At 30.2% G+C, this 72089-nt stretch overlaps 1 protein-coding gene across 2 annotated transcripts; it reads left to right on the top strand.

Moving 5' to 3' along the window:
* Positions 1 to 27811: 27811 nt before the first annotated feature.
* Positions 27812 to 70342, top strand: LOC131850655 (patched domain-containing protein 3). 2 transcript variants are annotated; one of them, XM_059200957.1, is made up of 11 exons: positions 27812 to 28013; positions 59379 to 59655; positions 59951 to 60168; positions 61566 to 61744; positions 63452 to 63795; positions 64277 to 64477; positions 65306 to 65443; positions 66011 to 66321; positions 66595 to 66807; positions 67785 to 67994; positions 68425 to 70342. In XM_059200957.1, exons 2-11 carry the CDS (start codon positions 59379 to 59381, stop codon positions 69514 to 69516), a joined length of 3183 nt encoding a protein of 1060 aa, XP_059056940.1. In that variant the 5' UTR covers positions 27812 to 28013; the 3' UTR covers positions 69517 to 70342. The 2 variants fall into 2 exon arrangements, with proteins under 2 accessions (XP_059056940.1, XP_059056939.1); XM_059200956.1 differs by having other exon boundaries at positions 66008 to 66321.
* Positions 70343 to 72089: the final 1747 nt, after the last annotated feature.

The raw sequence follows: 72089 nt of genomic DNA, 5'->3' as shown, positions 1-72089 counted from the left end.
TATGTATAAATATATTTTAATAGGAATTAACCTATAAAGCGACGGAGGCTATTCTACGGCGACGGCGACGGCGACGGAGGATATTAAATAATTACTGATAAAATTATATTTTATAATACTGATAAAATTGTCGAACGTAGCTTTTTATGCCCGTGTAGCTTGCAATGACAAAATTCGAAGTGACAATATACCATGACGGTTTCCAAATCCGTGATTTCAACATCTACCTCAATCAAATAGAGGTGTCACATTGGTTTCAGTGCAATATTCAGAAAAGAATACACCTCAATGGATATTAGACTTTATGTGGTCGAAAATTACGTTCAATATTACTTAGTAGGGAGTAACACGAATTACTGAATTTGTACTTCTAGAGGCCAACAGTAGCGACCTCTAGCCGCGGCCAATGAACGCCTATGACATTGAAACAGGGCATACGATGAATAGGCCCCACACTCCACCGCAACTTTGCACCCCAAACCCCCCAAGGGGGGGTACAGAACGCATTGTTGAAGCTCAGTAATGATTCAATAATAGGTACTATCGGTCGTAGTTTTTTTTTGTACCCTAGAGATGACAGGCATTGAGTATTTTGACAAGGATAGGTAGGTACATATTGTCAAATATAAATTGTAAATAATCACTAAAGACTATGAATATGTATAAGAAAATTGTGTTTGCAAGCCTAAAAAACCATGCATGGTAGCCCTCATACATTGTTATTACGAAGTACTAAGGCAGTGAAATTACAGGGTACCGAGGCAAGACATCCAAGTACTTCTTTTAAATTTTTTTATTAAATAGGAATATTATATCAAATCTAAAATTTTATATTAAATAGGCTATAAATAGGAAGTTTTTGTAAAATTCTTCCTATTTAAAGCTAGCTTCAGTAACCTACATTGAAGAAACGCACTCAGTAGCTTCTTCATATCATTTAAAAAACTTTATAGGAAAATTGCGTATCGTAGGAAAATACTATACGATATACATGAACTGCGTATTTGATCACGATGACTGGATTTTCTTTATTTATATTAGATAGGGGAGCACGGGCAATTTGGCGCCATGTAAGGAAAACCTTCAATAAACGTTGTTTACATTACTTGCATACCTCTGCAATAACTATATCGAATCAACCCGCTTTCTACATTATCTCAAAACAAAACAATCATCTTTAGGTGCCAACACTTACAAATAAAATATATACATTAAACAGTAACTATGACATTCCGTTGCTTCCCGGTTTATAATTATAGTTTTAAGTTTCTTATTTGTATATTATAACATTATAGATATCTAACTGTTAATACTGAATCTAATTTAGGTTTACATTTGTAAGTATCAATCACAAACCCATATTAAAATAAAATAATATACTACACTCATATCTATTATTTTAGTTATTGAAGATATACATAATTATGTGTAATTATGTGTATATGCCCGTAAGAATAAAAAGTAAAAATACTACAGAGAAAAGAAACTAAAAGTAAAGAAACTACAGAGTTCAAAACAACTACTGCCATCTAGTGAATATTTTTTACCTCACTAATGTCAGCGCGAGGTTGCATTATTAATTTACTGTAACTATGTAATATAGATCAATAAATAATATAAGAATAAATAACAAACTATCTATTAAATTATTTAATAGACACTCATCGAATTATATTATATTATTAAGTAGTAATTAAACGAAATAACGCCATCTGTAGGATTTTATAGCAACAACAAAGCTGCTGTGTTTCCGAAAAATGACTTCGTTCACAATTAAAGATTCATAGCACAACTAGATGGCGCTGTATATTTTTTTAATAATTCAAACGAAATTGATATTAACATCTCGATCTACATATTACTCTATTCATTGTAAAGCAATTTAATTAAGTAACCTATATTTAAATACACACATTATATGGTTACAAACAATAAACCATGGTAGTTATAAATAAACACCTAATAATAATAATCGCCATCGTGAACTGTTAACGCGATAGTACTTTGTTTATTTTATGACGCCTCATGCCATACCTACTACGAGTTTAGTAAGAATTCCTTACATATGCCTTTTAACCAAATATTTTCAACATATAAAATTAAATAGTAACATAAAGTATTCTATTCCTCCTGTGCTCTTGCTTCTCTTCGATACCAATAATATAATAATAATAATAAACCAGCCTTAATTTCTATGACACAGCTCCGACGAGAGGCAACTTACTGTTGTCCGAGCATGTCACTTCCCAAATATATAATATATATATCACATTTAACTATGAGAATATTTATTATATTCTCATAGTTAAACGTGACATAAATGGTGATTAAATTATTTATTAAGGTAGATACAGATATCGAAATCGAAAATTGTGAGCTTTTTATATTACGATGGTGGCAAACAAGTATACGGCCCATCTGATGGTAAATGGTTACCGTAGCCTATGGATGCCTGAGATAACAGGGGTATCATATGCGGGTTGTCGACCCTTTAGAAATCTTAATATCTTAAAAAAACCCCTTCTTGAAAAACCCCATGCTGTAGTCCCGTAAGAAAACCTCGGCAGGTAGTTCATTTCAAAATCTAAGTGTACGGGAGGATGCTTCTCTGATACCGTACTGTCTGAGACCACCTAGGTTCTAGCGTGTGGGAATTCTCTGCCGATGGAGAGCGGTGCGATGGTAAAAGGTAGCCGTAGGCATCTTGTCGAACAATTCCTCAGAACACAATCCGCTGTATATTCGACAGAACACTTTTAAGTTAAGTTAAGTTAAGTTCAACATTATTAAGATTCTATTTCAGATTAGGTACTGCTACGCAACTTTCTTTTTATATTGCGATTTAAATTTGCTTATAGAGATAGCGGTATTTCACTAGGTAATAACTATATAAGTACATTGTAATAAAATAAATTATTATGGTTATATTTCACATTCAGTAAGACTACACAAATAATATTAATCTATTGTCATTTGCGTGTGTGTCAATTTACTTTGTTTGTGTAATTTTTTTATTGACGTAGGTATTGTATTTTATGCATAATTTAAAAAAGTACATTAACATTTTGCACTTCTTCTCTATATAAACTATAAGTGTGCGAAATTTTATACTTCTCCTTCTTCTTTTATACTTCTTCGCAATTTTCGTAAAAATTACCTACAAAGATTTTGTTTAACGTATTTATATATAGATTAAAAATATTTTTATTATGGCATCAATGGCCATAATTGATTAGTAACCATTTTTTTCAATCTAAGTAACAATCGTAATAGAACAATGATCGGTGCCCAGGAACACACAATATCAAATTAGGTAGTTCCGAGGTAACTATAGACTCACACAAAAATCCAAGAATTACCACTGCCTACTTGTAGTGACAACTACAATTTTAGGATATACCTATAGTTTTGGGTAAATGTAAGGAAATATATTGAAAAATCTCAAGGCTTCTCGGTGTTTCCATTCGCTTACTCAAAACATCGTTATGAACAACTTTTCTATATGGGCATACAAAGGATTATATATTTATCTTATCTTTTTGTTTATTTCTGTTATCTGAATTTGGACTTTTACGGACATAACTTACCTTGTAAGATGTTGAATAGTTGAATAGGAAATGAGGCAGTGAAATTATAGGATAAGATGCATGAGGTCTTAGTCCTGAATGGAATGGCAACATAATAATATGAGCGCTATCAAGGGCGTTAATCATGTAAATAAATCAGCAAGCCGTCCTAATGGGTAACTCGAACAAAACGAGACAACAGTAACGAGCTCAAGTAGTCAACAGCTTCAGCTTGTTTACCATTCCAATTCCATTAAAAAATGCAATAACCGTTAAGATTAGTCTCGAGAGAGGTTGATTAGAGATTTGTATCACCAACTCTTCGATAATTCCAATTTAGTAAGAGATTTTTTTTCAATTGTTTTTTTACAGCACTTCAACTTAAAAATGACGTCTTGACAGAAAAATCTTTGTCTCATTTCGCTACCATAATTATTCATATGCTTTAAACTAGCGACGGTTATTTAAGGAATTCATTCATTATAATACATTGCACTCTTTTTTAATGGTTATAATATAAATGAATCACGCGTAATCGTCTATGAGATTACAACTTGCAAGAAAGTGGAATACAGGTTAGGCGGGCAAAGCCACATCGTGCAGTGAAAGTATAAAATACGTATTATTATATGCAACAGAAACGCTACAAATTAATATGGAGTTTAATTTGTATTGTAGGTAGGTACTACATAATATTAATATATTTATTAATTAGAGATGAGAGAAGGATTTTTAATCAGGAATTCAGAATTTTAATGTCTCTTTAAAATAAAGATGTTATGGGAGCCTGTAAATTAATAACTAAATGTTATCATACCCAACATCTACATTTACACATTTCAATTTATATTATTGAAAGAAAATGGGTTTCTAAAATACATAATCCGATACATTTTTTATTTACAGGTACGAAATTAGATTATTAGAATTGACAAAAAGGACCCTTTTGAATGAATGACCTATATTTTTATTGTTCACGTTATGTCACATAAGGAGTATGAGACATACAAATTCTTCGAATGGTATACAACAAAGCTCATACAAGAGATAGCCTAATAATAATAGATTGTTGGATAGCAACTGCTCAAGTAAAAATAAATAAGATTGATTGAGCAAGATGATCATCAAGTGCAATTAAATTTCTAAATATTTATGAAATCAATATTGAAAATGGATGAGAAAAAAAATACTTATAGATAATAATTGCGTTGTAACGTATGTTCTATTATTTAATTTGTATTTAGTTGCGGGCTCCACCGTGATTGTCCCCCGTGTGTACACTAGGGGTCTGCGCATAAATGTCTGTGATGTAACGCGAACTGGCGCGTTTCGCAAACGGAGCAGTCGCGGTAACGGCCGCATCGTCTCAGGCTGTTAGGTAACGCCTTCTTTGGACGCCACCATGCGACCCACTGACTTCCCGTTGATACTTTTAATTAGTTTATTTAGTTCTTTAATCACAGCTAGTACCAATATAAGTTGCCATATTTGCTTTCTCCTCTCATAGATGAAGATGCGATAGTGCTACCTCCTGTGTTAGCGCTGATCAGAAATCAGCAAAATAGGATGAAGTTGACTTGGGCTTGAGCCCATCGTGATGGGTCTGCCAGGAGTAATCCACGATTGTTTCTTGGGAGAAGTAATGTACCATAAGACACGACCACCGCAAGTTAGTTCGATAGCAATATGGCCATTAATCTGACTTATAATTGAGATTACGATCCTCTCCCACCCAACGTATAATGATGATAATATTTTCCTACTGTGCTAAAAAAAACAAACACTGGCGAGACTCTAATAATTAATCGCAATAGTGTCGAGGGGGAAATTCGTTTCACCTAAATGCAGTTTTCTAAAACATCATGTTAAATTGCCAGCTATGGGTAGCTATTTCTAACAATTCTACCAATTCTCACCAATTCTTAAGTCTTAGATGAAGTGAGAGGGCAGCCTTCTGACGGATAACCACTTATACTGTAGCATGGCGACGGGACCTTCAGCACTTTTTATTGTAGACCAGCTTGTCAATCCAATAGTCATTATTGATTTTCCCACAATAATTGTTTTGTTGAATGCAAGCCTTTGTAAGTAATCTACGTTTTACCACACATAAGAGAATATTACATAGTTTCGCTAATTTGTACTCGCACTGTAATGCGCGATATAGTCAACCGTTCATGTTTTTATAGACATATACATGAATATAACTCTCTCTGTATTACCTGTAGATAGCATCTTTATTATTCTTCTAAATTCTCGTTAATTAAAAGTATCAGTTTTGTGGCAATCACAACAAACAATGTCACCACTGTAGGAACAGACCAACCAATCAGGGGCATTCGCGGCCGCCCGCCCATATGTCAACTGTATCAATAGGATAACTAGTATATTCTTTGCAATTAGTTAAGACACACGCAATTTGGTTGGCATAAAGTATTGTGTACTTTACAAAATAAAACAGCTTTCCATAAGGTCTTTAACTCGCAACATAAAAACCCTGAGATCCTCACGCCCAAAGTTTCTTATTTTTTTTTTATATTATGTAGACACATGTTCTGCTCATTATCTTTTAAAAAGTAACGTTTCAAATTTTATACTAAATACACATGGTTTTCCAATACTTGTCTAATAAAAAATACGTGTGGTATTTGCTCAGTAAAATCGGACACTCATCACTTATGAGGAACTCACATCTTAAGGAACCTACTTCCTGTATATAAGTAAATGAAAAAAATTGGTTTGTCACCATTATTTTTTATACAAAAACACAATAGTGAATAAAAAAAAATGTGAACACGGCCGTCATTTATTTGTATTACTTAACTGGAGGTATTGCCGTAACTAGTTAATTTAAAGTAAGTAGGTAGGTACTTACAAATATAAGTGATGATACCATAGAGAATTAACAACATAATCATTATTACATTTCTTCCTCTTTCTTATTTATAATACATGACCCGTGCACAAGTAGGTAGAAACAATGAGCGAGAGAATATGTATACAATAGGTCCTTGTTAATCATATTCGATAGTTTATGTGGAGCACAAGAATAAAAGGTTAAATATCAACTATAATATCACTTTAATAGCTTTATTATCAAGAATGAACAAGCTTTGTACCTATGCATATGACAGGAATATTTTTTTATCTGTTTATCCTTTAAAGGAAAAGCAAAGGGAACTGCGCCTATACAGCCATGTCTGCATAATAATATTAGCATTTGACATCATACCTGAAATTGACAATGACATTCGTTTCCGAATATAGATAAAGTATAACACTAAATTATATTCTTACTGCGCTTAACCATTATTTGGAAGCCAAATTACCAAGCTAATACCCGTCTGGATATTTTAGCGAACATGACTGAAGTGAATGTACCATCATCATAATATAAGGAACTTTTTTACAAGTAAATATAATTGACGGCTCTCTAACGAACCAAGCGGTAACTGTATATTTTTTATTTTGATTTTAAGTTCATATGTACGTACCGTTATAATAAACGGTACCAATTCAGTACCTGCACAGTCTATCAAATTTATTAAATTATTATTATATTACATGGGCAGAAGGATATCTTATATATAAAACTCTCGTGTCACAATGTTAGTTACCATACTCCTCTGAAATGGCTTGACCGATTTTTATGAAATTTTATATGTATATTCAGTAGATCTGAGAATCGGCTACTATTTATTTTTCATACACCTAAGTGATAAGGGTTGTCCACCCCTAACATTATTTTTTTGGCAAAATTTTTTAATTATATTTTTTTATTATGTGTCATTAAAAAATACATAACAACTATAATACAACCCTAAATTTTCATTCTTCTACCAACCCCTATTTTTTATACCGTTATTAATTTATATGGCAAAACAACGTTTATGTAAATAAATATAATATATGTATATAAAAAAATCAAAGCAGTTTGTTGTAATACAAAGTATTCAGGATAAGAGCGAAATGACTGAAATTAAATAGGTACTATCCAAAAATGACGTCTATTATTTCTGAATATAACTTAGGTACTTGATACATTTGCAGTCATCTATATATGTATAGTTGACACATAATTATCATAAAAATTATCTTGTAGCCGCTGTACCTATTTGCTACCTGTCTTGGCATGTCGAAGTTTTATGAGAGTATCTCAAAATTGTACGCTTTTAAAGTATACAAACCATTGTATTATTTTTAGACATCAAATACATACAAGATTACGAACGCCTTGACTTGGTAAAAATTACTAAGCCAGGCCGTGGAATGCTTTTTGCAATAATTCTCAATTTTAATATTTTAAAATTGAAGCCTTTGCGATATTCTATAAACCATTTCAGAGCATTTGCATATACTACTAAGTGCATGCAGATGCACATTTGCATATGCAACTAAAAAAAATAATTTCTAAAATTCTTTGATTGTTTAAAAGAGTAGATAAGATATTTAATAATATAATCGAGGAGAGATAATTGAAGAGAATCCTCAATGATTACATATCTTAATAATAACTACTGAACGGATTTTATAAAATATTGTTAAACTTTATATTAATAAAGGTTATGCATCAGAATAATATATAGGCTATATTTTTTATTGAAATTTAACGCGGATGAAACCGCGAGCACAGCTAGTGTATAATATTGGTAATAACCGGATCGTATCATGTCTTATTTCTATTTCGAGTTTCTAATATTTCAGCAGAAATTAATGTAAAAAACCATTGATTACATATGTTGATACACACATGAAACACATATGTTGCTGAGCTCATATTGAGATAATATAACTAATAGACTAACACAGTAGTCCTTAATACTTCATAGTTCAAGGAATATTGATGGCATGTCTCAACAGAAATTATATAAAATATACGAATATATAATTAGAAAAGCAAAATGTTGTTTAACATATATCCAATCCATGCATAAAAAATAAATAAAATTAGTAACATTTAAAAGTATCTTTGCCTCATCATCCGCTTACTGTCCGTAAAAGATCTCATGTGATATCATTTAACAGAATTTATCTTATTAGAGACAATCATTTGCAGCTTGCAATTTACAAACGAGCACTTCCTTCTTTTCTGTATGTACTTTATGTATAACTTCAAACAACAAAGTAAAATTATAAGTATTTATATTATTTTATATTAATCTCATAATAATTATATATCTCTATGACTGTTGTCTTAGATGTGATCAATTACCTATCAATGTTGTGGTTAATGCATCACATAATATGTGTTCACATTTCACATTATCAGTGTTATTTGAATTCAACGAGGTAGGTTGCTCCTATCACCGTCTCTACCAAAATATGATATGCTTCAGAGATCGTGTCTTACTGCACCATGGGAAATAAATAAAAGTGCCTGAGGATTATCCAATAAAAACAAATAAAGTTTACGAACTAATAGCCGAATTAAGTAAAAATGGCTATACTGTTAATTTAAATGCTGTCTAAATAGGAGCGAGAGTTCAAGTTAGAGCGTAAGTTACAAGTTCCGGGAACTACTCGGAGTTTCCCTCTCTGGCATACGATAGATCCGGCACCCGCATGGTAAATCTATGGTATGGTAGGAAGTTCCTCTCGTTTCAAATAAACATTCGGTACATATACAGAATAAAATTATGTTTTCTTAATTACAAAATGTTTTCGTTGGTTAAATTCGTATACACGTTCTTTGAGTTCTAACTAGTGAGAATAGTAAATCATTAGTTCATTTATTTTTATTCACAATACTTTTACGTGAACAGGTATAAATTCAAAAATATTTAAGTTCTAAATGTTATTCCGTTATACAATATTTACTTCTATTCATATCTTACGTTAGCCTGGAACTGCATAACATAGAATAAAATGGCAGTGCTATAAAATGTTATTATAATAACAAATCATTTGAAACAATGGAGCATAACGGTGGAAACTGCAGGAAACCTAACGTAAAGTTCCATTTCCTATAAACAATATTTCGATTTAAATCTATTACATTGATACAAACACTTCGATTTATTAACGCATGACGTAAAATAGGCGTATCATAACACTGCCTGAGTAGTTTTTAGTTGTTTATGATATCATAGCTTCCAAACAGAAAATATAGTTCCGTTATAGACAAAGTGTTAGAGATAAATACTTTTCCTATACTATATTTCCATATACAAAATACACAACTTACAACTTAATAGCAACGCCTGGTCGGCCCAGTAGTAAGCAAGTATTTTATTTAAAGAATTGTTTCATCGAAATGGATTTTGATATTTTGCATCGTATTAATTAAGACATAAACAGAAATAAGCTACTTAAATAATGTAGTTTTATTGACCAGTCAAAACAGGAACTAGTAATGAAAGTAATTCAAACTTGTTTCGTGGGTGGAGCCCGCATATGACGAGAATAATATCATTACTACATATCTACCCAGTTTCATAAACGGATATGTAAATATAGAATAACATTATTAGTTAGATGCATCTACTAACTTTATTATGAACTTTGTCACCAGTTGGTACAGTACGTACTGCTCCCAATTCCTCGATTTAGATTTTAAATGGACTGTATATATGTAGGTTGTGATGACCCGTTACCTACCATATTAGTGATTATGTAGCGAGTGCAGCAGTACAAATAACAGTTTTCTGTATTCTTGATCATATTAGCCCAGATAAGGATATTAGTAACCTAGTATCGTGACATGTATACACGTATAAAATAGTAAATATAATAAAGATACTTACTGCTTACATATACAAGTCACGTTGAAATGGGGTACCTAGACATATTAAGTATGAAACACAGAGACCTGATCATACATACCTACATACAATATGAGACCAAGTTCAAACACAGAAACAAGAAGTATTTCTTAGTTGTGTGAGATTTTATCTCTCTGCATCCAAACATAGGGTTGTTAGTCAGTAGAGAATATTTATAATATTTTTGGCTCTTCTAGGTTTGTAGAAAGCAGTTATATATTTTTATAAATAATAATACCAAATAATATATTTAACAATAATTATAATTATTACATTATCATTATTATTATGGGCACAAACTCAGCAACTGCTGAAATGATATAATCATTCAGCCCTGGCTTTAAATTTATAAGTACATACCTATTTATATTGCAGAAAATTCTGTAAATGTAAAATCATTATAGTACATATAATAAAATAAACAAGCTATATCGGTAGGTGTATTAAATACTTTTTTCACAAAAAACTACTTGTACAAGCTGTAGGTACTCATAATATCAAGGTTAAAATATGCTTTTAGAATTTTTGCCTGTTTATCAATTAAGAAGTTATGTTTATTAATATGTTATGTAAGTTTGTGAACGCTAATCTCACTAACGAATATATTGATTTGGATTCAGCTTTCACGGATTGCACTAAGCTTTCCGTAATATATAGATTTTTTTATTATAACATTATTAAAAAAATGTCCACACGTATGGCCCGGGTGGACATTACATGGCTACTTTCTACTGCATGGGTTACATTATTGTATTGTAGTTTTACTAATCCGTAGCTTTTTCTAATAATAAATATAGTTTACGTCAATCACGAATAATGTAGCATTTAGATGGATAAAACAAATTATGAAATCAGTAAAATACTTTTTAAGTGTACATGATACAAACATACAAAAATATAAATCTTTCCTCTTTATAATATGAGTATTGAATACAACATATAACACGTATGAAATCGCGACCACAACTAGTAACTTCTACAATCGAAAATTGTAATTAAAAAATTTTGGTCTTTTTATTCAGTATGGTTTGTTGTCTTCGAACATAAAGTATACCTACATACATAAGTGAAGTAACAGGTTCGGTAGATAAAGCAAAAGTTTATAAACGACAAGAGACTATTACCGGTTGCGTAGGTAGTGACTTAAATAAAATAAAACGGTTAACGAGACCGTTTAATCGTTCGTAGAAACGAAGTGTCGATTATGTAAATATCTGTAAGTGACTAATCGTGGTTAGTACACAGAATTTCTGTGTAATTAGCTAAAGATAAATTTAAGTAGTATATCAATTAATACTTTTTTTAAAGCGCAGGTACAACGTTTTTCGTTGTTATCCAATTGACGTAACTTTTTACTTTCGATTATATATATATATTTTTTAACTTAAACTTAGTAAGTTACGGCAATGTAAGTCTATAGATATGTAAGTTTCTTAGTTTATTATATTACAAGATATATTTAGTAATAAAACTTAATTGTAATTGAATATAGAATAGAATTCAATTACTTTATTCCGAATTTTTTTTACTAAGTTTAAGTTTAGAATTAGTCATTCATTGTGTATTTTAATAAAATTCTCACTAAACAATTTCCATCCAGTCTCATTATAATGATTATATAATTTCCATTCCAGTTTCTATATAATCATATAATAAAATAAATATAAAGAAATGGGAACAAGTATAAAAAATAAAAACATCTTTCGATTTCCTGACTATTGTAATATTTGTTTTTCATCTCTAATAACTAGCAATGTCACACGATTATAACATTTTATTCCCAAACATTTCGTTCCCACTAATTACGTTATAATTCTTAAAGTATAAATAACTTTTTAATTATGATATCTTTTAATTCATTGTAAAGGTGAATGAGCATTAATAGCCGACAGTAACGCGGAACATTGCAAAATAATTATCATTAATGTACTTACCTACATAGTTTAATGACATTGATACATATAAGGTTAGTTTGGAAAGGGAAATGAGTAGATTAGGTTGTTCAAATATCCGTGTTACCTTTTTGCAAGGCGATACCTCACCACTAAACAAAAAAAAAAACTTGTGGCATTTGATGACCAGCATTTACTTACGTCAAATACCTATTAAGTTACACTTGTTTATTAAAATTATATCATTTCTCTATTTCTGTTTTTATTACTTGTTAGATATCATGAGAATATCTTTAATCGTAATAGCAAACTAAAAATACTGAACTAATTGAATTAAAATATATTTTTATTAAAAATTATTCATCTATTTTATGTAACAATAACTTGTGGTATATATAAATTAAGATCGTCATGGACATCGTAATGTGACGCCCATAACAACCCAATTATATTATATCCGTAATAAATATATATTATTAAGTATCTACATAATAATAATATTTAATAAAAAACACTTACATAATACATATAAAGTACCTAACAATATATTCACCACTGTGTGTTGTATTCGTATCCCATTTGGCGAAACGACTTTGGCTCCATTTTCTCAGGCATTCATCATATATAATAGATGTACACGATAAAAAAACCTTCATGCGTTTCTATTCCTGAGGACTAAGATGATATGCCTCCGATGTATAGTTTACAAATGGGCCGGTATAAGGGATGCATAGGTAGCAAATGACTTAATATAAATTCTACCCAAGTATCTTTATCAAGATCCTACGGCCACGGTTAGCTTAGCACAATTTATGAAACAATATAATTTTACCTTTAATTTATATCCTCAGAAAAAAGACGCTCAATCTATAAAGCATTAAATACTAACAATATAATATATAATTTGTTAAATTGAATTGGGTTCTTATTTATTTCACAGACTGATGTTATTCTAAGTATGTATGTATTAGATAATTTCAATGCAGTAACACTTAATAATAACGTTGTGTTGACGTAAGATTATGTGAAATTGGGATCGTGAGATTGTGTAAATGATTGCAACCAAGAACAAAACAACTACAGTGAGTAACCGTGATCTGATTTGATAGCAAAAAATATATGCTTTGATGTTAATGCTTAGTAGCATCTTGTACATTCATTAATACTACTGTGTAATATAATCTTATCTATGGTATTACTAAACGAATTCAGCTCTATGTAAAAAAACGTGATGTATAGCTCTAATATTTGTGCCTTTTAAATATATTGTAAAGTCCTTCTTAATTGGTCAGTTATATGTTCATTTATGTATAAATTATTATTTTTTACATTCTACAAAATTAATTTTTACTATAAATCTACATGTTGCTATGTAACATCCTGTTTTTATAGCAGTCGCGAAACATTTTTTATGAATGTTTACACAATATATATAAAAATAATATTAATCACTTTTTCTATAATATATACATACAGTCTATATACTATAAGTAGTAAGAGTAGTAGGAGTCTAGATATGTTCGATGAAATGCTATACAACATTGTATTTCTAAAGTCTGTCAATAAAATGACGTAAAAAATATAAAAAACCGCCCTAATTGTGTAAAAATCTTCTTACATTCACTACAATAAAAAATCTTAACCTTTCTGTAATGTACGGACACGGATTAAATAATAGTTACTACGCAAGTACCCACAGATTGCAAATGCATTAGACACGTAACACATGTGCCCACTTATTTATGGTACAGTTTGCTGACAGAATGCTCAGATGCTGATATTGAGTTCCATGTTTCAACATAATGTAAATTGAATACTGGGAAATGATTCACGTCTTTTATCATAATACTCAGTAGGATCTTAGTCATCATCAGTATAACTATTATTAGAGGCCTATGTCCAGCAGTGATCTGCAGTGGGCAGATGATTATGATGATGATGATCACTGATTACTGATCTGTCCTCAAAGGAGGAGAATTTGACACAAGTAACTATTACCAGTTTATCCAGACAAGTTAGTGTAGAGGTTTTTCAAGTTTTCCGTCTTTTTAATTTATATTTGTAGTTTTAACTCCTAGTCGACTATGTAATGAGTGTGTTCGAATACATACCGATTCACTTCATGTAAAAAAACTATCTTTTCTGGGCATTTTACTTTCAGGTTGTAATTTATTCTACTATTCTAAAAGAATAATAATTAGTATAGCATCAATATCTAAACAATCGTTTATGAAAAAATCCTGAAATCTTTAATTTAATAAATTGTATAATTTTATATAAAAACAAATTCGTAACTGGCAATCAATAAGTACTGGAGTTGCCATGGTAACTAAGTATATTATAAAAAAAACAAATAATTTTAAACGAACAACAATCTCTGAAATCCTCCACCGATCTTCTATACAAGCTTTGTAACGTACTTATTGTTGCTAAATTTAAACCATATAAATGGATTTTACATAACCAAGGGCTTCGTCGGTCGGTCAGTAGGCCGAGTGTAAGTTGACGGATATCGGGCGTCACGGAAGTATGTCAGTGGGTTCTTTGCTTGGTGTCGTCGACCAAAAAGGCAACAATATGCACAGTCGTCTCTTTCATCCGCTTATATTTAGAGAAGGAGAGATTAATGTTTGCTGAAGTAAGACCAATGCAACCTTTCTCGTAAGTCGGCGCGTGCGCAACGACGCGGGGCTCCAACGTAGCTGGCAGGTTGACAATAGTGTTAGATAACATTGCTGACCTTTGTAGTATTTGATTTGCATTTTGTTAAATAGCGGATACTCTAGTGAGTAGAATTTAATTATTTGATAACAAATTTTCGACACCTTCATTATTAACTATTTCTACAAAACGCCTCAAATCACGTTTTCTAAAAAACATGGTCTGTTTTCTAGAATACGTGATTTTAGGCGTAATTTATATTATTATAGTACAAAATTATGAAATAAGGAACTATATTGTGTACTGCAAAAAAAAAAAAAATTCCAGTTAGTATAAAATTAATTGGATCAACACGTTTCCAATTAATTTGATAAATAACCATAAGCCATATGAATTGCAAAACAGATTATTTGGAGTCTGTCGAATTTCGCAACAATATATCGTTTACGCAAGTACACTTCTACAAAATAAATCCTGACAATCACTTTAAACCGATCTTATCACCTTGATGGAACATCCATTCCAAATCTGAGTAGAACCATTTACATTTTAGATAAATATTTTCCTAGACTTCAAAACTGATTGTCTACCTCATTATAATATTAGTGAGTACATAATATCGATAATCATTACTTCCAATAATTGTTCAAGAGGTCAATGAACATTTTGAGGAAATGTCTATTGTATATTTGAGAGTTTATTTATTAAAATGTAATGAATAAATGGTAACTGTCGCCTACATACCTGACCAACACTACGGTCATCACGCTATCACGTGACGTCAGTACCACACATGCGTTGATGTTCCTGAGCATTAAGATGTCATGTTTCTTATCCTGTAATTTCATTGCCTTATATATATAGCAGCCTTCCATTGAAACACATCTTACTACGCAAGCAGTGAGACTGAGGTACCCAGACAGACGATGTTTTTATTTTCCTATTTCGGTATTATCGTACTTTAGATACAAAATAAGAAGATGTTTTCCGTTATAAGCACATATTGATTTTAAATATGTATAGTTCAAACTTTGAAAAGTAATATCATTAATTTGTAACCATATTTACCTGTTTTCCTTCATATACAAATTGCTTGATTGAGTAAACAACTGATAAGGTCATCACAACAACTCGCAACTCATTTATTCCACAGAAGAGAAACCGGCTTTATTTTTTTATTCAGTGGTATGTAAACATCAAATATACAAATAAAAAAAATGGTGAGCCCATTAATTACGAAAAATAAAACTAAATAACACACATAGATTGAAAAATACAACACGGTGTTAAATACGTTATACTCGTACCTTTATCCCAAATATTGTGTGTAAATATTTATGCCAACGTATTACGCCAACTCCAAATAAATGCGATAAGGAAGAAGCAGATGATGATGATAATGATGCAAGATCATCAGCTGTGAATACGAGCTAAAAGTTATAAAATTCACTTCCATGAATTTTTTATATTAATTTAAAATTTTTAACTGTAACTATTCAGAAGGATTGTATGGACATTTGCTTAAGAACCCATAAGGATATTTGCGTACCCATTTTGTAAAAAATATCTTATCAGAATAAAAATAGTATGCCGATGGTGAAGTAAGTAGATATGCCGTGAAGGACATGCAGATCGATAATAAAATACATTCTTCACTCCGTCCAGTCGTCCGATAATGCGTGTAGTCCACCACCATTAGAATAGTTACAAAAACTGACCAAGAATTATACTAATTGTGATAACTATTTTTAAATAATGGAAACTGAAATCCATTGTAATATGAAATTTAACACCCACTTGAAATTTGCACTTGATCCACAAATGCTTAACGTTAATAATAATAAACGACGAAAAGTTTATCAATGTTCGATTTTCATATTTTCAGTATTGTAGGTAAATTTGAACGAAGTGTTTCGTTCCCATAATATCCGTTTCATCTATGAACCTACCTAATGGTACGGTAAAAATATTACCGTTACTTACACATTCTTAATAATAAGGATTAGATGTTTAGCTAACGGCATTATTTCACACTACATGAAATTTCATACTCTTTTTGATCTACAAATAGGTATATGATTTGGTTAAAAATAATTTTGATTCATATACATAACTGGAAAAGCGAATAAAAGTTATTGCCTCTGATGGAATATAATAAACGTCCTTAAAACATGGAAATACAATAGATATTATAAAATATCTGCACCTTCTATGACCTCCATGATATATGCCATACCCAATGATATTCCTGAAGGTCCTATGCTGCTAAGCCCTGCTATACTTCAAACCGGAAGATACTTACACACATAGGTAAGATACACAATTGACTTAGTGTACGTCTTCCACTGGTAAATATTATCTTGAAATCGTCGTCAGGTTACCATTTGCGGATTGTCGCTATTATCACAGTTTCCATTAGTATTGCGCGCACGTCGGTGGATGTTGCGACAGCGGTCAACTGTTCACATCTCAATGCCGATGTTTGCTAGTAATTATTACTTGCAATCTTTTACAATGTAAAGATTTATAACCTAGTATATACCCTATTAATATAGCCATAATCTCTATAATTGCGATCTTCAATATCATGATTACTATTTGTATTTTTTTTGTAGAAAATACGTGACAAACTTCTTAGTAATCTATAGATTCACCATGTTATGACAAACTCCTAGCAGTCCCATGTAATTTGAATGACATATAAGCCTACGACCAACCTGATGGTAAGTGGTAATCATCATGAACAGTTACAACATCACCCTATCATATGATACCCGTGATACTAATCATGAGATTTTATGTAACAAGTCAGTAGTAACTGCCGCATTTATACCTGAACAGCACTATCACAAAACGCCCGCGCTACTACTTCTACTATGCTATTCCAGACTAAGATATCATGCCTCTTATCCAGTAAGTTCACTGCCTGTCCTACCTTTAAACCAAAATCGATTTTAGACAGCAATCTGCTTAGTAAAATATAAGTTATACAATATTGTATTAGAGAGACAACATATCTTTTGAGCTCATCATCTGACACCTCTTGCTGTAGAGCTTCGTAGTGCGAGTCCTTGATTTAAATTCGTATCCAACGTATATAATACATATCCAAATAACGATTTAATTATACAAAATACTTAGAAACTAAGTATTTTGGATATTTAAATCTCCAATGTATGTGCACTTCGTAATAATGATTAATATTTTATTTGATCAAAAATACCAATATAAGCAAAGGCCATAACTCAGTCTTATTATAAGTAAGAATCTTTGATGAATATAAGCGTTTTGATTTACACTATAATGAGACGTTCAATAAATAAAATTGACAGTCCCATTGGATTTTCACATCACGTATACTCAATACTATCAATCTACAGACTTCGGCAATACATCACGAACGATGAACCCACCTTTTTTGGGTCTGCATTCTTCGGAAAATTAGATGGAAAAGATTCCATTGAACAATTATGTTTGCAGAAATATTGTTGTCATGATCATTCTATTCGAAAATAGGCATGACAATAAAATATACTGGTGCTTTCGGAAGTAAATAAGCATCATTGGGACATTTTATTTTGAAAAGTAACTGGTGATAAAAGTGCAGCATTTATGATGAAATTAAACATTGATCTATCCTTAAATACTAGCTGTGCCCAATGTTTTATCCGCGTAAAATTTGTAACCTATGTGTTATTCTGATGTATAAGCTATACTACTGCAGTTTCATCAAAATCCGTTCAGTAGTTTTTGCGTGAAAGAGTAATAAACATCCATCCATCTATCTATTTTCATTAACAAACTTTCGCGTTCAATATTAGTAAATTTATACGCATTTCAAGATTTTTAAGTTTCTATATTATAAAAGAAAATCGTTCTAGATACTAGTTAGAAAAAAGTTTACAAAACTATAAAATTATCTATACACATGTACAGGTTAAATTGGTTGTTTAGTCAAATAAAACAATTACAAATAGGTAATAAATACCGCCCCAGTTTATGTCGAGCGTTGTGTGTTGACCGTTGGACAGTTATATTTTCGGAATCTACTAACATCTTTACAACTTTTACAGTACTTATTCAATTCATTCAGTAAACATTACAGTTATGATGACTTACATTTCTGTTTTACCCACTGAACTAATATGTTTAAACAGATTTATCTGTGACAGGAGCGAGATCAATATAGTATTATTAAAAAAACAGTCATAATTATGTTAATCCTAAAAAGGCTCAAGAATAAGTGGCATATAAAAAACTGAATCTTATCACATAAATTTTATTTTATAAATAATGATAGAAAAAATAAAGGTGATTACATTTTTATATCCTTTTTTAGCAATTTTTTTTTGTACCATACTTAATTAAGTTCTATCCCAGATGTTCTTGATTTATTCATGCGACAACTGCATTTCTTTTTAACTGTACCTACTCCATAATTTTCTTTTAATCTAACCTCGTCTCGATTCTAACTTATCTTTAAAGAAATCCTTAAAAACTATGTAAGGAAACATGAAGCAACTTACGTTGCTTATATTTCTTCCAGCGACCACAATAAATTGAAAACTGTTGAAATGCTGGCCACAAAAACAACGTTATGTGACCAGACATACCAAGTAAAATTATTTAAGTTATGGAGATATTATGTGATTGTGTTGTTGTAGCTTATAATAATATCTTGAAGGTAAAGTTAACGAACAAGAATTCATAGATTACGAACCTACTCTACTCTAATCTCAGAAATAATGGTCTTTCACTACTCGTTAATAATATTTATCGAAATAAAATGAGTCTTACTGACTCGGCACATTTTGTATGTAGAATTGTTAGTGTAAAGAAAACAACCAACATATAGATTTACAAATGTATATATATTATGTCATATTCATAACTTATGTTGTACATATTGAGAAATGACACGTAACGGTTATACGGATAAACCACGCCGTACTTACTCGTACAAGGAAGCAGTTTTTAGTAAGTTGAACATTTCAAGGTTTAAGCTACTAAAACTAGAGAGCCAATTGAAATTAAAGTAATCTATTACAGATTACTTACGAGTCACGATACTAAAATACATACCATTTATTATGAGACTTGCTAACAAAATTACTCTAGATTTGTAATAACAGTTATAGTTATTTATGTGCTCCACTATTGTGTATTATTATTGTAATGATGTAATTTTTATGATTAAAATGTTATTTTAAGATTTAAGAAAGGTGTGTTCAGTAACTGCTACAGATCGCTAATGCATCATAACCTTGAAATATAATTTGTCAACAAAATTACTAGCGATTTGTAATTTCCACCAATACTGCACATATTATTTCTGTGAATGTAGTATATTAATTATAATACTACATGTATTATTATTAATACACAAGATAATATTTCAAAATTTAGCAACCGAAAGTAGCGCTTAATTAAAAAGCACTAACGTAATTGCTGACTATTTGTAATAATATGTAATCTAAGCGAATTTATTATATTATTCGTTATAATATTAAAAACTGGGTGTATTATTAATGTTATTAGTGATTTACAGTACTATACGTAGCCGTATATAATAAGAAGAACATTAATAATTTTAACAACTGGGTTTCTTAAGGACTAGATGATATATACCTAGTAATAAATTTATATGTCCTTAAGAAACCCAGTTGTTAATGTAAAAAATGTATTTAAAATGCATATATAAAAAAATATAATAAAAGTCTAAATAGGTGCACAAATAAAGTATGCACAGTATTTACTGATCTGTCAATATATAAAGACTCGAGAATTACCCTGCATCACGTACCTTCATAGGTAAAAAAATCTAGATCTCATTGATGCAACAGCGGGCCTATTCGTTCTATGAGATAAAATAATAATAGGTTCGACGTCCAAACCTCTGGAACGTTCACGACTGATCTGTCTTGGTTACCGAACAAACGTGATAATATTAGTCACTCTTAGGGGGGCCACACAATTGGACATGTCCGCTCTGGATCTAATCGGCCACGAGGTACGTAGTCTAGTGCTGTGAACGAACTCCACCAAAAGCAATTGCGATACTCACGTACTTCTGAATGTCAAACACCGAACATTATATTATGTGACGTTGATATCGGTACGCGCCTCATTGAAATCTATGCCTAGTACCTACTTGTTAGGGAGTGACAGTTAAAATGTAGGAACTACTGCCTCATACTTATTTATTCACATTACAGGTCACAGATTCGATCTTAGAACTATACAAACATTTGTATTATCAGGTTTAATCTTTTGTATTGGTCTGACTCGCCCTGGCATCTCACGGATATATTAGCATATATGTATGTATGTCAATTTGGAATAATGTACCTCTTAAACAGTGAAAAAATGTCTCGAATGGGTGTAATGATTTTTTCTACAAATTTCCTTATTATTTATGATGTATTTCAGTAAGTTAATGGTTATTATTTACTCCATCAGATTATATACCATTGCAGTTATATAAAAAGATAAAAAAGAATAATAAAGTTAAGATGTATACTGCGTTGCCCAATTATTATAAGAAAGCATGGTAGCTGAATCACGAACATGATGTCCGATATGATGAAATGTCATTCACGCTCGAATGCAAATTGCGGCCAGTGCATAGCCGCCAATTTAGTACGACCCCTTGATTCTATTGCGAAGTGTCAGCCTTACTTGTATTATAACAACAATTATGTAGTTAAAGAGGGGAGTTGTTAATAATAGGATAAATGACCCCATTGCTAGCATACAAAATTAAAAAATCAATATTCGCATTCGGGTGTAGCAATTCATTATCATTCATTAAAAAATACTAGTTAAGACCGCACCCGTGGCATATGGATAAACAATATGCTAACTATACTCAACATTCTTTTTTGTGAACTGATTGAAATAAAATATACAGTAATTATTAAGGTAAGCTAGCTGCAATATATCAGTGAAATGCCGCATTGGAATCAGTTGAGTTGTTTTTGAAATTAGCATCTCAAAAGTACAACCAATTTACATGATCGGATGCTGTGCATTTAAGAATTTCTTAAATAGCTTCGCACGGATATTGTTAATAGAAGAAAATAGCATGAAAATGCTTTCAGTAGTGATTGGATTATTAGTAGTAGATTATCGCAATAAAAATAGACAGAGACTTTGTTTTATAAATTATATAAATAGATAAACGTATTGACATTTAACGGTAAATTTCAATTGTATTAAATAAATAAAATTATGAATTAATATAAATATCCCAACACTAAAGCGAGATTTCATAAATGTTCCAACGGCGAGTTGAACGGTCTTCGTGCAATTTGTACGCAGTGGTGCGTTTCACATGCCTAACAGTGAACAATTCGTAGTTCTAACATGCAATCGATACCTATAATATTTTCTATTAATCGGTAATCAGCCTTAGAGTGATTATATTTATGATTACTCATAAAATAAGAGGCTTAACCTCCTTTCGTCCGTATAAATGTAAAACCATAAAAAATAATTACTTATGAAATTACTAGTGGCCCATCCTGACTTTGCGTGTTGATGCCTTCTTGAACTTTGTATATATTAATATAGCACTTAATTTCATCACTCTAAAATAATATAACCTACGAATTGTCTATATGTTCTCAAATAATAGTACAGTGATTCTGGAGTTTAATTTACTTTACTTTTAATTACAGGATAAGAGGCATGACATCTCAGTGCTCTGAAATGCAACGCATGAGTAGTATCACGGGTGTCATATAATATCGTGATGTCCATAGTACTATTCATATATATATATATATAGTAACAGCTTACAATCAGGTGAGCTTGTTGTCCTTTCAATTGCATAAAAACCCAGTAATATGATTAATACATAAAACAAAACATACTAGGATTTCTATTGCTTCAAAATTATAACGTTTGTTATAACTTATTGAATATTAGAACAATACAACATCGGTCATCCAATAATAATATAATGTCAGATGCAGTGTAGCGTCTTTATGGGCAATGCTCGCCCGGAAGTCGGTCATAAATAGGATAAGTAAATAATCGAGATGTCTATGAAGACATCAAGATTATCCTATAGATTGTATACACTAAGAGATCTACTCGTACTTGTATAGAAATTTTTAATATATTTTTATTTTTAAGTCTTAAGAAAATAAGAGAGACTATTCTACCGATTAAATAATATTATTAGAAAAGTTTTTTATACAACTGCAATAACAACTGAAGAATACAGTTGTCAATCTATAGATACGAAGAGAAGCCCGTGTTATGTCTCTACCAGCAGTAGTCATTTCACTGCAAAATAGAAATATTGCAATTAATTATTTTAATCCGCAATACAAAAAGATATGCTATGACGATCACGACATGCCTTCTTAAAATTATGAACTGATTTCAATGCAACAATTGTTTGAGAATTGCATTATTTTCCTTAGATTTTTAACAAAATCTGTTCATTTCCAAATTTTTATTTAAGTAACATTTCTGACCTATTTTATGTATTCTATATGCATTTACAAAATATTTTTAAATGTTAACAGAAATTTTATATAAAATCATTTCCTATAAGCAAATAAAATGAAGACAATATTTTTAAAACATGCAATGTAACATAGAACAGAATGAGGTTATTGAAAATGTAATATTTTCTTATTTTGTTATAACATTTAATGCATCTAAGATGTGGATAACATCATATGACTCTGTCTATCTACACAAGTTTACGGCCACGCCTACTCTAACTAGAATTAAGATAATAGATAGAAGTTCAACTAATGTCCGTATTAAGGTGTATTTTCATATATGTTTTAGTATTACCATAGATAAGATAGTATTACCCTTTATAGTAACTACGAAGAATATGAAAATATTAATAAGAAATACATTGAAACGGTTGACGATTTTGATAGAATATAACTATTTTGACATAATCTTCCTTTAGATAATCCAGTTCTTATGTTTCTTTCATAAATCTACCATACAATTCTAAGAGTAAATTAGATTACGCTTGGATATTGCAAGTTGTATAACTTCATTTTTGTTTTAATTTTCATAAAGCAAATAATTGTACCGATGTGTAATTTTATAGAATTTGCATGCAATTAATACTAATGAACGGCGTGGACTAGTTGTTTACTACCGCAGCCCATAAAATATCAAAGGTCGTGAGTTCAAATCTGTTTGCTCACTCAAATATGCTCAGCAATAGATAATATATGGAGAGGTACATTCACCACAACGATTCTAACTAGAATATTTGGGTTTATTGTCATGAGCATATTTTTTATCAACGACATACAACATTCATAATACAATAAGATTCACACTCGCTTTAAGTTTTACAACAATTATTTGATCTTAAACCTTGCAAGGAAGACATAAAGCACCATTTCGTTAAATATTTAATTAATATTATCTTCTTAGTACATCAAATGTGCTGCAATTTCCAGTACCTCTGTCTGAACAAAAGATGCGGGTTCAAGTTCCGTAAGTGCAAGTGAAACTAGTCAACCTTATAAATTCAGTTATAATAACCATATATATTTATTTCAGTTCCTGAATGTAGTTTAAAAAATTATAATAACAATTAAATACTGTGGAAATACGCAGTCAGCCTTTAATAATAATTATTAATTTATTTGTGAATGATTTTGGGTAGATATAGTACAAAATGTTAATGAAGACATGGCACTTACAAAATCTATTTATATGAAGCATGCAAAGGAACTATACATTACGATTAGATTTCCTTTTTTTGGATATTTTTGAGAAATATAATTAAAAATTATACATTTTATGTTCATTTTTTTATTAAAAAGTCCATAATATTTTAGATTAAATTAGAATATAATATAAAATGTATGTGTGTTTATACGAATATAATGCTTGAAATTATGTTTTAATTTCACCAAATGTGTATACGAGGGTTTAAACCAGTGCATGCAATGTGGGTGTGTCGGTCCCGCGCACCAAATTGTTACTAAGCTATTAGGATACCTATCTGCGAATGTGTCACATAACTCTATCTGGGAGGCCACCGATCCTTGTCTCCAGGCAATTCCACCAAGTAGGAAGGTCAACGTAAATATCTACTTGCAGAAACATTAGTTAAACCTAGTGCATATAGATGACATCATATTAAATATGAATCACCTCGAATTGTAAGTGAATGAGTATTATGAATAAAGATATTTACAATTCAGGGTATATTTATTTCTTTTTAACCCCCGACGTTAAATTTGGATGTTATAAGTTTGAGTTGTCTGTGTACCTGTGTGTCTGTCTGTGGCATCATACCTCCAAAAAGAATAAACCGTTTATTTTTTTTTATTATACGATGCGTTTTTGTTTGAAAGCTGACGTATTTTATTATATTTCTTTCCGATTGTCTTTTATTTAAAGATTACAAAAAAAGAACATAATATTTCAATTGCTTCTAGCGTGATCTTATATAGCCGACTTTAATAAATAGACTGTCCAATACAAAAATAATTTTTAATATCGGAGATTACTCCGAACATCTAAAGTTATAAACTATATGTAAATTTTTGACAATATATTTTAATACTAAAATCAAGTAACTTAAATATTATTTAAATATTGTTTCTGTACTAATAAGTGACTTTCTATACTCATATTTTTAAAAAATGGGAAAAAGCTATACAGTTTCCTTACTTATTACATTGTGTATGTATTTTTCCATTGGGAATTCGTAATTTCAAATACCAGTTGAAATGAATAATAGAATATGTAATAATTTATCCGCTGATATAAATTTCATTTCATTCTCATTATATTTGTATGCTAACTTTTTTATAAATATGTTAGCTGTTTTCTTATTTTTGTATAATGCAAAGTTAGTTGTTTGAAACTCGGACTGAAACTATAGTGTAATGGAACCTGTAGGATAGCATGTGTCTTATATTTTAGAACACAATAATTCTATTACTGCATTTGAAGTGTTACTCACCGCATGGCAAAGTATATGAGGAAGCATGGGTTTTTAAGTGTAATTTGTGTTTGCTCAAGGTTTCGTCAATGTCTACGGATGTTTCCAGTGGTCGTCAGATTGTTTGCCATTCCAACCACATAAACGAAGTCACAAACTTTTTTCGGTAAGATATGTATAGGTATAATACAGGACAGAATCTATAAATAAATACAAAAAGTACTTCCTTGTTTTAATCTTTTTTCATAGTTATTTACAATTGTTCATCTTTACATAGCATAAAATAATGTCGCCGCCACTGTCAGTCTGTTTGTTTGTTTATTTATATCTTTTAAATTACGGAACTGATTTTAATGAACTTTTTAGCAATAGGTAGCGTTAATCAAGAGAAGTCAAGAAGTATAATGTAATAAGGAATATGTATAATAATGTATGTATAATACATGAGTGTTATAGTATAGAACAAGCCGAGAAATTCAAAGATTTGTAATGCATCAGTACGAAGCCGGAACGGGTCGCTACTGTTATTATAATATTATTTATTACTCTCAAAAACTGTATTATTATGGTAAATTTACCGTTTATATGAAATGTACATAAATACAACATTTATATAAACTGCATAGAATAAAATTACATAACTACTAAAACCGGTGTTTAATATATTACTGCAGTTAAAATCAATTAAAATATTATATAATTACTCCTTCAATTTTTATGTGTGGACTAAAATTTTATTAGTGGACTACCTGACATGGCAAACATCGTGCTCTACAGCAAGCAGCAGCGCCGTCTTCCAACTACAACAGTATTTTCAAACTATACAGGTACTAATTGAAATATATACCCAAAATTACATCCGAAATAATCCAGCTGTTTATGAGCATTTAGGTGATAAACACCCGTACAAACCAATATGTATAAATTTCTAATTTTAAAAATCTCTTTTTAATTGATATTTGTAACATTAGAAATAAAAAATATTAATCTTAATAATAAATATTCTGTTAAAACAGACTACCCCCATACATTGTAACACTAGAGGAAATGTGAAACAAAAGACTATCAGATTACTACGAGCACTTGATCACGTTATTGCTTTCAGGTTAGACGCCTTTGTTACACAAAAAATAATAGCTTACTTACGTACATGTAAGTATTGCCATGCTTATTCCATTATTTCATAAATATATAATGAATTGGATAATTTTTGGAGCAACATACATTTTTGTAAACATTTACTTGTATAATACTTTATTTTTGTAGAAGTTTATCTTTTTTAATCGACTTCAAAAATAAGAATATATGACTACTGAAGTTACACGGATAAAAAAATTATCCGTCTAACTTCAGTTTTTTAGGAGAGTCGAATTTGTTTACATTTCTTTATTTTTATTTGAGAACTTATGCTGCTTACGAGGCACTGTATAAAGTTTTTGTTTTTGATTTATCTTTAAGTTCCGATTGAAGTCGATTTTTCATAGTCTGACTACGCCTAGTTATTATACAAGTACATAATTGACATAATTTGCAAAGAATGCACATAGCACGAATGACATAAGTACCAACATGTCATATGTTACAGTACCTACTTCATATTTCATTACAACTATTTATCTGATTTATTCATTATTTACTTTGATATTTATCTCTTTACACACGCTGTATGTCATATTACCTCTGGATAGACTTTAATATACTTACATCCTGGATATTTTTATAATGTTACGCGGCAATCTCTAACTAAACTATTAAAATAGCTTAGGTAGAGCCGAAACCCGTTAGACATAAATGTACCATGATAGAATATTTGAAAGTCAACAATGAGAAAAAAACTGTAACGAAAGTTCATAGACTCTCCTCATAAAGGATCAGAGCCCTCGCAGCGGGATACAGTAAGTAGAGGTGGTCCTTATCTGCGACTGTTTCAACAGCCAGCGGAGTGGGGTGCCACAGACAACACTCGTTCTACCTCGTGAGCGACCGTCGCACGTTGCGCCCGCGCACCTTACTAAACCGACTTTCGAATACGATCCATTCGATTTTTAAATTGTTTAAAATGTATCCCGAAACAGTGCTTAGGTGAAATTGACTGCTTGTTGTGATACGTGATTTTAGATACCAGTGTATTGGAACGCATATATTTTTGTGAAGGATTTTTTACGGAACCACCCTGTAACGTATCAAGGTAACTTCGTTCTTTTATTATTTAGATATTAATTAGTAATATTTCTTTTGTTAAAGTTTTATTACTTAGATTTGTTTTATCCTAATTTTAACATATAGTTGTTTTCTAGTGCAGACACTTTCACGTAATAGCTAATATTTACAATAAAATAAAATAATGCCCTTCGTAAATATTTGCTATAATATTTGAATATATAGGTAAAAAAATGTTATATAATTTTAATGCAATAGAAACTAAAGGAAACTCATGTTCTCTCTGGTTGAAGCCTTCAATCGTGAATAGTAATGTGCATGTTTAACCCCGCTTACAACCCAACTAGTAGTCAGTGTAACATTAATTTACGACTTCTATTATTAGGTAATTAAATGAAATAAAAACAAATATTATCAACAATTTTACCAAATATTTTTTGTGTATATTTTGAAACAACATTTATCAATTGCTAACAGAAGTGTTAGAAAAATGTTGATGATATGTGTTTACATAAATATAGAAGAATGTTAAAACAGATCCTCTTAAGATTGTACATAACGTTAAACAATAGATGTCTGTATCATACAATATAATATACCTGCATAAATAAAAATTTTAAGTATAATTTACTATAAATTTGCATAAGGAAAATGGGGAAACTAAAACCCGTATAAAATTATAACAATACAGGTGACGAAATAGATTTCACGTACACAGTAGACACAATTAACTATGTTTTCAGAACACTATGAGTTCTGAATGGCACCAATAGCTTTTGCAGACCTATTTTATTACTATTACTCAACGAGTCAAATTATAAGACGATTCTGAAAAATTGTGTACCACAAACAAGTTTGTAAATGTGTATAAATTCAGTTGTTTGATTATATTTAGAGATATATAGTAGGTCCTAACTAACCTTATAACTAAGTAGACTTTAATCAAGTTCAGTTTTATTTATATTTGCTCGCTTTATAAGTATATATATCATTATTGTGTTAAACGGTTCATTGTCTATATATATGAGTAACTTCTGGTCGGCTGTCAGTAATTCTAATCTATTTAGAGAGAATTTTAAATAAATAACAATCCTTTTTGTAATATACCCATAGCATCATTTATATTAAAAGGGAATTTCTGTTTAAATTCATAAGTAAGTACAAATTCTGTTTAAGTAAAAATTATGAATTAGGGTTAAAGTAATTAACTAATTTAATAAATTTAATACTTAATTACAGAGTGAGTCACTCTTATATTATTTTCTTTATTAACTAATAAATATATACGTTTTGGACGCAGATATTTCTAATGTTTGTCATAAATTCATAATTTGTAAATTGTAATTATGATGAGTTGTAAAACTATTATCTTTCATTAGGTACTGGAACGAATTATTAAGTGAAAACAATAACTTAATTTAAATTATTGAAGTTTACTTGTTACAAGAAATTTCCTAGAAATCGGTAATTTAATTAAACTTCGTAGTGATGTTTCGTAGTTGACTTTCAATCTAATTTATATTTAATATTAAATTTTGAAGCGGTTTTTTTTAATAGATAGAGTAATTCAAGAGGAAGGTTTATACATATGTATAATACATGTGCACCCGTGCGAAGCTGGGTAGTACCTATACCTATACCTAGTAAATAAATAATATTCTGTTACACTTTTTCTATTCATATTCATAATTCTCTTTACAAAAATATTATATTTATATTTACATGATATTATATTTAAATAGCATATACAAAATAATATACTGATCATAACGATATTGTAATTAATATATTCTATATTAATTTTAATATTTATACATCATGCTACGTTCATGTGATAAAACTTTCAATATTGCATGTTGAAACAGATAGTGCGCTGAGGATATCACGCGACTTACATAATCACATCAAAGTTAATATAGCACTTTCTTTAGATGTTACATAATTAATCGTAACCCCGGCAACGAACTTAATCGTTTTATCAGACGTGATAAATCTGCTTCTAGTTATACCATGCACCGCTTTCCTTCAAACGAGCGAAAGCAGTTACATTCTTGGTTCAAATGTTTAATGCACGCGCATTGCAACTTGCAATACTGCTGCATATTGGTGCATCGATTCATCTCAGTAATCTATCTTAGTGAAAGTAGGTAATGCTGCCTAACCGTGAGAAACGTTTTCCTTAAAGGGGTAGAAGTCGGAGTAAAATCTTATGGTATTCAATTACAACGTTCTACATGACCATAGACCATGTTAACCATCCAAGTTTTTCCGGATAAGTACTAGTTGCATTTGGCTGTTCAATTTATTTTCAATCAACTATAATAACATTTATGTTCCACTGTCATGCAATGTTTTTGAGCATATAAATTAATTTCAATAAAATAATAATTAAATTTAAAACGTACTAAGTTCTTTAAATAATACTTTAAATGAACGGAACTGTTATTCAAAGGATCCCGTCGATATCTTTAGAATATTGGTTTAATTTATTTTGTATTGTAATAAAACTGTATTAATAAAGGTTCTTTCATAGGTTTGATTTTACTTATGTATATTAACGTATGTATATATTTATTGTCATGTTAATTTCATGATCAACACAAACACGATATGTCCTTTTGTCTCAATGGTTAGTTATTATACATTTTTAAAGTAAGTATAGAATGAACTAATAATGACGTTCATTCCCCATAAATACCAACGATAACATAAATAATTATTGTTAATATTTTTATTTAAATATTAAGGAATTACATTACTTTAAAAGTCTTCGATCTTATTTTAAAAATATTATAATTCAATAATTATAATGAAATCCCATATGAATATTTTCTTAAAATAATATGCCTGACTATTAATTTGCGAGGATGGAAATCCGTATCATGATGTTTTAGTGATGGACGTGTCCTTGCATGTGACCTTAAGCTTATACTAAGTTTAATTATTTTAATTATGTATAAATTGAGTAATACTTATTAATATATCACAAAATTTTTACATAATTTAAATCTAATATGATGTTATATATCTCCGTTGCATTATTTAACTTATAATAATAAATCAAAAAGTTACAAGGATAACGTATACTTTCTAGATTATTTAAATATTTCACCCACCACAGATTATGTAATCTGACATAGATAGGTAATAACAACTATGTATGCCGTTAATACCATTATATAATCGTATTTATACAGACAAAATATCTATGACAGATATACATTCTTAGAAAAAGAAACAGGATAATATTGATATTCTTTTATTATTTCTGTTTATATTTTGTTGCATTTTATTTATCATTTATTATATTTGCACCGCCAACATCTATTCTCTGCACCACCTACAGTTGACTGGTAGAAAATGCCTCATGGTGTTCAAGTCCTCTAAATATACTTTACTATATTTTGTAAATTGTGTGCATTGAAGCCAATTAAATAAATAATACCGCAGGATATTTTAAAATCAATTATCTATGTCATTTTTTTTTCAGTACATTTATCTGATATATTCACGTGCTACAAAAGTATTGTATTTATAATTTCTTTTTGTTATACATATATTACACTGTTGTATTTCATGTTGTGCGTGATTATACAAATTAACTACCTTATCGTCCCGGTATTACACAAATTCAATAATTTGAAAGGTTTCCTATATTTTTTAAATAAATTGCAGTTGAAGTTAACAGAAACATAATAATGTTACTTTCTATAGATAGAAGTTTTCTTGTAATCGTATATAATGCTTTATAGTTTATCGTTATAATATCTAATATCTTGATACTTTACCGATTTAAATAAAAATGTCTCTTTATAAGAAGAGTTTATATAACCAGAAACATCCGCTAAAAAATATCTAACAGTTCCATACACGTGTGCTTATTCAAAATACAAGTCTTCCAATTTATGCTCTTCTTACACACAAATCCTTGTATTTCTGTATCAATCATTATTGCTTCGTATTTAGTTAAACGTTTTATTGGTTATATTAACGAGCGTGCTCCTTAATCTAAGTTTTATAGTTCGGTTAATGATAATAATGTTTGTATAACCATAATTCTGTTTCCTAAGTATATGACTGTGTAAATGTTAGTAGTTCCGTGCTCTTTGATCTAAGAGTGAACTAATATTTAATAATATGATAGCATGATGTATTGTATGATATAGGGATTGGAGTCTAGTTCATATACTAATTTAATATCAATATTTATTATACTACGATCCCTATTTAATATGTGTAGTCACTCAAATGTATACTTATTCAACAGTACATCACTATAATAAGTATCTCAAGTTACATTACAGAATCCATAAAGTTTCTGAAATCATAATCATTATTTTATCAATTTATTTACACTTGATTTCGTAAACATGTACACTGTTATAGGTACCTTATGGTACGGTCCTAAGTTTTGCTACCCACTCTGCAAGTTTTAAATTACCGTTTTATCAAGGTTTGTGATCACTATACACTGAATTTACCTATACGTTGTACTGTTAATAGCAGAATATTAGACATATTTTGCCAGTCTATTACCACATCATGCATGCCATTTTTTGCCCTCTTAATAGATTATAAAAAATCCGGAAAGGTGTAGTAGATAAATTGATCCGAAAAAACTAACAGAATTTTTTCACAGCAATATTAACAAAACATGTTCTAATTCCGAGTTCTATTTATATTTAACAAGTTTTTGTGAACAGCAACTGCACTTTGAATAAATTCACATTATCAATCAGTATTCAACTTACTTAAAACGAGGAGTTTCTTAATTTGACTACATATACATATATGTGTTTTTTTATTGCGCAATGTGTTCACTAGTTTTGAAGTTATTTTCTACCGACTACCAAGAGGTGAAGGTTTTCAACTCAACGGTATTTTTTTGTATAGTTTACAATTTAACTAACACAGTCACTATTGTGATAAACTAAGTCACTTAATACTAAAAAGTTACGGGGTACCTTCACCAAATTTGATGACCAACGGATTAATTCTTTTTGTTATCAGTTGCACCCATGTATATGAGTTTTAGGAATATTGCTATGGGTGTTGATGTATATATAGATATGAATACCCATAGCTACATTCCAGAAACCCATACATTTTTTTTGTGCAGCGACAATTATCATGTATTCATTTACTTGTGTAATGATGCTGAAACGTATATGAATACCAAAAAACGTTCTTTAAAATTGTATTGCAACAAAGTAAATAAAAAATAATACAGCTAACAGATGGTTTGAATAATTTATTTTTAAAAACCAGTTAGAAATCTTGTACGTTACCTTTGTAAAATGTATTTCGTCATATAACGTCACAAATCATGCATATACCTAATGTGTTTTCAAGCGTATGTAATAAATAATTCTATAACTTTACCTAAACAATTAATTTTGTTGATGTTGAAAATTAATCATTAACTTTTAAAGACATTTAATAAAATTGCCTGGTTTTTTTTTAACCAAACGATTTCCTTTGTCATCCTTAATAGAGATGAATGCAATGATTTTCATCAATTCTAACCGGGGAATAGATTCACTAGGATAAAAATTGACGTAAGAAAGCATTCTTAGAAATGTACGTTCATAATTGACGTGCAATATAAAAAAACATCCCTTAAGACATAACAATGGAAGTGTCGTCTACCTGCTCTGGCAACGAAAAAAATACATTTTAGACAAAGTCTATTATGTGGATATACCTGCCAGGTATACTGTTTGTTGTAAAATCATGGATATAAAACTTAAAAGGATACTTAGTATCTAGACGCTTACTAAATCACTCTTTTGTTACACTCGTAGTGACATTTTTTTACTATATGTATTGTGACGAAAACGAGATATTTAATAAAATAAATCAAGAATAATGATGCTCATAATAAAGTGAAAAACTTACATAAAAAAAGTATCAAAATAACATACTAATTTGTAAAAATAACGATGGTCAATCGATCAACAATAACAAATAATAAATTAATGGGTTCATTAGATTATTTTCTTCAATAAATATTCTACAACCCTATTATATTCTGCGCAGCAGAGATTATTATTAGGAGTATGTGTGAAATTGAAATGGCGTATAAACTGACGGTAACCATCGTCTTCTATATGTATATGTAATCACATTATGGACGTGACAATATACTACTAAAATAAATTTAAATTTATTACAAAAATAATATTTAAAAAAGTAAATTGCATTTATTGGCTCTATCTCTGCGACTCTTTGGTATCGTACGCGATACCAAAGCGTAGTGTATGTGTGAACACTACAGCGTACTTAATAAATATTTCGAATATTCTCTTTACGTGGAGATCACAAACTTTCAATAAAGATATGTATAGATTTCTATTTATTGAGGGAAGAGATGACATTAACAGATGCACAGGTGGTAGTAACCTTATCTCAGTCATAAAACGGCTGTTGAGCACTGGGTGAACGGGTATAGTGCACAATCGTCAGTACTTACGACTGGCAAGATTGCTTAACCTCGTTAATAGGCAATGATCAACTTAATCTTCGAGTTATTTAATAGCAATCGAGATCAAGGCGAACATACAATTTATGTATATTACAAATCACCATGCAAAATGTACGCATAGGTTTTTTAAAACATGGCAATGAGATTTATTTCTTTGCACCATTGAAAAAGTAAGGTTTTTACCTACATAATATATATTTTTATTAATCTGTAACAGGGGTATACAATCTATTTTTATACTGTGACCTCCATCACATGTTGGGTAAAGAAAACACAATCAATTTACACAAATGTTACCTAAAGGAGGGAAGAGGATTGTTCGTAATGTGGTCTAATAACTAACTTGCTAGCAATGTACCATATCGGGTTGACTTGCACGCTGTTCCCTCTAGAAAACATCGTCATAATTTCATGGTGAATTTACCACCATGAGCTGACCTAACTTGTGCTCATCTTATCCTCCTGCATTTACGCTAGTGTAGACACGGGTGCACCATTCCATTATCATCCCTGTCATTTTCATACATATCATTCAATATTCCTAGCTATTGATATTCAACTTAATTATGAAATACATCAGCAGTTGAAACTAGGATCAGTTAATTTATTTAATGGATTATAATAGAATGGTGCACCCGTTTGGGGTCACGGCGTATGCTATCGGGGCACCAATAGTGAATGATATGATGAGGATCTGATGTGAGGTCAGTTAGCGCAGTAGTGAATTCACCAGGAATTTATCACATTGGTTTTCACTGCGAGACATCAACTTGATAGGGTATATTTATATTTGAAATACCCATTATTAACCTACGATGTTTTCAATGCTAAAATAACACTGTTTATTTCTACACGTACAACGGCTCAGATGAGAGACTGATTGCGGAAAATGGAGTCCAACCAACATTACCATACTTTTTGTCATAATAAATAATTTAATAAGAAACACCTCAAAAATCAGTACTTACGGCTAATAGGACGGATAAGCTTGCATTTCTGAACTTTATTCTTAAGTTGGGACTCTGGTGGTTTAGTAAGGCCCTTGGAATAACAACGTAACAACACTTCGCGGCTCACAGTTACAGATCTGCATTATTGTGTTATACATATAGAAAAGAAAATAATACAATGTTATTTCCTTACATTCATACACAGGTACTCAATAACTTTTCTATATAAATAATTGTTTTGAGCTCTTCAGTTTACAATTAATAATAACAAGTGAATACAAGTGTACTAACTCCGTAGTAGTTCACCATTATGGAACAATACAAACCCATCGGCGCTCTCCTCACGTATTCGTACTTTGTACATAACATAGTATGACGTTACTTAATTCAATATAACTCTGTTTCAAAACCATTGGGACATGTTACATCAATAAATTGTATAAGATATGCGAATTTACATGAAGAATATAAAGATATAATCTATATATTATGTTTATGAAGAATACAAAGGTTATACCTTAGTACCTATATATGTCTAATTTTATCGATATCTATTATTGCGGATCTCGGTGGTCTAACGGTTTAACATACAGTTTTGCTTACAATAGTCTCAGGTTCGATTCCTTATACGATACAAACATTTGTATCCATAAACATGATTGTTTGTATTGTTTTACGTGTTTTCTATATTAATTACCTATGTTTTTATAAAATGAATGTGTTTAGGTATTTAAATCCGTTGTCTAGTCCAGATAACATAAGCTTTGCTTAGTTTAGGACTTGATGACTCTGCATCGTAACCTATAACTAATTAATTTAATTTAATGTAATTCACACAACGCGCTGTGTAAATAATCCAATTATTAAGAAAATTAAAGTTTATTCTATCTTACTATAAATCCCGCTGCTGTCATAAAATATAACATTTGGTACTGGTTAACAATGTAGCTCTCTATAGCGAAAAAAAAAATTATGGAACAAAAATATTTTGAGTTTAATAATTAAAAAAAAAAATTACAAATATCAAATCAAAAGTATTTTTCAAATACTAAAGTAAAGCATTTTTCCTCTCTATAATATTAGTACAGTTAGTGTGCTTCAAAATAAATCTTATTTCATTTTTTTTATTTATATATAAAATAATACAAAAAATCTATTTGTACTTAAATTATAATAGTTACAAAATCGCATATATTTTGTAAGCTTTGCAACACAATTTAATATGTTCTCGAGTTATAAAATAAAGTGTGATCATTGTTGTTGTTACGTTGCATTATTCATACAATATTTTTGTTGTACTCAATTCTAAGAATATATTGTACACAAATAATGCTAATATTTTATTACTGGTTATTCTCTATAGTATAAGGGATTTTACGAGTTTATTTAATATGCATTTGTATACTTTATCACATGAATCCGAATATTAATATTCGATTTATTATTCTTATAATATGACCTCAATCATAAGGTAGGTAGGTAATAAATGTATGTAGAAAAACAAAGCCAAACTAAACCTATTGTATACGTTTGTTTATGGATTATACATTTTATAAATCAAGATATATTTTTTAATCAAGGACAACAAATATATTTTTTTTAATAAAATTTGGTATATTTGTTGTCCGCATTATATGATGTTGTGTTTATTTATTAGTAATCTAAAAAGCTTGTAGGTTGCATTAAATATCTAATAATAAATAAATATTTTTTATGGAGGTTTATACTTAAATTATCAAAAATATTACACACAGAAGATACCTATCCACAATAGATCGAGTATCTACTTTTCGAGTTAAGTTCCAAAAAAAAAGTACTTAACTATGAAAATATATACATATTTATTAAACATGGCCCATATTTGAAATCATACAATAAATTACATACTTTATTTTTATTTGTAAAGCAATACAACCCAGTTATTTGTAAGTAAATTAAAAACATTGTTGTTGTACCTAATACAAAAAGAACTGGTCAAACATGTATTGGAGTGGTTCCAATAGGATTCCGTAGCCAACGTATAAAATATTAGTATTTAAAAAGAAAGTCTCTCAAACATTTTAACTAAATGTAGCATTTTCATATTTTATTATTCATGATTTTCATTTTCTCCATTTATTAAGCCAATGTAACAGATAATATTAATTCGAATAACACTACCTCGTATATTAAAAACGTTAATTTAGCATAATATTAAGCGTTAATTTTGATTCTTACGAAAGACCATATTTACGTTAATGCTAAATACACTATTAGCATTAACGTAAATATGGTCTTCATTGTTGAAGGCAATCAAAATTTCTTTATTGTATTCAAAGAAATGAGAAAATGTAACTACCTACTTCAAATTAAGGAGCGTCGTGGCATACGAATTACATCCAAAAGGTCTTTAGTTTAAATCAACTAGCTAGCATAACAAAAAATATGTAAAAATTTGTACTTCTGACTCCGCTGAAGAAAACATTGATATTAAAAAAAAAAGGCAGTCTTATATTATAAATTCATGTATTATATTACAAACGAAACGGAACCCTTTTACTCGTAAATTCACATATCATTGAATGCGGTACCGTTCAAGAGGAACCCCTTTACTGTACAATATAGTTTGATGATAATAAAAGTAAATTACGCTAGCACATGATAGGAGTACATGAAGTTTTTATTGTCATAAATACTAAGAATTAAACGACAGATGAACTCTGTACATTATTTCAGAGTTTGATGGCATATTATAAAATATTTTCTTTGTAATATACAAGTGCCCACTCTAATAACTTCATAAATATTATATATGCAACGCGATCATAAATATTAAAATGTTGCAAAATTATTGCATATATTCTTGGCATATTTGATAAAAATCATGGAATATTTTTACTTTATTGCAGTAATCTGTATATACTTATAAAGAATTTTGTTCTGAAACTCTAACTCACCAATTAACGCACATCATAAATAGTTGCAGCTGGAAACTTAACGTTTTAAATATATGTTTTCTTTATAACATACACATTCACTAATAACGGATATCCTGAATTTCCCATGAGAACGGGAAAAACAGGACCCGCGAGAGAAACGCCAACAGACAACAATTAATTTTATGAATAAAAAACTATATTAAGATCATGTACAAATATTTTAAATCAAGAATATGTATGTAATATGGTTGAATAGATTCTTTAACGTATGAATTAGAGCTAAAGTAGGTAATATAGGAAATCAAACCAAATTACTCATAACCTACACGTCTCGTATTGCGTGTAGTAGGATTATATGTAGATTGTAGAAGTAATTAATACTCGTTAATACACGAATAATGGTACTACGCGAATTGCTGATAAAATTGCTTTTGTATTTGTGAATAATGATTTCACTGGCCTATTTTTTTATTTATTTTGACAGCCTCGGTGGTCTAGTGGTTTACCAGACTTCCGATGGTCGCGGATTCAATTCCTCGCACGGTGCAAACATTTGTATTCATGAGTATGATTATTTGTATCGATCTGGGTGGTATCTATGTATATGATGTATTAAAAAAAATCTAAGTATTTATATCTAGTGTCTAGTAACCATAACACAAGCTCTGCTTACCTTGGGACTAGATGGCTGTGTTAATTGTCCAGGTTTACTCATTATTTATTAATTATAAGAATTCTGATTGTTATTATAAAAGGTAACATTGATTGTAAATAGAATAATAATATACCGATATCAGTGTTATCTCATTATTATTTGCTATATTCAGAGATATTGTCAGCTAACTACGTCGTGCGGATGTAGTAGGTGCAGAGCTCCACACAATAAAAAATGACTAATAATGTATTTTCATAATAGTAGGTAAAAATGAGCTTGTAACAAAAAATACTTTGATAGAAGTATAATATAAATAATTATTGATAGTCATTATTTACATTCTGTCATTGGATATGTTGACCTTAGATTAAATTATATTTCCCGACCTTCAATTCTATTATTTACTTATCTATGCTTGAATGGAATGTCCAGGAAATGCTCATACGCATATGTACTAGAATGTACTAGATAATTTAGTTAGGTTTTTTAAAGTTAGTTATATTAAATTTATTCTAGATTGTCTCTGACATCTAACATTTTATTAAAGTGTTTTTTGTTACATAATTTAAAAGTGTAAAAAGTCTAAATCCTTTTTTTACACTTGGTACAGTTTATTGCAATTACATTCAGTTTATCATAATTAAAGCAATAAGTAAATAAATTTGAAGAAGTAAAAGATAATTTTTTCTTTTACTGCTGAACATGTTTACATTCACTGTAACCTCACAGAGGACCACCACTCATCATAAAATAGTATTGCGTGTTTCTTGCCTCCATAGATCACAGAAAACGTTTACCATCAAATGAGTCGTAAGCTTGATTGTCATCACTATGGCATAAAAAATGTACAAATTATAAAAGAAGTCTTTTAATTCTACGTGATTTTTCTTAAATAACATATTATAGCATTGTGTTAGTAATTACTATACTAATAGTTTTTAAATAACTATAAATAATAATAGCCTTACATAAATTGCAAAATTTGCAGTTATTTGGTAGTAAATACTGAACATACTTTCAGAACTTGAGTAGACTTTGATACATGATCGTATATGTTTATTTCGTATATAAAATTTGTGTACACTTTACACTGTATTGCAAAATAATTTCGCTACCTGCGTGTCAACTGTCAATAACCTACAGTTCGTACTCTTTGTATTCGAGATGTCATGGCGAGTACCATGACATCTCGACGAACTTCTCGAAGGTAAACGGGAGCTCAGTAATCATAACCACCATAAAAGTGAATCGTCTTGCGGAAGCATGGTTACTAGGAAATAATTACACTATATATACACAATTTATTTCACGCATAATAATGACAGTGTCTGAAGGTAAACGCCTTTCGGTAGGTCCACTAAACAAAAACTGTCGAATCGATATTCTTTGTAATGTAAATTTTGTAATATATACCTTTTCCTTAAGTATAATTATTATATTTTATTACAAATAATAATATTATTATATCTATATAACTCTATATAATTTAACTGTATAGGTATATATCTGCGACATCCTACCATCCAAGCAGGTATATTTTTTTATTCGATTGTTCATTTAATCAAATGCTATATTTGATGGAAAATGATTTTAAGGTAAATTTAAGTATTATGTTATTACTGATAGGGTGTGTATGGACTTAAACACTTTATAATTATAATTAAACATCGATCTCAAATTCAAGGCTTCTCTATTGAATAAAAGATAAGTACATCGGAGGAATATATAATAATAAAACTATACACACATAGATATATATATTTATATATACCGTCATGACTATTATACCAGACGTCGTAGTCAGAGACTGTCAATTTTCAACGATATAACCACATTTCGCTAAGTATTTTTAAATTATAGTGAACTTACTGCAACTTCTCATATTAATTTTGTTTAGTATAGATCTTTCCATTAAATCAGAGATAGGCAGAAATATCATTAACAAAGCTTTTTTTATTGTCTAAATTCGAATTTAGGACATTTGAGGCAAAGTTGTAGTCGTAAATCACTGCGCCATGACGCTACATTTTATGTTCAACTAATCACAAGATAGAGTTATTCTAGTTCTTAATTTTTTTTATACACACTTAATAATCTTTTTGGCCAGAGAAATTACATATTGTCACGGTCTTCTTAACAACTGGGTATTAAGGTGATAATGCCACTTGACTTTGTGTTACATTTTTAATGTATAATATATGCATATTACACTTACAAGTGAATTTATTTATAAATGTTTGTACTAGTATTTGTAATTTATTCAAGTGACAGACCATTCATCAAAACGTAAATTATGTGGGTTGAGATCGTACAAAGTCCCAGTTTCTTTAATATTTATGTACTAATTATTATGTAAAACATAATAATTATTTTCTCATAAATAAATACTTTATGTGACATTATTGAGATAGAAATAACTAAACTCTTACGCACAATGGAAAAAAACAAGTACAATTACAGAAATACCTGAACAAACTAAGTAACCTGTCAGATAAGTTAATAGTCTGTCTAGTAAGTAACAACTTCTTAATTACATATCATCACGACTGTTGTCCTAGATGGGATAGTCAAACGTTTTATCAACCATCAAGATTTGATGATATGTTTATATATTTGAATCCAACATACAATCCTTGCCAGTTTCGATTCAAATATGGGTTTATTGACGATGTTTCTATCGATGGTGAGTCAAACAAAAATATAATTTGACACCCAAAATTTTACAAAAAAAAAACAATAGCTTACATACGGCGGCAGCAGCGCTGATGATTTTATTTTATGTTTTAAGAACGTAGAGGTCGTTCTTAAAAGTGTCGTTCTTAAATGTAAGCTAAATCAAAGAGATAACTGTAAAGCGTACTTTAATCTTTACGTATTTTAATATTTCCGTGTATATACTCGTACATTTAAAACTACTGTTTTGTTATTTTAGAATATATAAATATAGTTGCAACAGATGGATAGACTGGCTTCGTAATTCACTTTTCAGAATTGCTCTCTTAAGTAAAAGTATTTATAGTTAAATGCATAAATACCACCATACACCCTTAAATTATCCATTTTGCATTTAAAAAAATATTTATTCTATAATAATAGTAGCCTAAGTTACTCCTTATTACATCAGCTACCTGCCAATAAAAGTCCCGTCAAGGTCGGTCCAGCATTTTCAGAGATTAGCCGGAACAAACAGACAGGCAAAAATTATAAATAATGTTATTTTGGTATATGTACCATATTTATATTCATATGCATGTAATAAAAAACGGTTATTTCAATATTACAAACAGGCACTCCAATTGTACTTATATGATAAACAAACAAACATTATATGATCATGACAGTTAATAATTTAGGTATATATTATAATTTAATTTTTTTTTCATTTTTTGCCTATTATTATTTATATATTATTTCTATAATTCTTTTGCATACCAAATGTTGGGTTAAGACTAAGCACCTTCTATTAAATCTATACCATACTAATATAATAATGTACATTGAATCGCAAATAAAATAATAATAATATTTTTTATTTATTATAGTTTAATTTATCGATTAATATATATAATATAAAATGTGTTAGGCAGAATTGAACCAACCACATCCACTAAGCTACGACATACAAATTCCTAATAGATTTAAATAAATATAATTTATCACACTAAAATAATTTACATGTTTACCTTCAACCTACAACCATACATTTGACCGTCATGGCGTCGCAGATCATTTACTCCCATAAGTTCAAAATCATAAAACATACCTCAATTTCACGGTTGTTTGCTACCATAGCAGATGTGTAAAGATAACCACGCGACGCAGAGGTGCTCCAACAATGACAGATCTAATTTAGATATAAATCCTTCCGCAAAACACTATAATGATAGTATATCGCGATTTTTATTTTGTTATATACGCATGCCTAAATTTATAATAATAATATCACAATATAAAATTTAAGGATCATTATTGCAAATTGCATTGAACACAGGAAATTATTTCATGTAATGTAAATAATAAACGTGAATGAAACCAAAATTATACTTTCCCTGTATTTCTAATTCTATTTCAATTATTATTCTTATTTCAATTAGCAATTACTTTTTATGTATTTAATTAAACATAGAACAAAACAGGATAGTGCGTCCCCAAAAAAATCAATAAGCGAGTGGACAGTAGTCACTTGTATGTTTGCGGGAAAATCTCAGGTCTGAAATAAGTATGGATATACATATAAAAATTATTCTTTTCTAGTTATCACTTACAACATTTAAATGTTCATATGAATTCTAAATACAAGAGTTTTATTTATTAACTAGCTGTGTCCGCGGTTTCACATGTGTTTAATTTATTTACACATTTGTTATTCTGCTGTATCAGTTATATTACTGTAAAATTTCACCTAGTACTTTTTGCGTGAAAGAGTAACAAACATCCATCCATCCATCTATTCATCCATACTTTTGTGATTATAATATTAGTAAGATTTAATAAAAAAATGTAACTTGTCTAATTGATTCTGTGTATTTATTAAATATACCTGTATACTCGTGCATCTGTAAATAAGCTGACTATCAAGTTATTAGCGACCGGCTGGTGCCATTCACGTTACGTCACGGTATTGCAGCATCGGCGTCGTAGCAGAACGTTGCGACAGTGCTGGTCATTACACCACCCTTCCATTCCTCCCTTCCAACCCCAACGACCTTCCTGGTGACGACGGCCGGCCCTGAAATTAGCACGTGCGATATTTAATCGTACACAACCAGCCAGTTAAGCGTGAATATTTAATTTATACACACTGTTGCAACTGTACGATTTAACGTAATTGACTAATTTCCAATTGATCGTAATTCGTATCGTATTCGATCTTATTTATTCAGATCGCTTTTATTTTTCAGCTGACTTGAAAAAGAGGAGAGATTCAATTCTAGACTCTACATTTTTGTGCTAAAAATACATAGTAACTGTATATAAATATATGGAATTACAAATCATATAAAAAGAGGAAAATTGAGAAAACATTTAATATGATCTGAGAATCAATTCAAGTAACTTTTGTAACATAAAACAATTATTGTATATTCCAAACTCAACTCATTAAAATTTGCGTTAACTATCTATTTATATATCTATCTGGGTCTAAGCTATCTTTATACACAAAAAAGTCCTTTTAGCAGTCTGTTAATAAAATAGAAAACTTTATACATTCTATAGAAAATGGCAACCGTTGACTACAAATTATTATAAACAATACCATATACATCACAAGCTAGAGACACAAAGCAATTGTAAGATTATAAACTTATTCCAGTCGACATTCATTCACATACGCACAGTAAACTACTGACTTTCTTACTTTATAAACCGAAGCAAAACAACGGCACCTAATACTAGTGTAATAAGTAAAATGATAACATCAACACGGACAGATTCGGTCTTGTATACAGTGTATAGCAAGCGTATATGATTTGTAAAGTTTACTTTATTATCTATTACCAATAAAAGTAAGAAGACGGTCATCCACTAACACACTTTTATTTGTTTGGGTCATACGCAGTATAAACTTAAAACTCCAATATAGATTGGAGTTTTTTTGTTAGGACTCTAATTTACAAGAATTTTAAATATGTACTCATATCTTATATATAATAATATCATATATATAATAATATATATATTTATAATAATATTTTTTTAAATTATATTCCTGATATAACATTACAATACAATATATTCATTTTGAGACCATGTGGATCAACAATATTGAATGTTTACACTTTTTCTGATTTATTATTTCATTATCGTATATTATATCATATTATCTCTATACACAAGTTTGAGCTTCGACTATTGTGTAACATAACAAAATACTTAAGTAATATTAATTTTTAACATTCGAAAATACAATGCATATTGTATTAACTGGGTAAGTTTTCTATTAATATTTCATGTTTTATTTAAATTTACTTTTAACACCAGTGTAGAGAGAATTAAGTTTTCTGTTCTTTGATTATTTGTATGTAAACTTTGCGTATGCAAGGAAAAGGACATGACACACCAAACGAACAAACATAATATACTAACACGGACACTGCGCCCACGCAACACGAGGAAAAGATAGCCTAAAAGATAAAAGAGTATTTATTCCATAGAAAATCTGCGTAACTTCTTTCGCAACCATTTATACCACTGAATCCGCTAATTATCTCACCTATTCATAATGGATAATGGAAAATTCGGTGGTTGAAGTTTTTTTTTATTCAATATCCATTGACACACACACATATTTAAAAAAATAATTTATAAATTATATGCAGTTCATAAAGTAACAATAACTTCAGAAATGTGTAAGAAATTTAACGCTGACATTTTTTTTTGTTTTGTATTCAATTTCATGTTATTTAAATTTACGCCATACAGTAGTACATAAGACGTGTACGTAAGTGAGCCTTGAAGTGAGGTAAAATCTTATTACAATAATGGGACTAGGTCATAAGTACGGATCGGGGACAATAATCTTAATATACATTTTTTAAAACACAAACACATTGTGTAAGTCATAATAAATTAAATACGAGCGTGAAACAGTATCTAGTACATATTTAATTATATATCATTTTGATCTGAAATTAATGAACAGTTAAATATTCATGGTCGGTAATCTATGGTAGATATATACGGATTGAATACATTGTATAAATAATTGCGAAACAACGATACCTAGCATTTAATAAAATTGTTTCAAATTACATACATATGTATATGTTTTGGAATATTTTTTTGTTACTATTTGGAATATTATTGGAATACTAATTATTATTACAAATGTACATTGTAATATATATACATATATATATTAATTTATTAAGAAAGATACAACAATTATATTTCGTATAAGATCTGTACTCTTTAAACTGACAAACAAAAATACTTAGCAATCTCATTTACTATCAAGTAAGACATAGGACAAAATACCATGTCCTACCTGCAGAAGAGAGTCCCAGTAACTACGTAATCAGTGCATAGTATTGTACAATCGTAATTAGCAGGATTTATTACAGTAAGATCAATAGAAAGCGATACGTGCGTACCACCGCCACGGTATGTGCTCGCAAGTGACAATGCTCCTGCGTATGCGCAACTGTACTAACAACTAAACTATCGCAATTGGCAATAAAGTTATTAAAAATATAATTATAAAAAAATCTTTCGAACAACTGCAATTCTAAATGCTTTGGTACATATTTTTTGACATACTCATATCGACGTAAGAAACCGGAATTGTTGTAACTTGAAAACCCAACTATACCCCAGAGACAAAAAAATATTTAAAAAATTCATAACTAACATTTCGAGATAGAAATTCATTTTTTGGGAATGTATTTTTTTAACCAATTTACAAATTTATATCTCGGTTTATATCTTTAAAAAAAAGTATTCAGTTATATATAAAACCAAAACTGACTGATCGGTAATTCCAGTAATCGATCGATCAAAAGATCTATACTCACGTAGGTCTGATAAGTCAAACCTACCAAATTAGTACTTAAATTATAATAGTGTGTCGGTCAACAAAATTAGTTCCATTAGTTCGTTCTGAGCGTGGCAATAATAATTGCTTTCTTTTAAATGGGATATCCGTTTGTAACCTTGTAAATTTTCGATCCGAAAGCCCTGCTAAAGCCAAGACTCGTTAGTATGCAAGTCAGTCAATTTTACAATAGCCATGCGTCACCTCGTAATGTTTCCCGCCAAAATTGGATGTAACTTACCTACTAACGGATTAAGACATTCGACAAAATATCATCATCAAACATTTATTTTTTACAAATAACTAAAATATATGTACATATATGAGTATATTCGTATAAGTAACTTCAACATATATTCGTCCTCTTTTTTCAATAACAGTAAATATTTATTAGATATATACAGAATGTATCCAATAATTATAATATAAAATAAAGAACAAAAAACCTAAAGACGACTATGAGAAAGATTATATTTGAAATCTGCACTAAGGAGTTGCTTCAGAACGAACTAATGGTAACCATTAGTTCGTTCTGAGTGTGGCAGTAATAATTTAAATAAATTGCTCAACCATTTTTTATGTCTACAATATTTGACAATTATAAAGATAATAAAATATGTAGGAAATATGAGTACTCTACATTTATACCCAACACTAAATATAATTCAACAATATGATAGCCTCAGTGGTCTAGCGGTTTATCACACCGCTTTACTTCCAATGGTCACGGGTTCGATTTCTCGCAAATATTGTAATCATGTTTGTTTTTATCGGTCTGGATGTTATCAATGTATATTATGTATGTATATACAAAAAATATATCTAAGTATATATATCAGCTGTTTAGTACCCATAACATAAGCTCTACTTACCGTGGCACTAGATGTTTATATAATAATTGTCTAGGGTTATTTATTTACTAATATAGTTAAATTTTATTTTCAAGTTGAAGATATGCCTATATTTCTTCTAATATGCATAACACTGAATAGTAGTCCCACGGAAGGAACATGATATATGTATATAAGGAAAGCCCACCATCCTGAGCAACCTCGAACCAACCTCGGTGTGCTCCATTTGCCTCAACTTATCCACGACCCAGCCTTGGTTACAACCTTGTGCTATTGTTTCAACCAGAACAGCAACTGTTGACGGCTCAGAAAAAAATTAGTTCATTGATCTTTGAATTTTTATCGTTTTTCCTTCTATATGGTACTTACTCTGTACTGTAACAGTCGTATTTAATTAATTTTAGTGCAGTAACAAAAAAATAGAACTTATAACATTAAAAAATAGTAATTAGAACATCAAAACATTCACAGATTGAATGACGCAATCATACCATATCAAATAATAATTATTTGATATGGTACTGATATCCACTACCCTTACAGAACTTTTCATGCGTCCTATATCTAACAACTAGAGCACAGCAATTATATATGGCCTTATTCTTTAACCGGGAACTCTATTCACGATAGAAATATATAAGAAAAAGGTCAACTGCATGCGTAGACGTAAACATCTTTGTAGTGGTTCTCATAGTCTTTGTAGTCATATTTGGTTTGAATGAATAAATCTTAAAACCAGAAATAGCATGCGCTAGGTTCGGGCGTGCGGAAAATTGTCGGCAATACCTAATAAAGACTACTTGAAAACAATACCGAATTAGAATGCTACAGGCAGAGCTAAGGATTTAAACTAAACTATCATAATTAACAACAGATTATGCTGTTCATAAGAGAAATCTTTAGACATAGAGAAATACCGTCATCAGAGAAAAATACCAACATCATAGCCATATCTGAATGGAGGCATACTTATCTTGTAATTAGTCGTTACACCCCCAATCATTACTAATGTTATTTCAACTACTGTTTGTAATGTAACATGAATGCTTTCTTTAGGTGTTTCGGTCGACTGCCCCCTAAAAATGCCAAGCTACAGCAGTGATAGAGGCCGTTAACATTCAGTTTCTCTAACCTGTACCTGTTATTTTATTATCTAAGCGTATACCGTAAGTTCAGTATGTTAAGATCATGAAGATATAAAATTGAGTGGTTAATTTTATGGCTATTCTCTATATTTTATTGACTGCATAAGTCAGTATAACTGACAATAACAATACTAATATATAATATTTTTAATAAAACAGAATTAAACCGTGTAAAAAATAATAATCGTGATTGTTTCGCCCTGATTACTTATGTAGTTATTAAAATTAAATGTAAATTGTTATACTCTTGTAAACTGAGTAATTAAATAATTATATTATAGATATTACGTTTCAATTGCTTTATATATAGGTTTAAATAAACCTTATATACATATATATTTAATATTTATTTCTAATTACGTTGCTAATATTATACATAATTACATAATACAAAATGTATGTGCTAGACTATAGAACTATCTTCTTCTAGACAAAAATAAAGATGATTTTGAAATGACCTAAACGATCAAATATTTTTTTTACGTGCCTGATTTGTTTGTGCTATATTATTATAAAATTTTTTACCTACATATACCATAATAAATATTTTATTTTACTAATATCCTACCTAATTGCACTTACAATCTACCCAGGCATGTGTTAAGTTACTTTTTTATAAACTGCGTACGTACAACCTAATGCAGTTAAGTACTAGTACAACTTGGCACGTTTCCCAACATTGCGTGTTGGTAATTAAAGGCACATATTAAGAACATTGAATAACAACTGTAGAGCCTTGGTCATATTGTACACTTATGAAAATCAACAGCAGTATTATAATAGAAATATAAATCGCTTTATCCTAAATAACCTTGGTAATTTAATATCCGCGTATAATTTTTAAACCGCATGTTTTTAACACTGCACATGTATAAAACAACAAAATCTTGGCTTATGTATACGTGCTCCTCGTATGTTTAAATAAAATTACACTATAATATAAATATTAATAATATAGTAAGATAAATTATATATTTACATAATCTTAAATACGTAAATTAGCAAATATATACTTACCTCTATAGAGGTTGAGAGAATTGACATGACAGATTACAAAAGGGAGGTACAAAAACTACACACGTAATAAATATTGAAGAACCATATAGGATATTGTTTTTATAATTTTTTTCTTTTTCTGAATAGGCAAAATGTGATTTATCATGCTGCCATATAAGTTATGCTTTATACAGCTACACAGCTATTGTTATTCTTTTCTTCGTTTTATGTCATTTTACTACAATGCGTGGCTTCCACAGGATATGCTGGGGATATACATACTGTGTTGGCAACAATCAAATATATAATTGGACAACTCACACAGTACATTTATTTTAAAATAAAGTAGAGTACTTATACTATACTATGGATACTAGACAATTAATGATAATACTTCAATTTTTGTTAATATAATCATGAATATATAGAACATAAAATCAAATATAATGTCAATGTTTTCAGTACAAATGTTTAAAATATTAAATGTTTTCTAAATTTGAATATACGAGTATATGAACACAGTTTTACACCTGCATAGTTTAGGAACAAGGTAATGTTATGAGCGGTGACTTTACGAGTGTCGTATACATGAATGACAAAATTACGTAACTCAACAAACGTTATTATTACACGCATTATAAAAATAACATGTCATTATACCAACAATTATACGCAATTTACTAGTTTAAAACCTAATTAGTGTTTACTACCATAGACAAATAAGAGAAAAGGGTTATTGTTTGTAGGCATATAGATTACTTGTTAGTAAATATCTTAGTTTGTTCAACCTAAATTTATGTTATCTTTTAAGTAAATGTCCACTAATTGTTAACACTAATAGTGACATGCGTTGGTACTTAGTAACGAAAACAGTCATTCAATGAGTGAATAGACATAGAAGGTATTAAATATAAATAACACAGGTTTAACTAGGAGTCATTATTTATATACCTGCCTACACAAATAATATATTGAAGGATAACTAGTGGTTATTTTCATGGTAAGGTTCTTATCAAACCCCTTTAAAATAAATTTATTGATTAGTATTACATCAAAAAGTTTATGAGTTAGTATTACATAGTTCACTTAACCCATCACATTAATCCAAGTTTGACATCATAAGAAACTTATACAAAACTTACTATTTATTATACTATACAATTTTTATTATAATATTTCGAATCTATTAACGGCTAAAATATGTTTCTTATTTATGGTTCCACCAAATTACTTCTCAATATTTTATATCACAAATACATGTTAGGTGACAAAGCAAAAGTCTCGTGTAATGTCAATATATTAATTAAAAATCATTTAAGATGCCATTTTCAATTTAGAAATTATCCATTAGATTTATTAGAACTTAGGCTTTAATTTTTAAAGTCTTCGTTTGACACTGAAAAACAATTATCATCGAGTGAGAGGTTGTTTATAGCTATAATAATAATAATATATATATTTAGCAGCAGAGATTAATTATCACCTAAGTTGGATATTGCAATATATTTCATTATCCAGCCAGTTACCAAGTTAATCCAGACGAATTACGAAATGTCGTCTTTAGTTCAAGTTTATTACAGGCGACCTCCTATGTCAAGGTCTATTAGTAGTCGACAATGACTAGTGTTTATAATTAACATACCTTTAGTCTATAAAATATTTCATTGGCGAATAGTATATTTCTTAAATCTTTAATAATTTCACTGTCCAAGGTTACTAAAATTGAAGCTAAACGCCGACTGATTTCATAAATTATTTATAATGAAGACTCTGTCTGTTAAGTAGACACAGTAAAGACTCTACAAAACAAATAATTCCGTATATAATATTTTATGGTTGATGGAATGGCCACAATAATTGTGGCAATTTTATGATTATTTACAATTACAATTTTCTACGAATAATCCGCATTAGTTGTATGCTATAAAATGTTGTTAACAGAAAACACATAGATATAAAATACAAATTTCGTTAACATTCTGAAATTTATGACATATTAACTATAGATATAACTAAAACAATGTAAGTAGTCTTAGAACTGCATTGCTGTAACAATAAAATAGATGCAATCGAAGGAGGGCACTATTAGAATTGGTGACCTCATTTCTAGCGATGTATGTAGGTTCTACATCAGGTCAACCTCCGTCCGATCCTCCCTAGATACCATCATGATTAATTCTTAATATATTCCATGCCAGAGTTTACCGTTAGAGCAGGGTAGGCAGGTTGGTGTAGGTATGATCAATCATGATCTTATGTAACACATGGTTGATATGAACCGCTTCATTTATGTACCGAGTACCTACTTCACATAGCTTACATAATGCTAATAGCACCCAATAAGGCTATGTTACCATTAACATTCGCTCGATGAATCAGAATGAGATTGACTAGATGTCTAATTACTAAATTAACATAGATGTTTTTCTATACAGCATTATTATCATATTAGGTACAAATTGTTACTATTAGTATTATTATCAATTTTTTATTTATCATAAAATTTTGCACATAAGTCGGTACAAAATAATGACTTATATGCTGCATTTTTTTTTATAGAGGGACTATTGCAATTGAGACTTACAATGTCATCTACATGTCATCTCTACCTCATTTATTTATAATTTCAAACATCTTTCTTTGTAAGCTACGTTACAGGTTGCAAGATTAGACGTGTAAGTAAATATTTTAATGATAAATAAAGAATTAAATTAGATTACACAAAAACTATTCTGATCAGAATGTATTTTGAAAGTTTCCTAACAGAGGAAACCGAATTAAAAGTTACCATTGAAGTTATACAGTTTATCGAATTACAAAATAATGACCTTTATATAAATTTATTTCATTCTCATTACCCGACACAAATATTACAGTTACATAAAAATGAGATTATTTTAAACTTTGCACCTGATTTTTTACCTATAGTAATATTATAAAAATAAAAGAATTGTATTTTCTCGGTAATTATTAGATTGAATTAAAAAAACATACTTTAGTATAAGTCATTTATCGAGGAAAGTTTAGATCAATTCAAGATCAATGAAAACGTTGCAAAATAGGGGAAAATTCATTACTTTTGAGTGCTTCCGTTAGGTATATGCGCTGCTTTAACGTTTATCTCTTTTGTGACGTAGAGAAGGTTGCGGAGGTCACCTAGTGGTATAATCACATAATATTCACATAGAACTCCATCAACAATATCTCACATTACGTAATAAAAAAGATATACTCTCGTAGCTTATAATAACTTTGTAACAGGTGTAATAAAGTTCCTATAACCTACAAGAGTAGGTGAATACAAAAGTACTAGTTACTACTGATTGAACAGCAACGAAACGTCGAGATCACATGTCAAACGACATAATATAACCATTTATCTAATATAAGTACTCAGTTGAAGCAATCTAACAATGATTCAACGACACAAACAAATTTATATATCACAGTGCACTCGCATTTTATAAATATGATTGCCTTAGTGTAAAAATAATACATATGTTATGAATTGTGCTTTAAAAGCATTTAACTGCTCTTGTATATAAGACTAGGAAAGTTTTGTAATAGTAACATATAGATTTCATTAAATTCAATAATCGTGCTCTTATAAAAACACATAGAGATGAATAGTTAGGTAGAATCTGATTAGAAGTCGATAGATCTGGAAGTTCAATACATTTTAGTTTCTAGTTTTTAATAAAATTTTATAGAATATTTAACGTTATTATTTATACCTATCAGTTTAAAACTAAAAACTACGTAAATTGCAATATCAAAATTAAATATCTGGTATAAATTTAAATAAAAGCAAGACAATGATGATGACAATAAATAACTTTACTTTATTTAAAAATGTTCAAAGTGATTTTTATAATAAAATAGTATATCAATTAAAAACAATTTAACTTTTACGAAATATGTTACGAATTTTCCACATTATTTATAAATTACCATTGTAGTTTTATGAAATCGATAGAGTTTTTATTATCGCTTTTTTATAAAATAGAGTGACACCTGTAGTGAATTAGTGCGCACAAGTGAAAGGTAACTGTAGGCCGCCGCGCCGGTCAAGGAGGTCCGCGCCAATGTTCCATATACCCAAGTATGTACACAAGATTATTACCACTATATATAGATCTTCTGCAAGTTATACTTATATTAGGTGAATTTTTTTTTGCATTTATCTATTCAACACTTAATTTGACTTACATACGGATAATTGCTATGTATATCTATTGGGTTCGGCAGTTTGAGCTCGGTGAGTATATATAGTTTGCTGTAAAAAAAGCAGACGAAGAATTAAACACCTCAATGAATCTTCCGTTTAGTCGTACATCGTGAAAAGTTATATTGTAATAAAATCATAAGTATTGAAAAGACTATAAAGTTCAGTCTGACATCGTAATATATATGAATAATTCGAAGTTTTTAACACTAAACATCACTTTAAAAAATCATATTAAAGGAGCGTACTAACAATTTTTTCCCACTATATATTTTACAAATTGATATTATTTATTTTTAATAGCAATAGGTTCCTAAAATAAAAAGAAAATCACTGGTATGGCAACTTAACTAAAACACTAAAGTACATATGTATATTGACAATAAATATTTTACCGATTTAATTGATAATTAATATTTACATGTTTATTATTTTTTAATTCGGTAAAAGACTTTTTATCATCGCAATGTATAATCCTAAAAATCTAAATTGAATCTATTTCTAAACATCATAATATATTTTATCTAACGTTGCCTACCAGTTTTTTAATGGGTGGTACCTATATGCATTCACTAGTGCTAACGTTTTACGCTAATTAAGCACCTGTAGAGACTGATAAGATGAGCATGAAGTCTGGTTAGTCAGCCTATTGATTTTATTTACTTAGAATTAACCATGATAGTTTGGGAGTGGATCGCGTGGAGGTCAACCTGATATGACGCTACTAGCAATGGGGTCACAATTGCCCATTTATACTAACAGAAGCTCCCTTCATCCCCAGTTACCTATCAGTTAATAGTATGCATATAGGTAGGTAGCTATACCTAAAACTAATAAATTCGTAGATCAAAATCAGCAATTACTATTAATTGCGTACGTAACTATCTATTAGTGCAAAATTAACGTGTTTACCTTTATGAATATTAAACACATTTTGAAATGAAAATGTAACCTTAATGCTTGTCGGCAGTGTATTATAGATACATATTTACTGATTAATATACAGAATATTCATTTTTTTATTATGTAAATTGTTTTTGGGGTTAGTCAACAAACAACTCAACTCCATTATATCTAACATAATTATCACAAAGCTAAAATATTCTTCTTAAGGAGACAAGTTTTTCTTTATTTTTTTGTGATGGAACCTTAGGTCTAGGCTTTATTACTAATATTCCATCAGTTCCAGATTACCACGAAAGAAATAAATAAATTTATAGTCATTCAGTAGCACTCATGTATAAAAGTACAATTATCTATAAATATAAATAAAATTTGAGTATCTGTTTGTAATATTGAAATAACCTTTTTGTATTGTTTTTTCCACTTTCGTGCATATTAATATAAATACGGTACATACACCAAAATAACGTTTTTTATAATTTTTGTCTTTCTGTTTGTTTATTCCGGCTAATCTCTGAAGAGGCTGAATCGATTTTGACAGGACTTTTATTGGCAGGTAGCTGATGTAATAAGGAGTAACTTAGGCTACTTTTATTTTAGCAAAATAAAGTTAAATTCCACGCGGATGAAGTCGCGGGTACAGCTAGTACTAGATTAAATTACAATACTACATTATTAACTGACAACATGACCCAAACTCAGCATATGTTGTCATAGCATCCTTATTATTATATATGTATAAATAAACACCTAAAATAATTCGTGTAAAATATTATTGTAGTTTCTACCTACAAACACATATTTAGTTCTGGAATTACGGAAACAAAATATATTAAGTTGTGAAAAGTTACTGTCATAGTGATGATATTCTGTGTAGGCCATAAGCGACCAATGGATGGCCGATGACCATGACCTTGACAGAAAAAATAAAATAATTATATTAATAAAAAAAATATAACAACAAACCATGAATTCTTTCTCACTATATGCTGACCTCCAGGTGGATACTTTCATGATTAATATATAACTTTGAAGAACGGCTAATTTCTGATAATTTCACCAGATTGACTTTATTTTGTCCTCGTTCCTTCAACCTATCAGCGGTAGACTTTGTATAAAGTCATATCTGCCTGTGTACCTGCACAGGCAGATAGATAGATCTGCATCACTTATCCATTTCGTCCAGCATCGTAAAGCAGTGTTGTAAGCTGTGTTTCGGTTGGTGAGATATGGCAGTGAAATTACAGGGTGCAGCTTAACACCTTAGTCCCCGGAATGGCAACTTATGAGTAAATTTAAGTATGTATATACGATATCTATGGCGCTTTATAGAATGCCATTTACTACCAGGTAGACTATCAGATAGTTTACCATACCAGTTACATAAAAAACTACATAAACATCTTCATTCCAACATTGTACACTAAAAACGTAATTTCAGGTTAAATAAAATCTAATGTAAAGCCTGGAGTATAATATTTGCGGTCGAATCTCGGTTAACTACGTAATAGCCGTTATTACACTCAGTTGCTACATTCAAACCCAGACCGCCTTCACCACTTACAATGTTATTTTACGTCTCTAACACATTTTTCCATATTCTGTTCTCCATTTTCCGTTAAATCTAATTTCATATTAAATATTAACTATACAATATACAAATATATTTTAAAAAGTAATTATGTTATATTTACAGTATTTAACTAGTAATAGGGGACTTTTGTACAATAAACTTAAATTAGTGCAGTCATATTGATGAAGATAAAAATGCAACTTTTAGTATCTTTGATCAATAGATTCAGTAGACATTATTTCTACTACTAATGGTACACTTTGTACAAAGTCGCATGATGATGTGATGTTCTTGTTTATATGCGACGGTTACCACTTACTATCACCTGTCAACAGATTTACCATTCCATTCACTTAAAACATAGTCATAGAAATAAGTAAGGTTTGTGCTACTTATTTTGTTTTAAGTAACATAAATATAGCATAAATCTATTTAACCCTTTGTTTTTTAACCCCGTGATTTTATTTAACCCTTTTCGATTTCTTTTTGGTAATGAATGACCTAAACAACCGAGTGCCAAGGTCAATTGCAATTGAATACTTCACTAAAATAAATCAAGGTTTAATTTATATTATTTCAAATCTAAAATTGATAGTGCAGACTTTACTGTTAACAAGCGTAAATTCTATTTTTATGCGCTCACTTGAAGTTATACAAAAAAGATTTCGTATTACATACAAAAAATCAGACGAATTGAGAAGGCCCCAATGTGTCATGAAGTAACGCTTGAACTAACTTCAGTTAAAGATCAGAAAACAGTACTCAATAAAATCGGATCTAGTTTGTTTAACAGAGACAGGTATACAGGTCGTGTTCAATAGTACATTACTACAAATGTTTAATCCATACTTAATTACATAATAAGCTTGCTGATGAGTTCAAGTTTGTCAATTAGATAATACAAATAGACATATTTTTAATACTTTTGAATTCGAGCAAAACTGTTCTAAATTTGATGTTAGAACAGTATTTATCATAGTGAACCTCATAACGCACCCTATGAGTGCCTCTAATCCTTTCTCGATGGGTTATGCTAAAAACAAAAACATTTAGTTATGGTTATTAAAGTTCAATAACTAAAAAAACTTATTTATCTAAGATACTTCTTTAAAATCACTGATATATGAGACAGGTCATCGTTTTAGCTTAGGGAGATGTCTGAGCTTTACAATATATAAAATGACCACATATGCAAAAACAATCTATGCCTTACATACTATTACTCTATCTAATTACCTAATGACCTAATTATATTTATCAAAAGGAAATAATGCCGTGCTAGTATTGTTAGCGGTAAGCACCCATATCATAGGTAAAACCACGACTTATAACTCTACAACAGCAATAAAACTGCTCTTGCAATCATCGTTTCGCGCTGCGGTATATTTAACGATCGCCGGCAATTGAGTGGCTTCAAAAACAAAATAACATTACGATGTATCTAGAATTTTATTATATTGCTAATGTAACAATCTATTATGAGCATTTTTTGTATCACTTTTTAGCTATTAGATGTTTATAGCGCCACGTGCTATACGAAATATACGTATTAGCTATTTATTCTATTTAGATTACTTAATAACTGCTACGACTTTAACTGTATTTAATTTAATTTTTATATTTCAATGTTAACTTGTTTTATTTGTAATACATATTTTTTAGAGACAATCTCTAAATCTCTACTCTGTGCGACTATTTGATCCTCAGGTTAGACCATAGACTAATATTTATTCTCTTTTATGTTAATGCATTTGTAAAAAATATTTATTATAATATAAATACATTTCTAACACCTCCCCCTCCCCCCCCCCCCCCCCAAAGTAGTTTCACATGAAAATTGTTTTGTTTTAAAAAGGAGTGTATGTAATTAATTGCTTAACTGAACTGTAACCAATACAGTAACATTTGATTCTTTGCTAATTGATACTCGTAAAATATAAAATTATTGTAACTACTGGCATTACTAAATTTGCACTTTGTTATGGATTTGTATTTTAAAGAGTGATTTTCCTTGAATTTTCCACAGACCAGTTTCGTATGTTGAAATGGGGACAAACGAAACGCATAAGTAATGTACATAGAGATATGATTGTATAAATTATAGAAACCATTTATTAAAAACATATAACATCACATAAAAAAAAAAAAAAATTGTTGTCCTTATTTAATAGTATTTAATACTTAAATATTGTAAAACGGAATACTGTATTTTATGTGTACGTTAAAATTCTATCTAAAATAATATATAAGCATGTACCTATTGTAAGTAGATAAGAGAGAACTACGTGCCTGCAGACAAACCCCGACAGGAGTTTTGCAGGATAGTAGAATAATAATATGTAAAAATTGAAAAATAAAGCTTTTTATCTATCTATCTATCTATATAATTTATGTATTTACACTACTTGTGCGCCTTTATCTCGTTTTATATTTTTTTATATTTGTATTATTGAGTAGCATGACTATTATTTAGATTCAGATATATAAATTGCGTTAGTATCTATATAACTATAGTAGTCCGTGATTCGTCCTCCACTTTACTGTGTATATAGCGGACAGCGGAAAGTTAAAAATATATAAATAAATATAGGCCCATATGTAATCATTAATAAATACCTATATTGGGTGATAATTACTATTGAGCGGAGAATAGCTATTTAGCTAAAAATGAAATAATTCATACTAAATAATTATCAAATACAATTAGGGGAATTATCCTGATTTAACCTTAATTTGTTTCCCTTCATTGTACTTTTTATTTTCCTTTCCATGATACTAGTTCAAGCGGTGAAAAATGACGTGTCAGGTGTAAATGAAATCTCTACCCGAAATATATGTGAAAAACAAGTTTTTATAATATATATCCTTCCTATATTAACTCTGATACCCACTTATAATTAACAGCACATACAGCTATAACGCGCATGTTATGCTACTACGGCTGCGCGCTGTGCGAATTTATAAATCTGTGGCGCTTTTCATTTGCGCGGGACAAATAAAATATGCTTTAGACTATTTCCTCTGCAGACATTTTATTTTGTGAATGCAAATTATTTATACGTATATATATACTAATTGGTTACGTACTATCTTAAGTAAAGTAGGTATGTACTAAAATATTGGAATGATTAGCTAACAAAATATTTTTTATTGTTACAGATGGGCTGCAAATTAACATTTGTGGACGATCTCCTGAACAGATCCTTTTACAAATTGGGTTTAATAGTTGGTAGACAACCTGGATACTTCATAATAATCCCAGTTCTATTAACGTTACTTATGATCACTGGATATCAACGGATATACTATGAAATGGACCCCGAATACTTGTTTTCTCCAGTCAGAGGACAGGGTAAACTTGAGAGGAGTATCGTTGAAGAATTCTTCAAAGTTAATTATAGCCACAGATTTAATATTGGACGAATTACTAGACCAGGTAAGCTATACTTGCTTTATATTTATCCTTTAAAGAGAAGGCAAAGGTGCCCATACAGCCAGAACCAATAGGTATCGATATTGACAACATGTAAATAAAGTAAAGTAATATATCTTGCACAACTGTTCTTAAATAAATAATTACAGTAATATGTCATAGCAATATTTATATACTCATAGAATTTTTTATTTTTGTAGATTACGACACTGCTATAATCACTTTTAGCGGAGCATAATTGCATGCAAAATGATCTTTAAAACTTTCTTCAAATATAATTCGAATTATTTCTAAACAGGACGATTTGGTCGAGTAATCATAGTTTCCAAAGACAACGACACCAACATGCTACGTACGGAAGTATGGAAAGAGCTGAGACAGTTGGACGAATTGGTACAAAATGTAACAGTCACTCTACCCGATGGAGAAACCTTCACTTACAGAGAAGAATGCGCCAAGTGGGAAGGACAATGTTTCGTCAATGACATATTAAATCTGGACAAAATTATCGGCGAGGTATGTTCTAGTTACTATATTTTGTATGCATTAAAGTAGCTTATAAACCACTTCATTTAAAAGCAGTACTTTTTAATGGAATAAATTTAATGTCAAAAGGCTGACGACCTATCTGATGGTAAGTAATAAACATCAGTCACTAAGGGGAAGGGGATTATTAGGTAGAGATAGATGGGGTCTAGTGTCCATTTTGCTAGTAACTAATGTACCATGTAAGGTCAACCTCCTTACGGTTCCCCCTGGAAACCATCGTAGTTAACTCCTGGCTATGGGCAAACTGACCTGACCTCATTCTCATCTTATTATCTCCGCCAGCGTAAACCGTTAGCACAGGCGGGTGCACCATTCAATTATCATCCATGAATAAATAACCATCGTTCACTTCTATACATCAACAGCACTACGGTACATCACGTTATTGTGTGCCCGTGATGCTGTTTATGCGTTGCTATTCGGGAGGACTAAAGTGTCGTGCCTACATGGTGTTGTCTCTAAAACAAACCTAGGCAATGGACATAAGTAAATGAACATCTTAATTACTCAGTCTTAAGCTACAACAGTTGTCAACAGGAAGTCGGTCCTTCAACATTCATTGCCATGGTATACACCGTTATAATTCGTAATCGAAACCGCGTATTGTTTTAGTCAAGGCAAGTAATCGATTCCCAACGATCACTGAATCACAGCAATATAATCGGCGACGCCTCACAACAATAGATAGTTTATTACTCACAATAGCTCTTACCTGCTGCAAACCACAATTGATCTACGCATTCAACAATGACATCAATGCTAAATGTTACCCACACGTGTCAATTTGGATTTACTGATGTACAATCATAGTTATTATACCTACTTAAATAATACCCCAATAAAACATCGATCGTATGCGATAGTGCACTTTGATTTATTGTACCAATTATTTGTAATAAATAATTAAGGTATTAACATGTATAGTGGAATTTAAGTTTCTTTTTAAACCTAGTACAGGTTTAAAATAGAAATTGAAGAAATATCCTAAATTTTTTCCGCCTGTTTGTAAAACCGAATTGTGGAAAAGTACGAAACAAATAAACTGCTTTCTAATAAATTTATTAGGTTTTTGTTTGTTCAAATTCCCTTTTAATACGCATTGTACTCTGCAATGATTGACTGATACAATAAAAAACTGTTAATAGTATCCATATATCGCGTTTTTGTATTAATATAGTTTGTCCGTAACTTTCTCTTACTTACTTTTAAACACCAATAATATTATGACAAATTTAACATTTATATCTGTGGCCGTTAAACCCTGCTCTTCATGCAGTAATTTATTATTAGATTATAATACATTATGTTAGAATAAGATTTTTATACACTTTCTAAACGTTGACAATAAAAATTCTCGTTTACAGGTGGAGCGGGGCGAGTTGAATTTAACATTTCCAATAATGTTTAATCCTGTCACGTGGGAAGCTCATGCTTTCCCTGTATACTTCGGCGGTTCCAAAGTGGTGGACGACACGATAGTATGGGTGCCCGCTGTCCAACTGGTTTGGTTTGTTAGAACAGACAACGATGTGCAAAAACAAAGGTAAATACCAACTTTTGTTGTGTAGCAGGTAATTTATTTATTCATAGAGAACGTGAAGTTGGACAAATTATATTACGTTTTATAAAAACTACAGTAGAAATTTCTAACTATTCTTCTCGTCTGAATTTGCATTACCATTATAAATATTAACGTTCGAAAATTCTTATTAATATAAGAATTAAATTGTTAGTTAATTTTGAGTGAACCTTTAAGTAGCTTTTAATTTCTTATAGTAAGCACCAACAAAAAATAATCTTACATACTGCATCAAATTTGACTTTATTTCTATGAACTAAAATGTACCTACTACACTCTAGTTTTAATATTTAAAAACAGATAAAATAACATGAGACATTTAAAAAAATAAAATATAAAGTACTAATGTGGCAAATACCTGAATATATTATGTGGTTTTTGCACTACTACTTACACATTGCCTATTTGAATATAAGAAACTATTATATGTATATAATACGCGCAATTATTTAGATAATTAAGGATATCCGTAATACAAAAAACACCTTTATGCATATGTTTAGTAAATGGCCATTCAAAATACCACCATGGTATTAAAAAAAAATAAGCAGGAAAATATGAACAGTTTGTTTAATGCTATTCCAAACTACTTTTTACTTGTTTCAAATAATGCTATAATTTTCTAAACAAACGACTGTATAGCTTAGATAATGGACACCGATCTTGACACGCTTTAGGAAATCGTTTCGAATACTAAACACTGCGTAATATTCGACAAGAATACGAATAGAAAGGTTAATGGTGGCATACAAATGTAGGTCAAGTTTTAATAATGTTCTGAACTTCCTGGAGAGTAGAGTACTTACATAGTTTATATGTAGTATTTGAACTATTCTACATTGTAAATCTACGGAATAAATTATTTAAAGAGAATAAATATGTACCTACATTGCGAATTTCGCAAATAAATAGGATAAGGAAGAAGCAGATGATGATGAAATAATGACGAATTTATACAGTTCCATTATTTTCCAAGTGTCTCTGTCTGTCCATGAATAGCCGACTTTCAAGCAAATTTGCTGGTTGGAAAATGAGAGATTGCGGTGAAATTACTAGTTACGGAATTACGGAAGCATCATTTTAATTCACAGAAAAGGTAACGCGTGAGAAGTGTTACGGGCGTGACAATTCTGTGATATCTTTGGTTCTATATGACGGATATACCACTTCTCATCAGATGCGATGACAGCGAAATTTCCATTCGTGGATAAAAAAAAATTAGACATATTTTTTATCCTCTTTAAAAACTTATTGGTCCCGTACAAATGACATGAATGAAGTAATTGTAATAAATATTTTCATCGCACTTTCAAAAGGAAGTTAATTTAATGATACGGAATCATCTAAATCTATCTAAAATTATACTAATTTTTATGAATCTTTAAATCGATAAGCTTAAGAATTTTTACTGATATCACATTCGTAGGTATACCAGCGATATCTAAAATGCCATGACAAAACTATATAGGATATAATTTTTAATAACCCTGAACAATTTCCAAACTAAGAGAGTTTTATGGGTTCTAGACAACTGATATAAATTCTTGATACAAATAAAAACGTTTACCTAAGAAATATTTTCGTATTTATATTTTAGGTTCTTATTCTATTAATTTCATGTACTTAGTACTATAGCAGCATAATATAGAGCAATATTTTATCCGATTACAGAGGTGCAGCATGGGAAGACGCATTCTTAGATGCAGTTGGAGTAGCAGAAGACACAGGACGATTTAAGCATATATCAGTTTCCCGCTTCGCATCCAGAACCCTTGACCACGAATTAGAGAAGAATACCAGAACAGTCATACCATTCTTCAGCTCGACCTTCATTCTGATGGGCATCTTCTCAATAGTCACTTGTATGATGGCAGATTGGGTCCGATCAAAGCCTTGGTTAGGCTTGCTGGGTAACATATCTGCTGTTATGGCGACAGCGTCCGCTTTCGGTTGCGCTATCTATTTAGGCATTTCATTTATCGGCATTAACTTGGCTGCGCCTTTTTTGATGATCGGTAAGTGATAATTATATACATATTTATATTTTTTAATACATGTCTTTCTATAGATGTCTTTTCTTTACATCGTACAAAATTAATTCACTTGCCCTATCTTCGCTTAGAACTTTTAAACTAGGTACACAACGGATTTTAATGCAGTTAGCAATCGATTGAGTTATTCAAGGGAAAAGTTTATATGTATAATATATGTATACCCGCGTGAAACCGGGGCAAAAAATCCGTCATAAATTTAGGCATATACATACATTTCGAGGTGGATGTAAACAATCAATTATTATATCACACATAACACGAACAAAGTCGTACATGTAACGTAAAAGATAAAATTTATCTCTAAAACAACGTACTTTTAAAAAACCATAACTCATGTTCACTTCACTCCAGATCATTTTGTAAACCTGGAAGATTATAAATTTAGGGTTATATATAGTCTGTATGAGGTGAACTGAATAATTATTTTTTATGTATGTTGCAGGCATTGGTATTGATGACACATTTGTAATGTTGGCTGCATGGAGACGAGCTTCCCCAAAACTCTCAGTGCCAGAAAGAATGGCCATAATGTTGTCGGAAGCAGCCGTGTCTATTACAATCACCTCCGTCACAGATATGCTGTCTTTCTTTATCGGAATATTCTCACCGTTTCCGTCCGTACAAATTTTCTGCATGTATTCAGGTAATGTTACAATTTTTATATGATACTAGCTGTCCCGGCAAAGGTTGTTTTGCTATATAAATTTTTATCGCTATTAAAAAATAAGGGTTGGTGATAGAAGGGTGAAAATTTAGGGTTGAGTGTATTTATTACTGAAACCTTATAAATAATAAAAAAGTCACAAACATAAAAAAAATATTAGGGTTCGACAACCCTTATCACTTAGAGGTATAAAAAATAGGATAGTAATCGTTTCTCAGACTTACTGAATATGTAGATATATAAAATTTCATAAAAATCGTCTAGCCCTTTCGGAGGAGCATCGAAAATAACATTGCGATACGAGAATTCTATATATAATATTAATTAATTACAACAACAACAACATGGTAACAATTGGTAAGAATATTTGAAAATTTGATATTTACACTTATCAAATTTTCAAATAATGTTACCAAGTTACTTAAATCAGTTTATAAAACAAACTACAAGTACTTAAATCAGTTGTAAATTATTGTGTCAGTAACACATGCTCTCCTTAGCTCGAGAGTATATGGTGTTATGGGAAGTACCCAGAGTTATTACTGATAAAATATAAAGTCTCCAATGTGCCTTACTTGATATTCTAAACTATTTCTTGTAGCATGTAGAACGTTGAAAGATAATTTTTTGTTATTAATAAAACACGACTTTTAAAAGTTCCACCACATTCGATTTTATTTTAATTCTCTATATACATACACCTGTAGTAGGTATATTACTCACGCTAAATTAATATTATTATTTCTAAGAGTTTTCTAGCCTAACTTTTATTACTGACAATAATTTTCTATGTCACTGTGATTGCAGGTTTAGCAGTTTGCTTCACGTTTGTGTGGCATCTAACGTTCTTTGCCGGATGTGTTGCTATATCAGGATACCGAGAAAAACAAAATAGACACACCATCACTTGGGCAAAAGTATTGCCTGAGTCACGAGCAAGGAAAGGTGGGTAAAAGTTTCTTATAATTCAATTGCAAACATTATTACAATATTTCTAAAAGATTTTAATTAGGTAATAGGCAATGTTTGTAATTTTCCAAAATGCGTATGTACTCAATTGAATATTAATGGAATGATTGAATGGGTTGTAATGCTCTTGCCTGCGCTAACGGTGTTAGTCTGGTGAAGGCACCAGTATACGATGGTAAGATAAGTATGAAGCCAGGTCAGATAGCACATCGTGACAAATTCACCAGCAATTAACCATGTTGATTTCCAAAGGGACAACGTGTAGATCCACCTGTATGGTACATTGTTAGTAAATTGTGTTATTAGTTTAATGTCCTTCCCTCCGCTTAAGTATGTGCGTCTAATTGAGTTAAAATTTGTCTCACGTTCAGTAACAATATATCTCATAATCTTATAATACTATCAGGTAATGATAACGGTAAAAAATGACCATAAAAGCTCAGGAATCCTGGAGGGTAATTAAAGTCCTTGGGTATATTTAGAATCTTCAATAAAATCCAATAAAATCCTATTTATTATATAATTTTATGTCTTTTACAGCAGAAAAGTCTTGGTTATATAGAGTATTCTGCAGCGGAGGTATAGATCCTGCCGATCCAGACAATCCCATTGACAATAAAGAACATTGCATTATGGCCTTTTTCCGTACAACGATGGCAAATCTGCTCAACAAAGGTGCAGTCAAGGCTCTAGTCATTGTAATTTTCATACTATATCTGGCTGGTGCTGGATACGGAGTAACGAATTTGCAGGAAGGCTTAGAAAGGCGGAAACTCTCAAAGGAAGATTCATATTCTGTGGAGTTCTTCGACCGCGAAGATCTTTATTACAGAGAATTTCCTTATAGAATCCAGGTATGAAAATAAAATTATTCAATACCGCCCAGCGCAACTTGTTCTTCATATTTTTTTTCCATTTTGATTCCATTTGACATTTTTGATTTCTGCTCCGCTCCTATTAGTCGTAGTATAATGTTATTAATCTACAGCCATTCTTTGATAAAATGGGCTATCCAACTCTAGAATAATTTTCAAAAACTCACAAATCTTACTTTTTCATAATATTGGTGTAGAGTACAGATGAGTCTCACGTTATAATTGAAATGACTAAAATTTGAATATTTATAGGTGGTGATCAGTGGTAATTACAATTACTCGGACCCTGCAGTGCAAGATGAAGTGGAAACACTTACGCAAAGATTAGAAAATACGTCATACATATCGAATTCCTTATATACTGAATCATGGCTCCGAACTTTCGTAAATTATGTATCGAGAAACAACGATTACTTAAACGTAACGATCGACGAAGAATCTGACTTCATTCAGAATCTTAAAGAGGTTGGTACCTTTAGTCGAGGTTGGTTGGTAGAGATTTTCCTTTCTTCCAGTCAACTTATTATATAGATAGTATCTTTGCATGGAAGATATATGAAAAAAATATTACTGATGAACTTTATCAACGTAATAAAACCCAATTGAATCCATAGATTTTTGTTCGCTTATCTTTACCTTTTGGCCCTATAATATCAGAAACGGTATAATCAATTTATCCAGTTTTTAGTAATGATAAACTTCACTTTTTTATGAAACTTTGCTTCTCAATATATTTATGAAAATATCATGTATGCCAGGAAGAATATAGACAGTTTCAAAAGAGTTAGAGATTGCACTAATAAAAGCTTACGTAACAATAACAAACTGATTTTACCTAAATGTCGTTTGGCTAAAGTTAGTAATTCGTTTTATGGCAATTGCGTAAGGTTTTACAATAAAATACCAGAGTCTGTTATAAATCTGCAAAAAAGATTTAAATGTCAAATAAAACACTTCCTTTGCAAAAAAGCTTACTATAAAATTGAAGAATTCGTTAACGATAATAATGTTTTTGTAGAAAATTTTTAAATACATAGCACTGACAATATTATCTGATTACACTAATAATGAGTGCGTAGCGATTTCTATGTTGATTATCGCATGCCTCTTACTTGTTACACTGTAATTATTTATATAAAAAAAAACATCTATTAAAAAGAGCAACACACAAGTTTCTTGCTCATTCTTCTTGTGATGAGTCTGCATTCCGAATGAGTGGTAGAATCAAAATATGACTATTCAAAAGTGCTTGTAACTCTAAAATAACTAAATAAACTCATTATTTGAATAAAGATTATTTCTATTTCTATTTCTATTTCTATCGTTTTTGTTGTTTGTTTTATTACAATCGTCTTTACACAAAATAACTATACAGGTACAAAGTCACAAACTCAGCTAGCATGTACAATGTTTATACTATACAAAATAATTATAATTTACAGCTATGGCTATTCCCTGCAAATCCATTCTCTCTGGATGTTAAATTCAACCAGGAAGGTGACAAGATAATTGCCTCCAGATTTCTAATACAAGCGATTAACATAAGCGGTACCAATCACGAAAAAGAGATGGTAAAAGTATTAAGAGATATTGTTGCGGAATCACCTCTAAATGCTTCAGTTTTCCATCCATATTTCATCTTCTTTGATCAGGTACGGTTTATTTTATATAATACAAATTCTTATATTATAAAATTATTACAATAATCATTCGTTATAAAATTATTATAGCACCCACATAAGATTAATTTATAGCACCAGCGTAAAAAAATATAATTATGTAATAATAATAATAACCCTGGACAATTCACACAAAGTCACGTAGTCCCAAGGTAAGCAGAGCTTGTATTATGGGTACTAGACAACTTATATAAAAACTTAATTTTTTTTTTAAATACATACATAAAGACATCCAGATTGATAAAAACAATCATAGTCATGTATACAATTTTTACACACATATTTCTATCGTACGGGCAATCAAGCCCGCGACCATCGGAAGTAAAGCGGCGATCTAAACCGCAACACAACAACCTCAATATAGATTTAGTTTAGGTTTTAAAACGTGTTTCTTCTGTTACAGTTTGAACTCGTAAAGCCGACGTCAATTCAGAATCTATGCTACGGTGCGCTGATGATGATGATTACATCATTTATATTTATCCCGAATGTTCTATGTTCACTGTGGGTAGCGTTTAGTATAGTGTCCATTGAAATTGGTGTAGTGGGCTACATGGCTCTCTGGGATATAAACCTCGATTCCATATCTATGATCAATTTAATCATGTGTATCGGTTTCTCCGTGGACTTCACCGCACATATATGTTATGCATACATGGCATCCAAAGCGAAATCTCCTGACGTCAGAGTTAGTGAGTGCTTGTACTCTTTAGGATTGCCAATTGTACAGGGGTCGTTCAGTACAATTCTAGGTGTAGTCGCATTACTTTTAGCCGACAGTTATATATTCTCAGTGTTCTTTAAAATGGTATTCATGGTAATATTCTTTGGAGCAATGCACGGTCTATTCCTACTACCTGTACTATTATCACTATTCGGTCCAGGGTCATGTACTAAAATACAAGAAGATATAAAAACATCAAAAGTAGATAAAAATTTTCCGCATCCATATTGCATTCCACATCCACAATTAGTACTCAATGATCAAATTTTTAATGGCAAGACTCTAAATCCTAATGGAGTATACAAAATTTATGGCGATGATAAAGACCTAGGTATTGGTACTTCTGGCGAAGATACAAGTGAAAGTAGTTCTAATCAGTCACAACGTCGACAAATTGGAGACGACGAGAGTAATAGAAAGAAATATGAAGATGGCTGGAAGAGATCCAGTTACTGTCAGAGCACCAGTCAATTTCAGCCGTCGGGAGAATTGGATTTGTATAGTCACGAAATAGATAGAAATTGGCAAAGACAACGATACGAAGATAACCGCAGAATATTCGATAATTATAGAAAAGTTCCGAGATCAAGGGACGATGAGTGGGTGACGACTCGTAAAAGCAGCGATACTGGACCAAGGCGTGACAGTACACACAGAGTGATGCGAGCACATTCACAACACAACCTACATAGGCCACGTGCACCTAGACGTACCAACTCACATCAAAATCTTGAGCATTTAGATTATGTAGCAGAGATGAGATTCCCCTGACATTGGTCACGAGAGTGCTCTAATTAGTAACATATCATGTGCTCAATTTATGGACCAAAGTATTAGGATGCCTTTGTTGGTCGAATACAGTAATGTAGACAGCAATCTACTACAAACGACCGAGGAACATAAGTATGTCTGTGTTGTTATTTTCATAATTTAGTAAGTAACATTATTTAACGATTTTATGTTTCTAAAATAGGTCATTAAAACTATTTAAAGTACCTATCTAGTATATCTAGTAGATATAATCAGTTAAATTTCATTAGAAAATTTGGGGGAAATATGAGTGAGATATCCCATTGAATACCTTCAAGAATAACTATATAATATTTTAGTTTATAAGATATATCTATACCTATAAATATGAAATAGTCATGGGAGCGTTAAGATATTACGAATCAAATAAGTAATGAAGAATTTAAGTAAATCAAATAAAAGGAACTAAGCATATTATCTATAAATGTATTGTAGAAAATACCAAAAATATTATCCTAGCCTTCATAGATAAAGGATATAGGATAGATTATATACATTCTATCATGTCATATTAAGACATGGCATCAACAAATCAAAATGGTCCCAGTTTATCACAATCAACTCAAAAGAACAAATAATGATAGTTTAATACTGGCTGATCTGAATAATTTATTTAATCTTGCACTAGTTCCTATATACTTACATCAATCATATTTCATTCGGAATTTTAGAATTTGATATTCCCGCTATAATTAGAAATGTGATATTATAATAGGTATATTTTACAGATATAAAAAAAATTATTGATACATATAATTTTTTATTCATGTTGGTATTTTACTACGGTTTTTACAGTGTAGGTATACTACTAATAAATGAAGTGTTTTTGACACATTATTTGAGTTAATTGTTGTGAACAAAATAATTAAAATATCGACCTATCTTGAATCTCTCGTGCGTACCTACATAAGTATACAAATTATTTTAGATCTATTATATCTCAATGTAAAAAACCCTACCTATATTTGAGATGTCTGAATATTAGTAATTGATATTAATCTAATTTTCCATTCATTCATTGGGGCTCGCGGCATCGCGGAATTTTGTTGTTACCTTAAAAGGTCACTTAAAAGTTATTAGGACTCTTTTGGTGAATTACAGAATACAGAGGAACGACACCTTCGTCCTTCCGAATGGCAACGCATGAAGGGTACCGCTAGTGTTATTATGATTACAAAAAAAATTACATAATGCCCATTGTGCTATTCATCCATATACATAAGTGACGGCAGCATTCTAGTTACCGTCAGGGGAACAGGTTGAGCTGTCAACTTCGTTTGCCATTAAATTTAGATATAAAAGACCGATATGTTTCTAATTATTATACTTTTTCTGTAAAAATCTAATAGTGTTATATACGGGGTAGCTAAGTAATAATATAGGAACTTGTACATAATATACTTATAATTGTTTACTATTAATAATATTAAGTCTTCGTCGTTTTATAACAAAGCTTTAACATTACTTGTGTTTTTGAATCTGTAAATATTATTTGTGTGATATTATGTCTTGATGCCATGTGTAAATTAACTCAGACACGCAGTACGCAATAAATGATGATGTATATAGATGTTTCATATGTAAGAACCTACCTACTACTATAGGTATATTACATGTCACAAATAACAGACTACCAAAATCTACACCGCGAGCAAAACGTAGCATAAGCAAAATGAATTATCGATATCCACTTATATCGAAAATGTAACATAATTACAAACACAAAAACGCCGTTCCGTTTAGAATCTCTCCTTTTTGGCGGTCGGTTGAAAATATATTTTTATTTATTACTTGTATATGGAATATTCAAATTCTTTTAAATTATAACGAATTGTGTGCTTCTTTTTCAATATCAACTGTTTGAATCGATATACCTATTTCTACTATATATGTCGAGGTGGCCGCTCATCCGGCGAGTCGTGCTTCCACGCAGAACTGTAGATACGAGTAGTTCAGTTGCTGCGTATATGTATAAAAAATAAAGGCCCATTTCGCAACTCCATATACATCCTTTAGAATCTAAGTAAGATCACGGATTTTTTTTACAATGTTGCCCTATGATTATTGCAAATGTAAAATTTATTAAAAAAATGTATTCAATATTCACAATGACCAGTAATGGTCTTTAATTATGACTGATAATGTAAATAGTAACTTGTTTTATATTAATAAAATTAGTTTTGATATGATTTCGTTTTATTTACAATTTTCATTTTATTGCAATATATTAAGAAGGAAACTTTAATTCTACAGTTAATGGCTGCAAGGCGAAGGATTAATCGTAAGGATTTATGTATATGTGTAAGAAATAATAAAAGCGAAAGTAACTTAATCTGTCGCGCTATGACGTCAAAACTATTGAAATGGTTTAAATGATAGTTGATACAGATAGTCTATACCCTGAGAAAGGGCATTTAATCCGAAAAAAGGGTGGTACCTATCTAAGAGGTTGACAAGCGAAATGAAAGATCATATGGAAGAAACATCATTTTTAAATCTAGAAGCTTGAAAATTATTTTTTAGGGTATTGATTA

Source organism: Achroia grisella, unplaced genomic scaffold (assembly GCF_030625045.1).
Source record: "Achroia grisella isolate CSIRO2021 unplaced genomic scaffold, CSIRO_AGI_Agris_v1 utg779, whole genome shotgun sequence".
In the NCBI taxonomy this organism is placed as follows: Eukaryota; Metazoa; Arthropoda; class Insecta; order Lepidoptera; family Pyralidae; genus Achroia; species Achroia grisella.
Note: the sequence above shows the minus strand (reverse complement) of the source record. Positions and strands in the feature narration are given on the sequence as shown.

Excerpts from the sequence above, each read along its gene's own strand:
- LOC131850655 (XM_059200956.1), top strand. The coding sequence starts at position 59,379 with ATGGGCTGCAAATTAACATTTGTGGACGATCTCCTGAACAGATCCTTT. Across the intron at positions 63,796-64,276 it reads TGCGCCTTTTTTGATGATCG|GCATTGGTATTGATGACACA; the intron begins GTAAGTGATAAT and ends TGTATGTTGCAG. Across the intron at positions 67,995-68,424 it reads ATTTCATCTTCTTTGATCAG|TTTGAACTCGTAAAGCCGAC; the intron begins GTACGGTTTATT and ends CTTCTGTTACAG.